Source organism: Chiloscyllium plagiosum, unplaced genomic scaffold (assembly GCF_037043375.1).
Source record: "Chiloscyllium plagiosum isolate Xiang-an unplaced genomic scaffold, Cpla_swu_hap1 HiC_scaffold_9, whole genome shotgun sequence".
Classification (NCBI taxonomy): Eukaryota; Metazoa; Chordata; class Chondrichthyes; order Orectolobiformes; family Hemiscylliidae; genus Chiloscyllium; species Chiloscyllium plagiosum.
Genome location: NW_028270147.1, coordinates 81,071,317 through 81,143,405, shown reverse-complemented (window position 1 = coordinate 81,143,405; position 72,089 = coordinate 81,071,317). Strand labels below are relative to the sequence as shown.

The following is a 72,089-nucleotide window of genomic DNA, read 5'->3' as shown; positions in this document are numbered from 1 at the left end:
GTGATTTCACTTTCAAAGAGCTATAAACCTGCACTCCAAGGTCTCTTTGTTCAGGAACACTCCCTAGGACCTTACCATTACATATGTAAGTCCTACTAAGATTTGCTTTCCCAAAATGCAGCACCTCGCATTTATCTGAATTAAACTCCATTTGCCACTTCTCAGCCCATTGGCCCATCTGGTCAAGATCCTGTTATAATCTGAGGCAACCCTCTTTGCTGTCTACTACACCTCCAATTTTGGTGTCATCTGCAAACTTACTAATTGTACTTCTTATGCTGGTATCCAAATCATTTATGTAAATGACAAAAAGTAGAGGACCCAGCACCGATCCTTGTGGCACTCCACTGGTCACAGGCCTCCAGTCTGAAAAACAACCCTCCACCACCACCCTCTGTCTTCTACCTTTGAGCCAGTTCTGTATCCAAATGCTAGTTTTCCCTGTATTCCATGAGATCTAACCTTGCTAATCAGTCTCCCATGAGGAACCTTGTCGAACATCTTACTGAAGTCCATATCGATCACATTTACCGTTCTGCCCTCATCAATCCTCTTTGTTACTTCTTCAAAAAACTCAATCAAGTTTGTGAAACATAGTTTCCCAAGCACAAAACCATGTTGACTATCCCTAATCAGTCCTTGCCTTTCCAAATACATGTACATCCTGTCCCTCAGGATTCCCTCCAACAACTTGGCCACCACTGATGTCAGGCTTACTGGTCTTGTCCTTACCACCCTTCTTAAACAGTGGCACTACGTTAGCCAATCTCCAGTCTTCCGGCATCTCACTTGTGACTATCGATAATACAAATATCTCAGCAAGAGGCCCAGCAATCACTTCTCTAGCTTCCCACAGAGTTCTTTGGTACACCTGATCAGGTCCTGGGGATTTATTCACCTTTTTACGTCTTAAGACATCCAGCATTTCCTCCTCTGTTTCTTAGAGCTAAGGGAATCAAAGGGCATGGGGAGAAAGTAGAAACAAAGTACTGAGTTGGATGATCAGCCATGATCATATTGAATGGCAGAGCAGGCCCAAAGGGGCTGAATGGCCTCCATCTGCTGCTATTTTCAATGTTTCTATACAACATCATTGAGGCAGGGTTCCATGACTGAGTGAAATCTGCAACTGCCTTCATCACTTGACATCACTTGACATTATTAATAACTGTAAATTCTATGCTTATCAATGACTAGGTAAAGCAAATACAAATGCTCAATAATTGTCTACCTTTTTCAAGATGTGAATGGATGGCCTTTCCTGCAACAGTTCCTGAAAGGTTGTCCATGCTGAAAACGCAGCACTGCTGATGAAGCACCAACTTTAGAGAAAACAAAAGGGACAATTCTTCAAATAATGAAACAGACATGCAGGAAGAGCAACCTGCATTACCTGAGAGGGCAAAGTTAGCGTATACACAGGAACACTAAGTTGCCAACTAGGTCACACATCATCTTGATTTGAAATAATATCACCATTCCTTCACTACTGATGTGTCAAAGTCCAGGATCTCCTTTCAGTACAGCATTCCGGGTGCGTTTAAGCCAAGTGGGTTTCAGCAGTTAGCGAAGCTTAAAATCACCTTCACAAAGGTGGTTATCGATGGGCAGCAACTGCTGCACTTGCCAGTGATACTGACATCTCAAGACTGAATCAAAAAAATAAAAACTCACCAGTGGCCTGAGTGTAATGGAATGTTACTTCCAGATCTAGTGCCTCTGCTCCTCGAGGGAAGACAGTTAGGTCTGAACCACAACATTGCAAGGGAAGAATTCAATGGGCTGGATTATACTAATTTTTTGTAGAGTGCGTTTTTTGTATGAGAATCCTGGTAAGCAGTCCACTCTGGTTCATATCAACTTTTCTCCCACTATTTTCTGCTCTTTATCTTTATTATTTCGGCAACTGGCCGGTTTGCCACCCATCGTGGAATTGCGTCGCAGGAAAAGCAGAACTGCTCACAGAGGCAACATTGGATGCCGCTGGTGCCAGGTTTAAGGCCTGGCTGCACATCACCGCAATCCAGGAGCTAGCCTTCCCATTCTGGCACTGACTGTTGTTACTGAGGACATGGCTCAGAAAGGGGAGCTGGGTCCCTGCTTTACCAACAGGGACCTGGAGGTGCTGGTGCACGGTGTGGTGGACAGGAGTGTGGTTCTTCTTCCAACTGACCAGCAAAAGAGGACACTCCATCCAATTTCAGCCAGCCTGCATTGAGGTAGCATCCTGGGAGATACACAGCACCCAGCAGTACTGCTGCTGAACTCTGCACAGCCAAGTGCCACAAATTTCTCTCTTTACCGGATACGCATAGGGCCGCATCCGCTGGAACTATACTCTGCCACTGCACATGCTTCTCAGCAAGGTTCTTGGACTACAACTCTCACTACTGCATGCAACATGTCCACTCAACGGCTCTCATCCTCTCAAACTAAACTTCCTCCCCAGCCACTGCACTTCCTACTCATTCACTCAGAGGACTTAGTTACATATCTAGCTCATGCATCACCGTGAACTGCACTCCCATTCACTGTAACCACATGTAGTCTCTTCCTTTCTCTCACTGCAAGCAAAATTGCACCCCCTTAAACCTGATCCCCTGGACTGATATTTCCATGGCTTCCTGGACTGATTGTACCTGACATGCAGGACAAACTGTGCCTAACCTTCTGGACTGGAATCAGACAAGACTGACTGTGGAGGCACCCCCCTGACTGACCATTGTAGCACTCGATCCCATGAGGGACTGGTTCCCTTTGACTTTCAGATGGGACTGTTTCATTGAAGCACATGCAGTGTGTTTGCCAGGTACAGTGCAAGCATATGCTGTGACATTGGCGTAATACCATGCTGTACAGTCTCATGTTCACCCCCTCGACTGTTCATTGTGCCAAATCACAACAAGTCACTGCCTCTTACTGTGTGGTAAAAAGCAAGCAAACCTCAAAGGCTGGCATCCTTCAAGTAAGCATTACATGACTGAGCGCCGAGAAAATTAACTAAGAACTGTAGATGCTTCCTGTATAAATACATGCGATGTCTGTGTGTGACCCTGCGTGCAAAAGACACTTGGCAGAAGCATGCAAATTCTGCATATCATGAACTTCAGCATGGTATGGTGTAGGAGTTGGCCTGAGAGCATTTCTAATTATTTGGTGAGGCTAGTGGTGTGCTGATGCCAGGTCAGTTCAGTACCAGGGCGCCAGGTTGGTAAGATGCCAGCTAAGGGATAGAGTGCTTCGAGCTGGTGGAGTGGGTTGGTGTTATGTCATGTCTGGCAAATGGGGTGGGTGCTGTTGGGTCCAGTGGCAAGGCTGGTGGTGAGTGGGGGGAGTCTGGTTGTGGGGATGGTGTATTCAGGTATAGTGATAGAGAATGGGGGACAGTTTGTCAGGAAGGGGCAGTGTCGTGTCAGGCAGCAGGGAGGCTGTTATTTTTGGAATTGTCACTTAGGGTGATCCCAGGCTAATGGGGCAGTGTGGATGGGTGGGTGGTAAATGCCACCTCTAATGGTGAGGGAGGGAGATGGTTGTCAGGATCAGGGAGGTAGGGAGGAGGCTTTGATGGGCAAGAGGGTTTGTTGAGGCTGATGAGGAAAGGGAGGGGTTACTGGATTTGGCAAGAAGTGGGGTGGAATTGAGGGCAGGGTGGGGAAGTGCTTTGGATCCAATGAGGATGAGGCATGTGGAATTGGGTCTGGTGGGGAGAGGGGGGAGACCAACCAGTGAGGGAAGGGGTGATTGTTATTTGTTGTTTGTGAGTGTAAAGGGCTGGAGGAGGTTTAGCTGGGGGTAGGAGCTAGGAATTGAGGATCAACTAAGTATTTGCCCTGGAGCTTGTCCAGATTTTTAAATGTCAAACTTTTGCTTAGAAGCTATTAGTTGAACTGTTGTGGTGTCATCTGAATGTTCTGCTTTTTTGAAGGGTTCTAAATGCAGGGGAATTTTCCATTGGAATCTTTAATTTCCCAGGCAATTCCCATGGAGTCCACTCATTTAGGACTTCACATGGTCCCATTGCACAACTCTAGTTTGTGCTGTTCCAGCTACTTAGTAAACTCTCCTAGAACTACTCAAGAATAGAGGACTGCCTACTTTGAGGAAACTGGTGTCACCCCATATCCTAAATGGAGAAATGTAGACATTCTATTCCCTTCTTGGTAACCAACACTGTTAAAAGTCAAAACTAATAGGGACTGATAGTTTAATTAGAGAAGAGCATTAAATCTTCATAGCTCTCACAGCAAGTCCCATTGGGATTGCAAATGTTGTGACACATAGCACAGTAAACACTGCCAAGAAATTACTACACTTAGAACAGGCAGAAGTATATCACATACTGTATATAAACTTTCCTTAGCACTCTCCTTACATTGAGTCTTTCTGCAATCAAGTGAATTGGACACCATTTCCATTTTTGTTTCGTTAACCAGAAGTTGATTCAAATCAATGGAAATTTAATCGAGCTGAATTTTACCAAAAATCATTTCGAGGTTAATTTTGGGGAGTTTCATAAAGGGTTTCTCTTCATTGGCTCTAGTGAGTTATCTCGTGCCATTTTACACTGTGCACCATTTTATGTAGGAAGTCACCTTTATTGTGCCACACTTGAGCACACCAGCAGTGGGAGTACCCAGCACTGCTGGGATCTGCTTAGGTTTCCATTGGTGGTGCCATATTTAGCTGTATTTCAGCTGTACATTATGTCAATCCCTGGAAACCAGGAACTGTCGTTCACAGTTGGAACATGAGAAAATTTGCCCTGGAGGTTGCTGACACAGGCAAGTTGGCATCCTGATTTCCTAATACCAGGAAGAGCGCCTCATCTTCTGCCTGGGAACCCTCCAACCACAAGGGATGAACTCAGATTTCTCCAGTTTCCTCATTTCCCCTCCCCCCACCTTGTCTCCGTCAAATCCCTCGAACTCAGCACCGCCTTCCTAACCTGCAATCTTCTTTCTGACCTCTGCGCCCCCACCCCACTTCGGCCTATCACCCTCACCTTGACCTCCCTCCACCTATCGCATTTCCAACGCCCCTCTCCCAAGACCCTCCTCCCTACCTTTTATCAGCCTGCTGGACACACTTTCCTCATTCCTGAAGAAGGGCTTATGCCCGAAACGTCGATTCTCCTATTCCTTGGATGCTGCCTGACTTGCTGTGCTTTTCCAGCAACACATTTTCAGCTCATCCTGATTTGCTGGCTTGGTGATTTTAGTGAAGGGGATGTAGACTGGCAGAGTAGACCATGGCACCAGACTCTGCCAGCCTATACCATGGTTGGCACATGGGCCAGTGTGGTGTCCATTGTCTAAAGGAACAAGCAGCAGTACAGGAAGAAGGTTGATGACCTTATGCATTCTTCCAGGCTAAGTGACACCTTCTTCCCTCTGCTATTTCACACTCACTCCATTTCTGCTACTGCACTCACCTGCCACCAAAGCTCACGGTCTACCCCCCCCCCCCCCCCCCCCCCCGGCTATTGTTTGCAAGATCTTCACTCAATTGTGGTGACCTCACTCCAGTTACCCAGTCCAGAGACAGGGTGGGGCCATTTGGCATCCAGCTGGAAAAGGGATTGCACACAAAACTCTATTAAGATTTAATATACCTTACTGGTAATAATAAACACTACTTTAAACAAAAAGTAGTATTGTTATTAATACATGAAATATTTATATTTTTCTTTTCGAAAAATCTGCTGATTATTCGTACTCAATCCTTAACCAGCCAAAAATCCTTAGGGATTGAGTCTAAATGCCAAATCACATTGAGAAACTCATTGTTTGTTTAGTAAATGCAGCACTAGCAAGGGAAGCGAAGCTATCCAGTGATAGTTTATGTAGACTTTACGAATAATGATATTCTTTCTACAGGCACAAGCTAGAAGGCAACACCTAAATTTGATTAATTGACTTTAAAATTGCAGAAACATACATGTGGGCGGCACGGTGGCACAGTGGTTAGCACTGCTGCCTCACAGCGCCAGAGACCCGGGTTCAATTCCCGACTCAGGCGACTGACTGTGTGGAGTTTGCACATTCTCCCCGTGTCTGTGTGGGTTTCCTCCGGGTGCTCTGGTTTCCTCCCACAGTCCAAAGATGTGCAGGTCAGGTGAATTGGCCATGCTAAATTGCCCGTAGTGTTAGGTAAAAAGGGGTACATGTAGGGGTATGGGTGGGTTGCGCTTCGGCGGGTCGGTGTGGACTTGTTGGGCTGAAGGGCCTGTTTCCACACTGTAAGTAATCTAATCTAATACATGAGCTGTCATAGGAATCCCAATTTCGTAATTCCCATCAAAATAAAATGCTTTTCATGGAGTTCGGCAGTAAAGAAGAAAACAAAAAAAAGCGACTTAATTATGGAATACTGTGTGTAATGCTGGTCTCCCTCCTATCGGAAGGATGTTGTGAAATTTGAAAGGGTTCAGGAAAGGTTTACCAGGGTGTTGCCAGGCTCAGAGGGTTTGATTTAGAGGGAGTGACTGAATAGGCTGGCGCTGTTTTCCCTGGAGTGTCAGAGGAAGCAGGGTGTCCTTATGGAGGTTAATAAATCATGAGGGACATGGATAAGGTAAATAGACAAGATCTTTATCCTGGGATAGGGGAGTCCAAAACTAGAGGGCACAAATTTTGGATGAGGGGGAAAGATTTAAAAGGGACCGAAGGGGTAACTCTTGCATGTAGAGGGTAGTGCATGTATGGAATGACCTGCCAGGGGAAGTGGTGGAGGCTGGTGCAATTGCAACATTTAAAAGGCATCTGGGTGGGGATATGAACAGGAAGGATTTTGAGGGATAGGGGCCAAGTGCAGGCAAATGGGACTAGATTAATTCAGGATATTGGTTGGCTTGGACGAGTTAGACCGAAGGGTCTGTTTCCATGCTGTACATCTCTATGACTCAATGACGGTAAGTATCTCTCAGGACAGTCCAGATGATCCCTCCACTCCCACCCTGCCTGCAAACCCAACCATGTGGGCGTTGAAGCTGAGGAGGGTGAAGCTGCACTGGGCAAGACACATTTAAAGTGCCTAGGCCCTCTAGCCACAATTGATCCCCAGGGCTGTCCACACAATATGCCAATGCAAACACGCTCGATTGTAGGGCAGGCTTGCTCCATCTCATCTGGGATTGTATCTAGATGCAGTAGGAGGGTGAGGAGGAAGCTTGCCCTCTGAGGACACACAGATGACAATGCATTGTAAAGACATTCTTACATTTGGACATACATCTTCACTTTTCAATATCAGTTTTGTGAGCAACATTCATTGTAGCTACAGTACAAGAATAAAAGGAAAGAGCACAATTATCATTAGTGCAACACAATGTTCTCATCCTGTCTAAGAGGTAGCTACTCTTTCCATACAATGCACATTTGGGATTGAAAGAGGGAGCATCGGATGCTTGTGAAGGCATCCACCAGTTTTTAACCATAACTTTCATTCATTACAGGAAAAGCATAAAACAATCAAACAATGAAATTGCACTTGCAGGTGGGATTGCATACCGTAATAATGGCCTCAGCAATATCAAAATGCTAACCTTACAAACACTTGAAGATGACTTCCTGTGATTCAGTTCCATTGAACGAGGCTCACGAAGAAGTTCTGCCTCTGTTGCCTTCGCCAGCTAATGCTGAAAAGACTGTTCCTTCTGAAGAAAGTCCTCATGTTCTTACTTGGCATGATGCTGCAGCTCTCAAAGATCCTCATTAACTATCACGTAGCCTCAGTGCATCGTCCAGTTGTCTGGAGTGGAGATTCCAAAGCTCATTCAATGTCTTCTCTCTAAACGATACTATAATGGATATGACCTGCATGGGAAAGTGATGTGGAGGAAACATCTTATAGCACTTATTGGCCTGAGTGGAAGAAGATGTTGTGTTGCAGATCCTCTGCGAACATGGCATCGTGATCTGACTGCCCCTCTAAATATAGTATAAGCTCCATTGTCCCTCCCTCATCTGCACAGCACTGCATGGAAGACAAATGACTGGAGCTCTTCTGCACCTTCGCTGCATCATGAAGACTTTAATAGCTGGAAATTCCACAATTAGAAGGCTGCTTCACAACTGATGTGGGTCCTAGCTACCAGCTCATGTGTTTCTCATCCAGTAATGTGGAGCGTACCCTGAAACGTTGGGGTGCTCACAAGGTGGAGTCTTGGAGGAGCAGGAGGTGATTTTCAGCTACCCTCCCTGACTCTTTTGGCAATTGTCACCACCTATATCTCTCCACCATATTAAAGGACAACAAACTACTTATAAAGGAGGCCAGGTTCGGTCCTGATGTGATGTAAATCCCTGCAAGTAGGACCATTGCCTCTCACTAGCAAGATTCTCATCCCACTGTTCAAACGCTGAGTGTAAAATCAGATGATGTTTTCTCGACTCCAAGAATCTAATTTCCCAAATCTTGCCATGTTTTCCCAAGGGATGCATCAATATCCGTGTTGTTCAGGGGCTGGGAGAATTCCAGACCTCATCTTCCACTTTCTCCTTTCTGTACTATAGCTATGTTATGTGAGTCCGTTGTGCAGTATTGTAGAGAAGTTATTACTTTGAACAGGTAAGCATTATCCTAAAGATAGCACAAAGAGGATTTTTGTATGGTCACATTAATCTAAATATCACCAATACTGCAAAACAACTTTCATTGACATAGCATTGTTAACATTGTAATTGTACTGAGGTGCTTCACCGGAGCATTGTAAATCAAAATTTGGTACCTAACAACAGGAGGAAATATTAAGACAAGTAGCCATATGTTTGGCCAAACAGGCAGTTTTAGGGAGAGTCTTATAGAAAGGAGAATCGACGTTTCGGGCATAAGCCCTTCGTCAGGAATGAGGAAGGTGTGCCAAGCAGGCTAAGATAAAAGGTAGGGAGGAGGGACTTGGTGGAGGGGAGTTGGGAATGCGATACGTGGAAGGAGGTTAAGGTGAGGGTGATAGGCCAGAGTGGGGGTGGGGGCGGAGAGGTCGGGAAGAAGATTGCAGGTCAAGAAGGCGGTGCCGAGTCAGAGGGTTGGGGCTGAGATAAGGTGGGGAGAGGGGAAATGAGGAAGCTGGAGAAATCTGCATCATCCCTTGAGGTTTGAGGGTTCCTGGGCGGAAGATGAGGCGCTCTTCCTCCAGGCATCATGTTTCCATGGTCTGGTGATGGAGGAGGCCAAGGAGCTGCATGCCCTTGGCAGAGTGGGAGGGGGAGTTAAAGTGTTCAGCCACAGGGTGGTTGGGTTGGTTGGTTGTGGGTGTCCCAGAGGTGTTCTCTGAAATATTCCGCAAGTAGGCGGCCTGTCTCCCCAATGTAGAGGAGCAACCCTATGCAGACACAGGGAAAATGTGCAAACACAACAAACACAATTATCCAAGGGTTGAATAGAACTCAAGTCCCTGGTGCTGTGAGACAGTAATGCTAATCACTGAGCCACCATGCCACCCTTGTGAGGTGATGTCAAAAGATTTATGGCAAAGAAGTTTCAGTGCTCAGGTCCAAGGTAGTTAAAGTCAATATTGCAGTGAGGAAAATCATATGTGGTACTATTAAACTCAAGATCCTTGCTACGGTTTTTGAGATTTTCCAAATGATCTTTCTTTGTCCTCCAACTGGTTTTACATTTTCCAAGTAGTATTGTTTATGATTAATCTAATGAGATGGGAAGGCATCAGAATAAACAGAATAAGACAATGCATTTGGTTCCATCAATGAACTGTTTTTAAAATAATAAGTCTCAATGGTGCTAGAATTTAATGCCTGCACTTTAGACAAGTTTGGTGGCAGGAAGGAATCAAGCTGGAGGGTGGTACGTGAGTACCTTACCACTTTCCAGCTTCTGCCAAAGTTCAGTCAGACCATTCCCATTCTTCCACTAACTGATGCCCTTAGGTAAGGAGCTAATGCTTGTTATATATTACAAAACCTCACCATTGTAAGCATGGGATATATTATGCCCGTGTCCAGCAGAAGTACCTGAAATTGGCATTAGTCTGAGTTCCTAATACCAAGGGAAGGATGTCCATACAAAGTCTTCGGCAGAAGGAAGGCTCGTTCTTGATGACAGTAATAACAATATTATGTACATCTTAATAGCTAGTGACATTTCATCTGAATTATGTGATTGTTTCTTATGAGACATCAGGCTGGACACATTACTGTTAATTGCATGGATTCAGCACATTAAGTAACCTGAACTGACTGCTAACAAACATTGGTTACCTGCTTGCAAAAATAGTCCTTTGTACCTTAAATAGCAGAGCTTACCTTATGATGCCAGCCAACCCCACTGGCACCATCTGCCCCATACAACAATGTTCACTTAAGGGCCTCACCCTAATGTTAATCCAGAAGTGGGCAGTCCTGTACCAGGCATGGGGCCTGTATAGAAAGCACTGGCAGTTTGCTTTTGGGCTTCTTGTGAGGGAGCTGGGTTCTTCAGTGTCAGGGACCCAAAGCCTGATTGAAGAATTGGAAAGGAGGCGATCTTACAGAGAGCCAACCTTGCTACCAACACCCTCATGCTCAGCTTCCATGACCCTTTCTTGGGGGCTTCTTTCTGCTATCACTCAGTTGTTGACGTCGGTTCCATCGCTGATTTTAGGCCTCATCCATATAATGCCAATAAACCTCTTTGACACTGATGAACATTGAGATCTGCAAGCTTCTGATTGGCCAGCAACTGTAAGTGGATGGGACTTCCACTTCCAGGGACCTTGATCGGGCATGACTTGATAGAGCATCCCTGAAAAAGAAGATACGTCTCTTAATAGCTCTTCATCAAGTGGCTGAGATCCTGGTTACTTCCACTGTATGGCTGTGGATGTCGCTTAATATGTAATCAGTATTACTTCCATTCTCTCAGCCTAGTAAGAACTATATTTATCGAGCATCATATAGACTGATGTAGATGCTTAAGTGAGGCAACTGTTGGTTGGAAGATAGGATGAAATTTACATTGTAGATCACTAATATGATCGTGTTGATGATGAACAGCCAACAGATTAACCACTTGCAAACCAAATATGCACAATATAGATTCATCATAGAAATCATAAGATCACAAGACCATGTGATACAGGAACAGAAGTAGACTATTAAGCCCATTGAGTCTGCTCCACCATTCAATGAGTTCATGGCTGATTTGACAATGCTAAAGGCTGCCTTTATGCCTTTACCCTACTAATTTTGAGTCCCTTATTAATAAAAAATATCTGTCTATCTCAACCTCGAAGATTCTCAATGTTCCAGTTTTGATAGCCCTGTGAAGTTAAGAATTTCACAGATTCACCACTCTATGAGCGAAAAAAAATCTTCCTAATCTCTGTTTTAAATTCCTTTCTCTGAGATTATGTCCTAGACTCTTCCATAAGTGGAAGCAATGTCTTTGCATTTGAGGCTGTCAATCCCCTGAAGAATTTTATATGTTTCAATAAAGATCATTCTCATTGTCCTAAACTCCAATGAGTACAAGCCCAATCTATTCAACCCTACCTCATTAAGATAATCCCTCCATACCCGAATCAACTTAATACACCTTGTCTGGACTGCCTCCAATGTCAATCTATCTTTCCTTACATTAGGGAAGTAAAACAGTACACTGTGTTTCAGCTGTGGTCTCTTCAGTGCTTTTATACCTTTCACAGGGTATCACTATTTTTATGCTCTTTTATATTTCCTTTTGAAATAAAAGCCAACGTTCCATTTGCCCTCTCTATTCTCTGATGGACTTGTGTGCTAGCCTTTTGTGACTTCTACAAAAGGACTCCTAAATCCCTCTATTCTGTAACAACTGATCAATTTCAAAAGACTTATCAGTCTTTAGCCCCAGCTGTTTACCTAGTAGTTTTTCTCTATTGGTTGTTATTATGCTTATTTTCTCCCCACCATTAGCCTCTTGATAATTGTGTACTTTTGTAATGCTATTAACGTCCTCTACCTTCAATGTTGGTGCAAAGTATTTGCTCAAGTCCCGTGCCATCTATTTGCTCTGATGTGGAGGTGCCAGTGTTGGACTGGGGTGGACAAAGTTAAAAATCACACAACACTAGGTTATAGTCCAACAGGTTTATTTGGAAGCAGTAGCTTGCAGAGCACTGCTCCTTCATCAGGTAGCTATGGAAGAGGATCATATGATACAGAATTTAGAGTAAAACATCACAGTGTTCTGCAACTGAAATGATATATTGAACAAACCTAGATTGCTGTTAAGTCTTTCATCTTTTAAATGGGTTGCAGATTTTGGTTCATTAATATGTAAATCTCAGAACTTCTTGTAAGTTACGTTCTCGAGATAACTTAATGTTTTATAAAAAAAGGTGACATCTCAGCACAGACAATGCATTAAAGGTGCGAGCTTAGAATCTGTCTGTATACCGATCTTGAGTCAGACCGGTTCTATTTCCAAAGTAATAGTTTATAAAATGTTATATGGATTGATTGCCTGCATTGACTACCTGCAGGTTGTGTGCATTTTGAGCAAAAATAGAATGTATCTGCAAATACAATTCTGCAAATGCAAATTCACCCCGTAGACGTGTGTGTGTGTGCACGCGCGCATGTAAGGGAGAGAGAGTGTGAGTATATGCATGTGAGTGTAGGTGCTCATGAGAGAGCGCGTGTTTGTGTGTGCTTGGTAGAGTGTGTGCATGAGTGTGATGGAATATAAGCCTGTAAGAGGGTGTGTGTGTTGGTGTGAGTGTAGGGGGTGTATGCATGTGTGCCTGAGAGAGAATCTGTGTATGGGAGAGCGTCTGCATGAGTGTGTGAGTATGTAAGTGTGTGTGCTTGTATGTGTGTGTGAGAGTGTATAGCATAGTGGGTCACCTGTAGTGTGACATGAACCCAAGGTCCCGGTTGAGGCCATCCCCATGAGAACCGAACTTGGCTATCAGCCTCTGCTCGACCACTCAATACCTGTTGCATATCCCAAAGTCCACCTTGGAGGATGGTCACCTGAAGGTCTAAGGCCGAATGTCTCTGACCACTGAAGTGTTCCCCAACTGGGAGAGAACACTCCTGGCTGACAATTGTTGCACAAAGGTGTCCAATCATCCGTTGTAGTGTCTGCTTGGTCCCGCCAATGTACCATGCCTCGGGCATTGTTGCCTGCAGCGTATGAGATAGACAATGTTTATGAGTCACATGAGTACCTGCCGTGTACATGGTGGGTGGTGTCCCCACCTGTAATGGTGGTATCCATGTCGCCACTCTGACATGTCTTGCAGTAGTTGATGTGACAGGATTGTACGGTGTTGTGGTTGTTGTCATCCTGAAGGCTGGACAATTTTCTGCAAACAATGGCCTGTTTAAGGCTTTGTAGTTGTTTAAAGGCAAGAAATGGAGGTGTAGGGAAGGTCTCGGCGAGATGCTCATCCTCATCGATAATGTGTTGCAGGCTGCGAAGAACACTGTGTAGTTTCTCTGCTCCTGAGAAGTATTGACAAAGAAGGGTACAATATGAGTTGCATCCCATGTCTGTCTCCTGAGGTGGTTATTACCATTTCTCGCTGTGGCATGTCGAAATTGGCGATCAATGAGTTGAGCATCGTACCCTGTCATTATGAAGGTGTCCTTCAACACCTTCAGGTGTCCGTCACGATTCTCCTCATCTGAACAGATCATGTGTATGCGTAGGGCTTCTCCACGGGGGATGGCTGTTTTAATACGTTAAGGGTGAAAGCTAGAGAAGTGAAGAAGTGCAACGTTATCCATGGGTTGGCGGTACAGTGAAGTACTGAGGTAACCGTCCTTGATGGACATGTTGTGTGCCCAAGAATGAGACAGATACTAAAGAGTCGCCCATGGTAAGTCTGATGGTTGGATGAAACTTGTTGATATCATTGTGCCATTGTTTCAGTGTCTCCTCACCATGGGTCCAGAGGAAGAAAATGTCATCCATATATCTGGTGTATAGTGCTGGTTGGAAGTCCTGTGCAGCAAAGAAGTCTTGTTCAAACTTGTGCATGAAACTGTTGGCATATTGGGGTGCAAGTCTGGTCCCCAAGGCTTTGCTTATCATTATTATTTCCCCAGTTTCCTTTTCTAAGGGACATATGCTCACTATTGCCCTTCTCTTCCTTTTTACATAGTTAAAGAAGCTCTTACTATCTATTTTTATGATAGTTGCTAGTTTGACCTGATAGGATGTTTTCTCCACCTTTGTTTTTTTTGGGCATACCAAAGCATCTTGCTGCCCATAACTGCTATCCATCTCCTGGGATTTTCTAAGGTATTTAAGAAATCACTCACATCTCAAAGCTCATTTCAATTATAATATGAATCACTGGGGCTTTATATCCAGATAGATATGCTGATTAGCTTTCCTTGAGACCTCAACTCTCTATCTTAGGTATACATAGGCAGTTTAAAGCACAACTATTTACAACCTAGCACTCTTAACATTTTTCTGGGACTTTCAAAACTCACCACATATCTACTATTAGCAACAGCCTACTGTCATTGTCTCCAAGTGTAAACAATTTCTTCCCAGTGAAATAATTTGAAACCCCTTTAATCTTTAACAACCAAACCTCCTGATCTTGCTGCTGTGCAGACTTCAGGACAGGTCAATTGATCCCAATCACTTTACCTTAAATTCAACACACAGTCTCAAAACATTATAATCTTGTAAATCTCATAACTGTAACAATATACCACACATCAATTTCCAATCAATCAGCTTTTCTGGATATGGTGTATTTACTTCTCTGTCATGTCCTTGTCTGCTTCTATTTAGTAAGTATCTAAGGACATTTCCTTTGATAGTGAGTTCCATAAATTAACAACTCTTTGAATTTTAAAAAATCGCTTTGTTTTCAAATGTTCACTTTAAAAACAGATGAGGATAATGGCTAGGGAATCAATATCAGAATGACCACTAGGCTGAGAAGGAGAATCATAGATCTGATCGAGGGAAATTGGTGGATAACAGCAAATATTTATAAGAGGAACCTAAGAGAAACACTCCTGTATCTCCCGGCTTACGTGCAGTGCTATAGAAACTACTTACATGCTGAAATAGGAACAGAAAATGGTAGATCTGTTGCACAACTCAGGCAGCATCTTTAGAGAGGACAACAGAATTAACCTTTCAAGTTTTCATCTTTCATCAGAATTTTGATTATTTTAAGCCAAGAATTAAAACTCTAATAACAAAGTTACTGTTAAAGAAATGTCTTTGTAGTAAATGTAGAATATACATTTCAAGAGTTACATATTCACCTTGGCGATGATACATATCTATTCTACATGCTTTGTCTAACAAAATCAACCACACCACGCAGTTAATATGGTGACTCATGAGAAACTACTTTAGCACTCATGAAGTTCGACCTCCCTGCATTTCCAATGAAAAATGAACAGCACAGTCTCCATCCAAAGAGATAAAACAAAATTAGGCTGTAGTCCGCATCTATATTAAATTGTAAGCTGTGCTCAGATGGTTAATTGATGCACTGTTACTTTAAAGAATGCACAGTCATCTTGGAAAGAACTTCTTGTTTCTAGGATTGTTTTCTACTTGGAAAAACAGGATGTTCTTGCAGGGCGTCACAGCATTTAAACTTTCGGAATCTCATCTCCAGTACAATTACATTTTTAATCCAGATGATAACTGTGGGGGGGGAGGGGTCCAGCAATTTCTATGGTAGACAGATGGACGCCCAAGTAGGAGGTCATGAGGTTCAAGACCAAGTCCCGCCTTACATTGTCTGCTCTTAATCACTTGGAGAAGCAAAGCTCTTTTCAACTTCTATCATGAACTTTCTTGTTACATAAGAGAGTTACAGAAAAGAATTGTTTCATCTCCAGCCTGAAGCTAATTGTGACTTTTTTACAGTCCTTCACATCTAGTCAAATCTGTTCTGCCAGCCAACCAACCCAAATGGGAATTGAATTCATGACATAACTTTATTTAAAGTATTCAAATATGACCACTCCACATAATTGCAATGATATCCTTGTGGAATTAAAATAAGACTCTTTAAATAATTATGCCCCAGTTTTAGCACACACAGTTTAAACAGAAACATTGGGCTGATGTTTCCCAGCTGCTAAATGGGAAAATATGGTGAAATCTCAAAAATGAGATTTCAACACTGAGCAAAAGGAAGTCAACTGTGTAAACAAGGTTTGAATTGCGAGACAAGGCACTTATTGACATACATTTATACCATTTTTTTCCTACTTCACTAATGTAGAGTTTCCTATTGTTCCACATAACACTGAGAAGTCCGATGTGGACAATTCTCTACATAAAACTCAGAGCATGTAGCTGGTGGTTCCAGGTTGGCAATGACCTGCTCACTGATGCTCAGTTTGGGTTCCACCAGGGCCACTCAGCTCCTGGCATCATCTCAACCTTGTTTTAAACATGGACAGAAGAGTCAATTCCAGAATTGAGGTGAGGTGTGAGTGACTGCCCTTGACATCAAGGCCGCATTTAACCAAATTTGGTAATAGGAGCCTGAGCAAAACCAGAGTTAACGGCCATCAGAGAAAAACACTCTCCTCTGATTGGAGTGGCATTTAGCACAAAGGGAGGATGGGTAGGGATCAATAATCTCAGCCTGAGGATATATTTGCAGGAGTCCCTCGGGCGAATGTCCTCAGACCAGTCATTTTCAGCTGTTTCATCAATGACCTCCCATCGATCATAAGGTCAGAAGTGGGGGTGTTCACCGATAAGTGCAAAACGTTCAGCACCATTCATTATCCCTCAGATACTGAAGCAGTCCACGTTCAAATACAGCAAGACCTGGACAATATCCAGATTTATGCTAACACATGGTAAGTAACATTCAAATCATACAAATGCCAGGCAATGACCATCTCATCAAAAGATAATCTAAGAATTGCCCCTTGACCATTCAATGGCACCACCATCACTGAATTCTTCACAAGTGGTTATCATCGACAAGAATCTGAATTAGACTAGCCATATAAATATTGTGACCACAAGAGTAGATCAAAGGCTAGGAATCCTGGCATATCTGACTCACCTCCTGACTCCCCAAAGCCTGTCCATCATCTACAAATCAGGAATATGATGGAATACTCCTCACTTGCTTAATGAGTGCATCTCCAACAACATCCAAAACATCATTCAGAACAAAACTGTCCACTTTATTGGTGCCGCATCTACAATCACTAATTTCCCTCTGCACTAATACTCAGTAGTAGCTGTGTACTATCTACAAAACATGCTGCAGACATTCACCAAGGCTCCTTTGACAGCAACTTGCAAACCTCTGATCACTTCAGTCTACAATGAGGTGGGCAGCAGACACATGGGAACACCACAATTTCCAATTTCTCCAAATGACTCACCATCCTGACTTTAAAAATATCACCATATCACCATCATTGTCGCTGGGTCAAAATCCTGGATCTTCCTTCTCAATGGCATTGTAGGCCAGGACTGCAGAACTGGACTATAGCAGTTCCAGAAATCAACTCATTTCCACCATCTCAAGGGCAATAAATGTTGGCCCAGCTGGAAAAGATGTTGTTCCTCCAGCTTATGTTGAGTTTTATTGGAACACTGTAGCAAGTATGAGAGCAAGATGGTTTGTTGAACTGGCAAGCAACTGAGATGATGGGGTCATTCCTACAGACAGAATGGAGGCTTTCCACAAAGTAGTCTCCCAGTCTGTGCTTGTCCTTCCTTATGTAAAGGAGAACAAATTGTGAGCAGGGGACAATGCAGTAAACTATATTGAAAGAAGTGCAAGTGAAATGCTGCTTCATCTGGTAAGTGTATTTGGGACCTTGAGAATTGTGGAGATGAACAGGCAAGTGTTACACCTTGTGCGATTGAATGGGAATGTACCATGGGAAGAGAGGAAGTGTTAGAAGTGGTGGAGGAGTGGACCGGTACCACAGAGGGAATGGTCCCAGTAGAACGTTGACAAGGGAAGATGTGTTTAGTGTTGGCATCCTGCAGGAGGTATTAGAAATGGCAAAGGATGCTCCTTCAAATGTAGATACTGTTAGAGAGGAAAATTAGGACAAAAGCAAAGCCCATTGCTATTCTGGGAAGGAGGGGAAGGAGTGAAGAGTAAAATGTAGTGCTGATAAAGGGACATACTGTTGTAGTCTGGTGTGGCAATCTCTATCTTGTAGAATCTGAGCTCCAACTCTCAGTCTTCCTCCATCTCCTGGAGTTAAGGAACAGAGTGGCGTGGAAACCAAAAACAATGACTTCAGTCTTCCCAATATTTAGGTGGAGGAAATCTCAACTCATGTGAAACTTGATTCTACATTTCTCCTATTTTTAATGAATTACCTTTTGGTCCAATTAAGTGGGAGAAGGCCAAGTTGGAGCACATCTGTTCAGAAATTTAAAAGGTGAAACACTGTTACAAAAACACATTTAGTAAAAAGGAATAACAGCAAATTTTACAACATTGTTCAGCATACATTCCAAAACATTGTTCAGCATACATTCCAAAACATTTTCCACTGGAAAATAAAGTTTTGAAATGAAGTTTGTAAAGTAACCATTTTACACTCTAGTGTACATCTCTGCAATATTCAAATACATCTCTGCAGCACAGAGATGAGAATCTCAGTATCATGAGCCCCAACTCTACCCTGTCAAAATCTATAATGAAAGGAACTACAAACATTCCAGCATCCATTCTACTCAACCACTGTAAAAACTGGGGGAAAAACTCTTTTTTTTGTTGTTTTTGCTGTACTCTGCTAAGCAGCAGATGTTACTGATAACTGTTCTGATGAAGGGCTGCACTTACAAAATTAGGTTCTCCCTTCTGTGCTGAATGCTGAACAACTTACTTCTGGCCCACAGCTAGCTAACAATGTGCTCTGAGGATATTGTTGTCTGGGAAAATTCACAAATAATTTTCAAGTTACAACTTCCTTTGCCATCAACGCATTTTGTCTACCACATACAAGTTGTCTGGTTTCAGCATGCCTTCTTTGTCTTTGGAAATTCTTTCAGCAGTTTGCTTTCATTAGCATGGAAAAACTCATTGTTTAGTGCTTTTTTAAATTCAAAGTATGCAGATCATTAAGTACAGTAGATTTATGCTGAAGATCTGTTTAGACAAAGCAAAATGAACATGTTACAAGAATTAAGTCAGCTTAAGACTTCACTCTATGAAATGTTACAGACATCTGCGAATAGTTTTTCTACAGGGAAGATATGTTTTTTTTTATGGAGCACTGATTGACCTTTCTATGCACACTGCTGGAGGCTGTAGTCTGCAGATCCCTCCTTAGAGTGAGGCACTCATGCGATCCCTGGACTATAATCACTTTTGAAAGATTTAATTGGCTGACCAGCCAGCGTCACTCAAGGGAGGAAAGTCTGTATATAATCTACATGGCACAGCAGCAAGCAGCAGAAGAAGCTCAAGTTCAGAGCAATTTTATCTTGCTGAGAGACACCAAAGCAAAGGAGCTGCCAAAATGTGCAAAGGATTGGCTGCATTACCAGCAACATGCCTCGAAAGGTGAGCAAATTAACTACAACACTGGCTTAAGTTATTGACCAAGAATTTAATTTATTTATATCCATGTTCTAGTACTTCATTTTTGAATTGTTGTGAATGGTATGCTTTAATTTTTCATAAATTAGCTAGAATCTGGGACTTATACAAAACAATATCCAGAACTTAACTCTTTTTGTAAGTTTATCATTATTGTATTTAAATATCTGTAACTATGGCAAGTCATATATTGCATCAAATGGCTTGTTGTCTTTCAGATTTTAGCACTTTTATTGCCTTGCATTTTAAATACAACAGTCTCAGACTTAGACAACAATTTATTATTGTGTGTAAAATCAAGCAATTTGTTGCATTGGGTCTGATTGCTTATCTGAAGCCCAGTACAAAGTAAGTTGATCCACTGGGGAAAAGCATGCATTAAATTTAGGTGATGGGGAGTAAAGATCAACAAATTGGATCCAGCCAAGTAAAGTGTATAATTAATCATCACTTACAAAATGCAACTCACACCTGTGATTAGTATAATTCTGTTTCTTTTGTCAAAACTGTTATGGAACATATCTTGAAATTAGGTATATGTACATCTTAACAGAGGCACAAGGATCCATTGATGACCAGTAAATATTAATTGAGCAGAACTTGTTCTGAAAAGGAGTTATGTGCTTTTCAATCTAAGATCAAATCTGATGAATGAGAATCTGTAGCTTGTGCTTTCTACATTTTCTGTGCAATTGCCTGTTTGATCCATCTTCTATGGAAAAAATATATCTTCAGCTACTTCATAAAATGTTTATTTGATTACAGTCCAATGTTTTTTTCTCCCTACTTCACTTCAACTTCTAATATAATTACATTTACACCACTGTAATAGTCTATGCCACCACATTTGGAAGAAATAGTATCTGAGTCATAGTCAGCCAGCATGGAAACAGACCCTTGAACCAACTAGTCCACTCTGACCATGTTCCTAAACTAAACTAGTCCCACCTGCCTGCATTTGGCCCATTTCCCTCCAAACCTTTCTGATTCATGTACTTATCCAAATGTCTTTTAAATTTGTATTTGTAGATTCATCCACTACTACTTCTGGTAGTTCATTCCACTCACTTTGTGTGAAGTGATTACTCCTCATGTCCTTTTTAAAAACACTCTCCTCTCACCTTAAAAATATGCCCCCTACATTTGAACTCCCCCACCATAGAGAAAAAATCTTTTACTATTCACTTTTTTTTATACTTCTCATGATTTTAGAAATCTCTAAGGTCATCCCTCCTCCTACCCTCCAGTGAAAGAAAGTCTCAGTCTATCCAGCTTATTTTTTTTATATAACTCAAACCCCCACTCCCAGCAACATCCTGGAAAACCTTTTCTGAACCCTCTCCATTTTAGTAATATCCTTCTTATACCTCATATCATCATCACCTATCAGGTGGGATTGTAATTCAGGACAAAAGGTCAATCAATTAGACAAATATGTTCAGAAAACTAGGGGAAAAGTTAATGTAAATGATATGATATCAGATTATCACTCGCATGAAAATTCAGGAGCAATGTATTATTGGGAACTGAACTGATATTTCAGCCAATCTCACCAAGTTTTAATTAACCCTCTCAGCTATCTGTTAATTCAATTAAGTGTCGATGGTACTCAGGTGACAGGTACTAAATATAACACAAGTTCTAATTCAGATGTGTGTGATGTGCTGTGCTGTTTAAACATCCAAGGATTTTTGGGCTCTTGTGGTGTAGTGGTAGTGTCCCTACCTCTGACCCAGGAGACCACAGTTTAAGCTCTACTGACTTCAGTGGTATATAATAACATCCTGGATAGGTGGTTTTTAAAAAAAACTGAGTTGGGCTCTTCACTTCATTGACTTAAACACTGCTGATTTTGAGGGAGATTTTAAAATAAAACAGCAGTCATGTTGCACTGCTCCTGGTGCTGATTAGGTGAACATTTAACTTGTAACACTGATTTGGTGGTTAAGGAAAAAAAAAATCCAGACTTGTGTCAGAGCATCTCTAAAAAGAATACCAAAGTTTAATGTACCTATTTCTGAACCAGGATGTCTGGGCTCCAGTCCCAACTGATCACTAAGCAGCCTGAAAGAGGATTTTTAATACACAGCATGTGTCGCAGAAAATAAAAGCTTTGACTTTAAACAAAGTCAAAATGCTAGGGTAGAGAGCTTTCGAACCTGAGAGCAATCAATAAATTAGTGAAAAACTGAATTAAGTCAAACTACTTAATGTGGATAAGTCACCCAGTCTGATTGAGATGCAGAGCAGGAAAATCAACTTTTTGGGCAAAAGCCCTACTTCCTGATCAAAGATTTTTGCCTGAAATGTCGAGTGTCCTGCTTCCCGAAGCTGCCTGACCTGCTGTGCCTTTCCAACACCACACTTATGACTCTAATCTCTAGCATCTGCAGTACTCACTTTCGCCTGATTGAGATGCACTCTAATCTGCTGAGGGATATGAGCAGAAATTGCAGATGTGCTAACTATAATCTTCCAATCCAGTCATTTTAATGTAGATAATAGGAAAGCTTTTAAAAAAAACATGATCTGGAACAAAATGAACACGTATTGTCCATCAGGGATTTGTTAAGGGCAAATAATATTTGACACATTTAGAACACACCTCAGGCCACCCCAGCTGCTGCACTATCCTAATAATTTTTGTCAATCGCTCATAAGAACTGCTCATCACTACTTCCTGCAGTATTGCATCATAATGTACAGTTTGTTTGAATTGTGCAAGATGTTTGTCTTTCAGATTCCACTGTTCTGCTGGGTTGATGACTTCTAGAGTATGGTGCTCATGTTAATTTGGAAAGTTTCACAATTTATATTTGAATCCTCAACTCTTTTCATAACGATATGCTGCTCTGGATAGCATGTTACCAATGAACATCTATTTCCTTTACTTAGTCTGATCTTGAGATGATATCTCTGCAAAGTAACATTCTTTGCAGATGCTTTAAACCAAATAAAAGTAAGTTGAGGAAGATACATTGAAGTAGCTTATGGTAGGACACTACTGTAACTTTCTCTCCCAAAAAGGTATTGATGAAAATGCTCACAATAAGAGGCAATACCAGGCACACTTTTATGTAGCCTTGTTCAGTTTGTACTAAATATCCTGGATACAAATGTAACTGCTCGATCCTTGCTGCAAAGTACTTTCTCAGTGACATTCCCATGCAAGGTGATTTTCACCCTAATATCTCAGTACCTCTGCATTGTTATTGTTGCTAACTGTTTGATTCTGGGGAAAAGCTGCTTCTTAGTCATGTCCCGATAACACACTACATCATTTGCAAGAGCTTGCTTGGAGGCTCACATTCCAATGATAAATCAACCAAGAACTTTGCGAAATATTTCACACATTGTGAAATATTGTGACACAATTTGTTATATCCATTGATCAATGCACCTCTGCTACAGCTCTCTCCTTGTCAGGATCTGGGTAGAGTCTCTTGTCAGTATACAGCCTGTGATAGCTTGGTTCTCGTTTGATCTAGCGTTGTAAGAAAATTGTGTAATAGCCGTGCCATTTAAAATAATGGGACCAGAATCCCATTATAGCCAATACAGGTAAGGAAAGTTCAGTCTACAAATAGTGTAAATCCTTCAATCATGTTAAAGTCAATTTGTGTTGAAGAAAGACATGATATAACAGAACTGACTGTATTTGACTTCAGAATTCTTCAATTGTATTTTTTTTTATTCAGTTTCATCTGGTGAGCTCTCTCCAGCAGTCAAACAAAATTCTGATTGTAATCTGCAATGGTTTCTTTCATTTTGTCTCCAAGACCATAGACTAGCAGATCATCTACAGTAGCTTCCAATCAGGGAAGGTAAATAACGATCTCTGTAGTGGTGGTAATGAATCAGCCAGGTGGTTGTCGTAGAGTATGAATTCCCTGATTTTGGAGCTGTTAATCTGGTCCAGTCAGGACGTCCTGGCTCGCAGATACAAATAGAAGTGTTGCTGTCTTGTCATATGTGAAACTGGGATTTGAGGTTTGTCCTCGTCTCTCTGTAAACTGGTTGAATGGTAGGGTTTGGGGCCTGGCTTTGCTGCTCCTCTCTCTTGTAAAATTGATTGTATACAACTGTAAATGTTAACTGTTTTCCTTTTTTTTGTAAACTTTTGTAATTTTTTAAATAAAATTAAAAAAAAACAAGCAGTGTTGGAGGATTTTTAACTAGGTTAAGATGAGTGGCAGTGGTATGCAACTTTTGTTTAACATTTAATGAGATGCTGAGTGACTGTTTTGTATATGAGATTAATGATGTAACCATGCAAAAGTGCCTCATGCTGAAGCCCAACTGGACTTCAAATAGGCACTATAAATGACTTTATTAGAAAATGCAGCAATAGAGCATATGTGTTGCAGGGTATGCTGATGGAAGTGGACACCCCCGCCAGTCTGACCGAGCTTGGGGAACATCACTTGATTGAAGGCAATTGCACTGCCTCACTCCAGGACATATCCTGAATAGAGGGACTCTAGGTCAGTCCATAATAAAATCTCAAAACCAAAGCAAGGTTCAACCAAACGGTTAAAATTTCATCAGGATCTGGGCCAGCAAGCCACTGTAGTTACTGCCAGCATGTGGACCCAAGACAGCAAAAGAATCCCACTAGACCGAGACTAAGAGCACTCATAGTCCAGTAGCTGGGAGAGTGCACACCCTGGAAAGTCCACAACTTCAAATTCAGAACAATTAAATTTCTTAGCAAGGTCCAAGTCAGAACCAGACAAAATAAGTGTCTGGTTAAATGGTCACCTGGTTCTAATGGAGGTCGATAGCAGCAAGGCCATTTTAGTGATCGCAGAACCAGTCTTTAACAAAATCTGCTCTAGACCACCAACCCTTACACTCTAGTGAGACCTCAGCTAGACTAGGAACATATACCGAGGAATTGTTACAGACTAAGGGTACAACTCCAGTTCAGGTCTTTATGAGAAGCAACAGTTTGTTATCACTGATATTCGTAAAAGGCTTGGGGCCCAAGCCAGAGGGGGTGAAATTGGTTGAAAAAGATTCACTTTGATTGGCTCGTCATTTTTCAATTCAAAAATGGCTGGCTGAGTGAAGTCCTAATTAAAGATCTGGAAGTACTTCAGAAAGCTCTAGGGACAATCAAAGGATCCAAGGCCAACTTGCATACTGACCAGGAAGGAATTCCATAAAGAAGGCCTGCCGTGTGCCATTTGCCTTACAGGCAAAGATCAGAAGGCTGGAAAGAGGAGTCATCAAACCATTTTGTGGAATGGCAGCACCAGTTGTACTGGTTGTAAAGCCCGATGGGTCGACTAATTTTTCCTAGGGATTTTAAACAAATGGTGAATGGCTTTTCGCAGCTGGATAAGTACTCAGTGCAATGGATAGAGGATTTATACGGAGAGCTGGCAGAGGGACTGTCATCACAAATCCAGACATGAGCCATGCATATTTCCAATTGCAGTTAGATGCAGATTCAGAATGCTATAATTAATAACCATAAGGTTTTGTACCAATATACAAGACAGCCATTTGGGGTATCATCAGCTTGTGCAATTTTTCAGCAGATGATGATGAAGAACATTTTACAAGGTCTACCCTGGTTTACCATGTATCTCGATGTTGTATTAACAGGGAAGACCAATAAGGAGCACTTGGAGAACTCGGACATGGTCTTTAGATGTCCCTCCCTGGTGGGTATACACCTTTAGAAGAAAGAACCTGTGTATTCCAGGCACCCAAAGTAACCTACCAGGACTACACAGTCAACAAGACTAAGTTGATCACCCTCACTTTATCTTCCAATGGGTGTAAAAGTGCCCCAGCTCCCATGTCCGTACCAGAGCTTAGGTCTTTCCTTGGGCTGATGCTCTATTATGGAAAGTTCACATATAATCTGGTCTCCACTCTGGCACCTCTGCATCAACTCCTTTTTTTTTAAAGAAAAAGTCAGCCTTTGAAATAGTTGTGTAGCCAAGCGTAAATGTGCGCAGATAGAGAAGGAAGGTTTGGCAGTTATATTTGGAGTTGGTGTATTCCACCAATACCTCTTAGTCATAAATTTGTAATAACAATGGGCCACAAACCCCTGCTAGGTCTACTTAAAGAAGACAAAGCAGCACCATCCATAACTTCAGGCTGAATTCAGCGGTGAGCTCTAATAATAACTGTGTATAATTTCAAGTTGGAACACCAGCCGGAAGGCCAAGTAGTAAAAGCGGATGCAATTTTCTGGACACCCTTCCAGTCACTGCTGACAATATGAGACTTTGGATGCGGAAAGATCCAATCCTGGCAAAACTGAAACAGCTGGTAGTGATGGGGCAAACCAAAAAGCTATTTCAACCAGAATTGAAACCTTTTTGGACTCTGAGAGACCAGATCATTGTAGAGAATGGCATATTATCATGGGGAACAAGAGTGATTGTCCTGAACAAAGTTCACTCCAGAGTCATCCAGGGGTTTCCAAAATGAAAATGTAGGAGTGAGGTTATGTCTGATGGCCAGAATTGGTTGCAGACATAGTTACATTTATGGGAATGTGGTTTCAGTTACATGTTGACTGTGCAGATCCTTTCATGGATTTAATGTTCTTAGTGATTGTGGATGCCCACTCAAAATGGCTGGACATGCTTCCAGTTAGTTCGTCAAACATGAGAACAACAAAAGAAATACTGTGCACATCTTTTGCAATACACGGACTCCCGGAAGTGTTAGCCATAGATAACGGGCCATTGTTTGCCAGCAAGAAATTTTGAGTATTTCCAAAAGTTGAATGGCAGTCATCATTTTAAGGACCGTTCCAGACCACCATCCATCATCCAATGGTTTGGCAGAAAGAGCAGTCCAAACTTTGAAGGCAGGCTTAAAGCAACAGCCTACAGCTTCACTAGATACCAACTGTCCCAGTTCCTATTTGATTACATGACCCCCCCCTCATGCAACTACAGGAATAACTCCAGCAGAGATACTAATGGGGAGAAGACCCCACAGCTGGTTAAATCTGATCTTGCCGGACCTTTCACCCTCCCTTCTACAGGTATCAAGATTGCCAATGCCAGATAGAAGACTCTGCTAAGCGAGAGAAGCCACTTGCTTCAGGAAACAATGTTTTTTGTGTAGGAACCACAGGAATGGCCCTGCCATGGATAAGAGGCAAGATCGATTTATGAGGTATAAATTCTTTGAAGAGGTAGCAAGTAAGTTAGAGCAGGGAAACCCAGTGGATGTTATCTACCTAGACTTCCAAAATGGCTTTGATAAGGTGCCTCCTGGGAGGCTGCTGAATAAGGTGAGGGCCCATTATGTTTGAGGTGAGCTACTGGCAGGGATTGAGGATTGGCTGTCTGACAGAATGCAGAGAGTTGGGATAAAAAGTTCTTTTTTGGAATGGCAGCTAGTGATAAGTGGTGTCCCACAGAGTTCAGTGTTGGGGCTGCAGCTGTTCACTTTATATATTAATGATCTGGATGAAGGGACTTGGGGGCATTCTGGCGAAGTTCACCGATGATAAAATGTTAGGCGGACAGGCAGGTCGTTCTGAGGTGGTGGGGAGGCTGCAGAAAGACTTAGACAGTTTAGGAGAGTGGTCCAAGAAATGGCTGATGAATTTCAACATGAACAAATGTGAGGCCTTGCACTTAGGAAAAAAGAATACAGGGATGGACTATTTTATAAACAGTGAGAAAATTCCTAAAGCCAAAGTACAAAGGGATCTGAAAGTGCTAGTCCAGAATTCTCTAAAGGTTAACTTTTGCAGGTTGAGTCTGTGGTTAAGAAAGCAAATGTAATGTTGTCATTTGTCTCAGAGTGTTGGAATGTACAAGCAACAATATGCTACTGAGACTTTATAAAGCTCTGGTTAGGCCCCACTGTGTCCAGTTTTGGGCCCCACACTTCAGGAAGGACATACTGGCACTGGAGCGTGTCCAGCGGAGATTCACACGGATGATCCCTGGAATGGTAGGCTTAACATACGATGAACAGCTCAAGATCCTGGGATTGTATTCATTAGAGTTTAGAAGGTTGAGGGGAGATCTAATAGAAAATTACAAGATAATGCATGGCTTAGAAGGAGTGGATGCTGAGAGTTTGTTTCTGTCAGGCGGAGATACTAGGGCCCATAGGCACAGCCTTAGAATTAGACGGAGTCAATTTAAAATGGAGATGAGGAGACATTTCTTTAGCCAGAGAATGGTGGGCCTGTAGAATTCATTGCCACGGAGTGCAATGGAGGTTGGAACGTTAAATGTCTTCAAGGCAGAGATAGATAATTCCTTGCGAGATCAAGAATTTAAGAAATACAGGGAGAGTGTGGGTAAGTGGCATTATTGAATGGCGGAGTGGACTTGATGGGCCAAATGGCCTTACTTCCACTTCTATGTCTTATGGTCTTATGTCTTAAGTCAGGTCAGGTGATGTATGAAGTTTTTTTGGTTGGTTCGATGGTTCTGAACAAGCATACAGACCATATGAAAGCTGCAAACTCACAAACAGGTGCGGGAATAAAATGTGCCTGGCTCCTTAACAGCCTTTCTGACTGTGTTCTGGAGACCATGGATTTTCCCTTTCTGTCAAACGTTGAAGATAGCTCAATCTGAGATGGACACAATGGATGTTGCCACCTCAACACCTTTGCTGCCTGAAGAAGAGAAACTCCTGGCACAAGAGGCGAGCTACTGTGCATTTCACTTGGCCTGTATCAGAGGCAGAGTTGGAAGAACCTGACGCAGTGCTAAGATGCCGCAGGTGGAGCTTAATTTTTAAAAAAATTAGTCTGTCCTCAGACTCAGGGCCTAGGATGTACTGTTGTAATAGGGCCAGCCAGGTGCACCTCATAGAACATGAGTTCCCTGGTTTGGACCAGATTAACAGCCCCAGTTAGGGAGCTCTGGCTGACAGATATACATAGGAGTGTCAGAGTTTCTGTTCACCCCTGAGAGCTGGTTCTGAGGGAGTAGGATCAGTGTGAAGGACCCTCCACATGTAAATAAAGGATAACTTGGTGATGGGTTACTGGCCTCTGGAGTTATGTCAAACTCATGCTGTCTACATGAATACTCATACCAATCACATGCCAAACAGATATGTGCAACCATCTGTTTCTCACAGATGGCATCCAGAATGGATTAGAAAGCTGTTACTTTCATCCAGCTTCAACTGCCAGTAAGTGTCAGGTTTAGTAGAGATCTTTGCCTGCCTTGGGAAATTGTGGCAAAATGTCTTCAAATGATTGAAGAAATCTCACTATCCCATGTCAAAGATTTCTTGATATTCGTCAACCTCTTTAACTTTTCAGTAAACAAAAAAAAACTGGAAATTAAAAGCAAAAACAGAAATTGCTGGAAAATTCAGCAGGTCTGGCAGCATCTGTGATGAACATAAGAGCATAATATAAGAACTCTGAGCAGGCCATCTGGCCCTTCGAGCCTGCACCACCATTCAATAAGATCATGGCTCTTCTATTCATGGTCTCAGCTCCACTTACTCACACTCTCATAGTAACTCTTAATTCTTTGTTCAAAATATTATCTATCTTAGCTTTAAAAATGTTTACTGAAGTAGCGTCAATTACTTCCCTGGGCAAGGAATTCCATTGATTTAACAATGCTCTGGGTGAAGAAGTTCCTTCTCAATTCAGCCCTAACTCTGCTCCCTCTAACCTTGAGGCTATACCCTCTTGTCTAGTTCCACCTGCCAGTGGAAACCTCCTCTCTACTTCTATCGTATCTATTCCCTTCATAATTTTATATGTTTCTATAAAATCCCCCCCTCATTCCTCTAAATTCCAATGAATATAATCCATATCTACTCAGCCTCTCCTCATAAGCCAACCCCCTCAACTCTAGAATCAAAGTAGTGAACCAGTACATCCTTAAGTAAGGAGATCAAAACCTCATGCAGTACTCCAGATGTGGCCTCACCAGCACCCTGTACATCTGCAACATTAACTCCCTGCTTTTAAACTCAATCCCTTTAGCAATGAAGGACAAAATTCCATTTGCCTTCCTAATTACTTGTTGTATCTGCAGACCAACCCTCTGTGATACATGCACAAGGGCACCCAGGTTCCTCTGCATAACAGCATTCAGAAAATTTTACCATTCAAGTAATAATCCTTTTTATTGTTACTTCTACCAAAATGGATGACTTCACTTATTAACATTTGTATTCCATCTAGGCGAAAGTGAGTACTGCAGATGCTGGAGATCAGAATCAAAATTAAAGTGGTTTTGGAAAAGCATAGCAGGTCAGGCAGCATCCGAGGTGCAGGAAAATCAACATTTCGGGCGAAAGCCCTTTATCGGGAATTCCATCTGCCAGACCTTTGCCCACTCACTTAAAGCATCTATGTTCTTCTGAAAGTTTCCCAGTTCTCTGCACATTTTGCTCTGCTACTCATCTTAGTGTCATCTGCAAACTGCCAATTCACATGTGGTGCCCAACTCCAAATCATCTATAGAAATTATAAATAATTGCGGTCCCAACATGGACCCCTGAGGCACACCACTAATTATTGATTGCCAGCTGAATAGCACATATTTATCCCCACTCTTTGCTTTCTGTTAGTCAACCAATCCTCTATCTATGCTAATACGTTACCTGTAACACCATGCATTTTATCTTGTGCAGCATCCTCTTGTGTGGCACCTTGTGAAAAGCCTTTTGGAAATCCAGGTACACCACATCCACTGGGTCCCTGTTGTCCACCTTGCTTGTAATGCCTTAATAGAATTCCAAAAGATTTATTAAGCATGACCTGCCCTTCATGAGCCCATCCTATCTAGGAGAGAAAGCAAAGTTAATGTTTTTGGTCCAGTGACTCTTCCTCAGAATTCTGAAGATGGGTCATTGGACCTGAAACGTTAACTCCCATTTGTTCATTGCTATCATTTGGCTAATCCAAACTTTGGGAGCTGTCACTTTATTGCATATTCCCTTATTTAAGGCTGGATTAGAACGTAAACTGGAGGAGTTGGATTTTTTCTCCTTTTATAGTAGAGAAAGTTTAAGAGGGGATTTGATCAAAATTAAGAAATAATAACATAATGCTAATAATTCAAAACTACTTCCAATGATTGAGGGGTTGATAAAGTGAGGCAGAAAAATAGAGACCAATGACCGGAGACTTGCTGAGGCAAAGAGTTAGGTTTAACGTTAAGATTTGGGATGTTCTGTCTGTAAGGTCAATACAGACTCAATGGCAATAATGTATTTTGAATCCTTGAAAAAGAAGTGTAGTGATATGGAGAATGTCCAGAGACAGGGCCAGACTTGATTGACCGACTGGGAGAGAAAATGATATAGTGGTGGTGTCTTTAAGCCAGTAACGCAGAACCCACACCAATGTTCTGGGGACATGTATTGGAATTCCATGGTGAAATTTCAATTCAATAAAAGTCTGGAATGAAAAGCTATCCAAATGGAGTCCATGTAACTGTTGTCAATTGTCATAAAAAGCCATTTGGTTCACAGATGACCTTTTAGGGAAAGAAATTTTCCATCTTTATCTGGTATGCTCCACATGTAACCCAAGACCCACAGCAATCTGTTTGACTTTAACTGCCCTTCGGGGCCTGATCCTAAAATACTGATATTTCCCACAATTTTTGATTGCTACAATCTGCATACTGCCTTCTCTAGTTAATTATAGCACAGACTGAACTGGCTTTTGTTTATACCATTGGCAGGCTTTGACAAATACATAATTGACTCTGTCATTACAATATCTATATAGAAACAAGTCAAACTACAGCTAACATGCTGTCCAGTTTGGAGAATTTAATTTATAGCAGTTATTATATTTCCTAAGTATCACTGAGACCTTTTCTCTTTCTGCCCACCTTGATAGTACATTGATTTACATTAATTGTTCTAGTGAAATTCAGCATAAAATAAATAAGGGGTGGCATAGTGGTTAGTACTGCTGCCTCACAGTGCCAGGGACCTGGGTTTGATTCCAGCCCCAGATGATTATCTGTGTGAAGTTTGCACATTTTCCCCATGCTTGAGTGGGTTTCTGCTGGGTGCTCAGGTTCCCTCCCACAGATGTGCAGGTTTAGTGGATTGGCCATGCTAAACTGCCCATAGAGTCCAGGGATGTGTAACCTTGGTGGATTTGCCATGATAAATGTGGGTTTTGGGGATAGAGTGAGGCAAAGGGTCTGAGTCGATACACTTTGGAGGGTTAGTGCAGACTTGATGAGCTGAATAACCTCTTCCCACACTATAGGGATTCTACGATTCTGAATGATCAGTACAATCACATTTCTCCAAATGCCCAAAGGGACGAAAGACTTAAATATAACTGAGTTAAGAAGTCTGTTAGTTGAAACATCTTTTTTGACTTTAATATTAAATATTTTTTTTACAAGACTGCAACTTTGTTACTTTTTGAAGACATTTTGTAACTAAAAGGACAACAGAAAATACCAGCAATCAAATTCATTTCTGTTAATGTTGTTGGAAACCAAAGAACCCCTGTCTTTTTTTTTAAAAGTGACTAAGATAAGGAAAGATTGTTCTGAAATCCCCTGGCACTCTTGATAGCAGATCAAAAACCTGCCCTAGAAAATTGAGCACGTAATGGGAAATAATAACTTAAACAAAACTATCAAATAAACAGTGATTTTATCATCTCACAAATGGTTCCAGCATTTAAATGTCAAGGAGGGACATCTCTCATTGTATTAGACAACAGTTTATTTTCCAGTTAAGTAATTTGTACATTGACATTCCAGGCTAAGATGATCGATTTACTATGACAGGTTTATCTTTAATAATGCTGATATTTTGTGGACCGAGGAAAGGACAAAAGTTAAAACTTTCTACAAGTTACTAATATATTTCCACTTATTGTCCACAACGTGACATTGCCAAGGTTACAATTCTTTTTTAAAAAGTCACTTATTAAGGAAAATACACTTTTCTGTAGTTAGAATATACACAATCATGGTATATTTTTCTGCAAAATAAAGCTACTGATAGAAGTCCCTTATAAAGTGCTATAAACTTCGATCACTTTTGTCAAGTGAATTTTCAGAAATGTAGCAGTCTAAATGCATTAATTATAAAAATATAATCTGTCAACATGCAATTCTTCAGAAACCAATGGTTCTGATAGTCCCTAAACAAATTCCAGTTCCTGATTTGCTAAGTGATGGCATGAGATCATTTTGTTTATGTTGACATTTGTCCTATAGGTGTGTGAATACTTGAAATTGCAAGTGGTGCAACTTGGCATTACAATTGCCCCAAAGGATTGTAGCAAAAGTATTTGCTTTCCTAATTGCTTGTCATTCCTGCTTGTTAACCTTTTGTGATTTGTGGACCAAGACCATCAGATTCCTTTGAATCCTAAAATTCCTAGTTCCTTTGTTTTAATGTGTATCATGCTTTTCTATTTTCCCTACAAAAACATGGATAGTTTCAAACTTTTCCACATTATGCTATCACGGACAATATATGTATTTCATTGTTGTCCATAAGCAGTTTACTTATGTGTGAGATCTGTGGAATTTCTGATTCTTGGAGTGATATTTCCTACATTTAAAAAAATTTCAGCAACAGAATTGGCAAAGTTTTTTAAAAAATTATCTATTATCACATACATGTCCCAGAGATTATTTAACCTGACTCTCCATGTACCGGGTCATGTATACTCAGGAAATACTGAAGAAACATTGCAAGTTATAAATACTTCAGTCTCTTCCACAGCGAACCCTGTAATTTCTTAGCTAAATTGATGTTTTAACTGAAATGAAGGAGTGATAGAAGTAAATGTTTTTCTATAACTGAGGTTTCTTGTAGTTATGTTGCCATGATTGAAGAATCAGCAGATGAACTTGCAGTTAGAATAGATTTGAGGGATATTCCTTCTCCCTGTTTCAAAGTATAACTATTTTACCTCAGCTTCATTGTTCGTAGAATCCATACAGTGTGGAAGCAAGCCATTCAGCCCATCAAGTCCACAACGACCCTCCGAAGAGCATCCTACCCCCACTTACCCCATCCCTGTAACCTTTCATTTCCCATTCAGCTAACCTGCACACCTTGGACACAATGGGCAGTTTCGCATTCCCAATCCACCTCACCTGCACATTTTTGGACTGCGGAAGGAAACACATACAGACACAGGTGGAGTGTGCAAACTCCACACAGTCTCCTGAGGTTGGAATTGAGCCCTGGTCCCTGACACTGAGCCACCATGCCGGCCACAGTCTTTGGACTGGTTCTCAGGTGATCATCAGATTGTATCACTTGTGGTATCACTGTCTGTGATTGAACAGCATCTTCTGCTACTTTTTTAAAAGCAGGCAAAACTGTGGCTGTTTTTTACCATGTAACGTAACATATTATAAGCCCAAAGACTTCCTGTCAAAATAGTACTGGGTTGGCCTATGCGTCCTTTAGTCAACTATCCATACTATTTTTGAGATGGTTGCAGTTTTCTGAATTGAATTCCTAATCAATTCAAATGACCATTGAATGCCTTTCTTGAAAAGACATTGAGTTTCAATGGGTCTGGAGAATGGGCTTATATGTGATACCCTTGTTTCATTTAAGTTCACCCATTACAGAGGGTAGTAGTTGATGGCAAAGGTTCATCTTGGAGTGCCGTCACTAGCGGTGTTCCGCAGGGATCTGTTTTGGGACCATTGCTGTTTGTCATTTTTATCAATGACCTGGAGGAGGGGTTAGAAGGTTGGGTGAGCAAGTATGCAGATGATACGAAAGTCGGAGGAGTTGTAGACAGTGAGGAAGGACGTGGCAGGTTACAGCGGGATATAGATAAGCTGCAGAACTGGGCAGAAAGGTGGCAAATGGAGTTCAATGTAGCTAAGTGTGAGGTGATTCACTTTGGTAAGAGTAACAAAAAGATGGGGTACTGAGCTAATGGTCGGATACTTGGTAGTGTGGATGAGCAGAGGGATCTTGGTGTCCATGTACACAGATCTTTGAAAGTTGCCACCCAGGTAAATAGTGCGGTGAAGAAGGCATATGGCGTACTAGCTTTTATTGGTAGAGGAATTGAGTTCCGGAGTACTGAGGTCATGTTGCAGTTGTATAAGACTCTGGTGCGGCCACATCTGGAGTATTGTGTGCAGTTTTGGTCGCCATACTATAGGAAGGATGTGGAGGCACTGGAACGGGTGCAGAGGAGGTTTACCAGGATGTTGCCTGGTATGGTAGAAAGATCGTATGAGGAAAGGCTGAGGCACTTGGGGTTGTTTTCATTGGAGAAAAGAAGGTTTAGGGGTGACTTGATAGAGGTATACAAGATGATTAGGGGTTTAGATAGGGTCGACAGTGAGAATCTTTTGCCACGTATGGAGCCAGCTATTACAAGGGGGCATAGCTTTAAATTAAGGGGGGGTAGGTATAGGACAGATGTTAGGGGTAGGTTCTTTACTCAGCGAGTCGTGAGTTCGTGGAATGCCCTGCCAGTAGCAGTGGTGGACTCTCCCTCATTATGGGCCTTTAAGCGGGCATTGGATAGGCATATGGAGGATAGTGGGCTAGTGTAGGTTAGGTGGGCTTGGATCGGCGCAACATCGAGGGCCGAAGGGCCTGTACTGCGCTATATTCTTCTATGTTCTATAACAGAAGGACTTGTGAACATCCCAAAAATAGATTTTATTCATAACAATTGTTAAAAATTGGGAGATTTCAGAAAGTCTGATTGCATCAGTGCACAGCTTGGAGGTTTGCTGTGGGAAGATTTTTTTTTTTCTCTAGTTTTTAAAATGATCTTGTCTTCAATTGCCCAGTGCTAGATTGTGCTCACTATTTCAGCTTGACCACTTTGTCCATTCCATGCCTTTTAATGCTGCTAGTTCTCCAAGGATCTGTCTGGCTACCTCAGCAAAGTTGTGCCAGGTCCTGCCATGCCTGCACTTCACTTCTTTCACTGGCATCGGGAAGGTGGGCTTCTCCCACCCACTGGATACACTTAGTGCCACTGAGTGGGCAGAGGGATTGGCTCCTACCCAATTAGGGCATTGGTATTTTAAAAGCGGTTTTGTGTGAGCAATGCAGTTGAGGCAGGGGTCCAATATCCTGAATTCATCTGAGTATTGGGAAGACATTGAAAATCCAGCCCCATGGCAACATTTAAAAGTATAGCAGGTCGAAGGAAGCAGCAGGGAAGGCACATGGGGATTGATTTGACATGACCTGGAACGATGTGTATTCCGTGGATGGTGGCAGGTCACAAAACAGGTCTGGTGGTTGGCCCAACCTCTCCACAACCATCCATGGTCTGCTCCCCATTATACACTGGATGGGAAGTAAAGGAGTGTGTGCCAAAATCAGCAATAAATAAATTTGTTTGCAAGCCTATTGACTACACTAATCCATTTGGCAGCAACTCCCAAAAGTAGGACCTCCTCCTAATGAGGGAGAGACATTTCACACTCTCTCAATTTCATTAGCCCACTCACAATATGCCATAACTGGGGGTGGGGAGAGGATGCGGATGTAACAGTTTGTAGGGTGTATCAACTTTGCACTCACCCCATAAAATACAGCCTGTGAGGACTACGAAAGTGAGCAAGATAAAGACTGCTATTAAGAGAATCTCTTGAGGGCAGGATGGCTCCAGCACAAGCAAGTTGGGCCAAGCAGCAAGCTTCCAGTTGTAATTTTCATGCCATTAACTTCATGGAGGAATATTTGCAGACAACATTTTTCACAACCAGTTGACAAAATATCGTGAGGTGAGCATAAAGCGTCCTGTCAAGCTTGTCATGCATTTGTCAGGATCCAGCTGTGCATACATATTGCTGCTACATTTTGCATGCCTTTATTTTCCATGCTCTGGAGAATCACTCACACGGTCAATATTTCAAACTTGTATATTATACAGGATGCTCAGACAGTGTGCTTTCTCAGTTCTGCATTCGTCTGTAGGAAATAGGCAAATGCCCCTCAGGACACACATCTTTTCCAGCATAGTGGAAACTTTGCCAAAACCAACAAATAGCAGGCATCAAGAATATTACTGACTTTGGGAAACTGTATCATATTTTACTCCAATTCCCATGACAATCAAGAGGTAATTTTGCTTATTCAGCCTGTCAAACAGGGCCCCATGCACAGTTGTATCTTTCTGTTAAGCATTTGGGGAGGTTGCACAGCCATAGATATAGAGGCTGACAGCACAGACACTTAAAGTAGCCTAAAGTTTCCCTGTAACATACACTGTTTAATGGTTACACGTAAATAAAAATGAGCGGCAATTTAAAATCCGTTTGGAATGCAGGTAAATCACAAGTGCCAACACGAAGTCTATTTTGCTGGTGTGGCCTGTCGGCAGAATATTACAAACATATGCTTTAGGAGCAGAAATGGGCCATTTGGCCCTTCAAGTCTGCTCCACCATTCAATAAGGTCATGGTTTATCTGTTTGTGTTGCAAATTCCATGTTCAAATCCACCTTTGATTCCCTTTCCGAACATGAATCTATCTAACTCTGCTTTAAAAATATTCAATGACCTTGCATCTATTGCCCTTTCAGGCAGACAATGTGATGTATTCCTGTCTGAAATATGTATTAGATTCTCCAAGTTTTTCTTGTACCCAACCCCATGTGTTGACAAGAGGTATATAGAGGCATATATGAGAGCAGTACCATTGTTGTTTGCACCAAGAACAATATGGACATTTTTATCACGACCAAAAGCAGTTCAAGGTGATAAATCATGCTTTTGTACTTTTTTTCTTTCTATTCTAGAGATTAATCGTAAAATGCTCATTATTTTTCCGAATGCATTACAAAGAAGCTAATCCTTTAACTCTGGTAGTAAAGACCACATTACATTGTATACAATAATCTAGCACGGGCTTAAAATGCCTCCGTACTTGGATGATGTATGCTCAGTTAATGTTAAAATCCTTCCTGAATTAACATCAAGACCTTGACTTGAGACTCAGGAGCAGAGGGTACCATTATTTAATGGCCCAATTCAATTGGCTAACAATAAGTGTTTGCACTTCAGCAGTTCCGAGCTGGTTGTAGAAAGCTGAAATTCAAAAAAACAAGAGCATGCTGAAAATCATGCAATGGATCAGGCAACATCTGAGGAACAAGGAATAGGGATGTAATACAAGATCATTGACTTGAAACATTAACTCTGTTTCCTTTTCTATAGCTGCTGCCTGACCTGCTCAGTTTTTCCAGTGTTTTTGATTTTATTGCAGATTTCCAGCAACTTCTGTCAACTGCTTTTGTTCAGAACCTGTTTAACAGTGGCTGATAAACAGCAAAGATCTGAATAGGTTGTTCACCACAGGCTGTTAAAAAGCTGTGGTGCAGGATAATACAGTATAACTGGAGCATTCATCATTTGCTGATCACCAAGCTGTTACAGAGGTTGTTACTCCTTCAAGTCTTGATAACATTCATTTTATTTGTTTGTCCTTTCCTGGAAGCCATCATCTTTGCTTCAATAGCATCTCACATATAGCACAGACTCAAGAAATTTAGCCCGACAACTTCATTGCAATTTTCATGCTCCTTTATGAACCTCATCCCACTCTTCATCTGAACCAACCAACATACCCTTGTATTTGTTTATCTTGCCCATATTTATCTAGTTTCCTCTTAAAAGGTTTGGATCATATATGTTACATCTGGAGTTTAAGGGAAATTTCCCATCAGTTCCATTGTAGTTTATTTGCCTACAGCAGTCATCAGTAACAATGACATTGAATGAATTCCAGAACCATTGCATGAAATGATCCTCACGTGTATGTATCACGAATCTGTCTGCCAAGGAAAATATTATCCTCAGTCAGAAAGATATGACTCCAAGTAGATAAAACATGCTCTCAGTATTATTGCCACTCTTCAGTACAATACCATCAATAGTTTGGTATTGTTTTCCTTCTGGCTTGTAAAAAGAACATACATATGTATATTTAATATCTGGTTTCAACGAACTGCGTCATCTCGGGTATATGATAAAAATCTCCTTTCTTGTGAACTTGGCCACTGTCCCCTTCTCCATAAAGATTTTCACTAGATTTCAGTCCAATTGACGACTTACAACCTAAATACAAGGAGGTGAGGGAGGCAATTTTGTTACATAGCTGAAGTTTCATTCTCATTTTCTATTTGAGTTTCTTATCTTAATTGGTAGAAAGCCATGTTTGTCAATGTTATCTATATTGATTTCAAGGCAATGATGTAACTCAATAGTCAAAGAGCTGACATACATCTTTTGACATATTATGACCACCAGACTCATTTTAAAAAGAGCATATGGAGAAACAAGCCATTTGACCCAAACGGTCTCTGTCAGTAAAGCTGTTAGAACATAGAACATAAAGTACAGCTCAGAACAGGCCCTTAGGCCCACGATGTTGTGCCGAGACTTAATCCTAATGTAAAATATAATGACTTAACCTACACACCCCTCAACTCGCTGCTATCCATGTGCATGTCCATGCATTCACAACTCTCTGCATAAAGAACCTACCTCTGATGTCTCTTCTATACCTTTCTCCTAATATTTTAAAACTATGACCCTCGTACCAGTCAATCCTGCCCTGGGGAAGAGTCTCTGGCTATTGACTCAATCCATTCCTCTCATTATCTTGTACACCTCAACCAGGTATCCTCTCTTCCTCCTTCTCTCCAAAGAGAAAAGTCTGAGCTTATTCAACCTTTCTTCATAAGGCAAGCCCTCCAGTCCAGGCAGCATCCTAATAAACCTTCTTTGCACCCTCTCCAAAGCCTCTATCTTTCCTATAGTAGGGCGACCAGAACTGGACACAATATTCCAAGTGTGGTCTTACCAGGGACTTGTAGAGCTGCAACAAAACCTCACAGCTCTTAAACTCCATCCCCCTGTTGATGATAGCCAAAACACCAAATGCTTTCTTAACAACCCTATCCACTTTGATGGCAACTTTGAGGGATCTATGTACTTGCACACCCAGATCCCTCTATTCCTCGACACTGCCAAGAATCCTGTCTTTAATCCTATATTCAACATTTGAGTTCGACCTTCCAAAATGCATCACTTCATATTTATCCAGGTTGAACTCCATCTGCCATTTCTCAGCCCAGCTCTGAATCCTGTCAATGTCACACTGCAGCCTGCAATAGCCCTTGATACTATCAAAGTACCTCCAACCTTTGTGTCATCTGCAAATTTACTAACCCACCCCTCAACCTCCTCATCCAAGTCTTTTTATAAAAATTAAAAAGAGCAAAGGCCCAAGAACACACTCATCACTGACCTCCAAGCAGAATACTTTCCATCTACAACCACTCTCTGCCTTCTGTCAGCTAGCTAATTCTGAATCCAGGTAGCCAAATCTCCCTGTATCCCATTCTTCCTGACTTTATGAATGAGCCTACCATGGGGAACTTTCTCAAATGCCTTGCTGAAGTCCATATACACCACATCCACTGCTCGACCTTCGTCGACCTGTCTTGTCACCTCCTCAAAGAACTCAATAAGGTTTGTGAGGCATGACCTGCCCCTCATAAAGCCATGCTGACTACCTTTAATCACACTTTGCTTTTCCAAATAGTCATAAATCCTATCCCTCAGAATTCTTTCCAAAACCTTGCTGACCACAGACGTAAGACTGACTGGTCTGTAATTGCCAGAGATTCCCCTATTGCCCTTTTTGAAAAGAGGAACAACATTGTCTCCTTCCAATCCTCTGGTATGACTCCTGTAGCGAGTGAGGAGGCAAAGATCCTTGCCAGCGGCTTAGCAACCTCCTTTCTCGCTTCCAGGAGCAGCCTAGGATAAATCTGGTCTGGCCCTAGGGACTTATCAATCTTACTGTTTTCCAAAATTTCCAGCACATCAACTTCATCAATCTTGATCTGGTCAAGACTGTATCCCAGTTCCTCAAGATTTCATTCACAACAAGGTTCCTTTCCTTAGTGAAAACCAAAGCAAAAAACTCATTTAGGGCTTCCCCTATCTGCTCAGACTCCACGCACAAGTTCCCTCTGCTATCCCTGATCGGCCCTACCTTCTCCCTGATCATTCTCTTATTCCTCACCTGTGAGTAAAATGCCTTTGGGTTCTCCATAATCCTTCTTGACAAGCCATTTTCATGCCTCCTCCTGGCTCTCCTCAGTCCATTTCTGAGCTCCTTTCGAGCAAGCCTGTAATATTCTTAAGCTGTGCTAGATCCTAGCTTCCTCCACCTTACGTAAGCTGCCTGCTTCCTTTTGATGAGAAGCTCCTCTGTTCTTGTCATCCAAGGTTCCTTAATCTTACCCCTTCTTACTTGTCTCAGAGGAACAAATTCATGCATCACTTGCAACAACTGCTCCTTAAATAGCCGCCACATGTCTGCTGTGCCCTTTCCGTGGAACAATTGCTCCCAATCTGTACTTCCCAATTTCTGGTGATAGCGTCATAGTTTCCTTTTCCCCAGTTTAAATATCTTCCCTCAGTAACAGCTGCTTTCCCTCTCCAAGGCTATGGTAAATGTGAGGCTGTTGTGATCACTGTCACCAAAGTGTTCTCCCACCGCAAGATCTGACACCTGTCTGGCTCATTGCCAAGCACCAAATCCAAAATGGCCTCTCCTCTCGTCGGCCTGTTGATATACTGAGTAAGGAAATCCTCCTGAACACCTGAAAAAAACGGCTCCATCCAGTCCATCTGCACTTGGGAGGTTCCAGTCGATATTGGGAAAGTTGAAATCACCCGTAACAACAACCCTGTTTACATCTGCACTTTTTTCCAGAATCTGCCCGCCTAGGAGTTCTTCAATCTCTCTACTGCTATTAAGTGGTCTATAGAAAACCCCCCAATGTAGTGGCTGTTCCCTTCTGTTCCTAACTTCCACCCATACTGACTCAGTAGACAAACCTTCCTCAACAACCTTCGTTTCTGTAGCTGTGATGCACTCTCTGATTAGCAATGCTACACCCCCTCCTTTTTTTCCACCCTCGCTATTCTTTTTAAATGTTCTAAACCCTGGAACATCAATCAACCATTCCTGCCCTTGTGAAACTCGCGTCTCCGTTATGGCCACAACACCATAGCCCCAAGTACTGATCCATGCTCTAAGTTCATCACTCTTGTTTCTGAGCAGCAGCTTTCTCCAGTCCTACTTCCCTTACCATTATAGATTCTTCTTATTCAAAGGAGTATGTGGACATTGTGGCTCCTTACCAACATGCATTGCATCACCATTCTCTATATTCAAATACATTTCCATTCTACAAGTTTACTTTTCTTCTTGTACTTCTTCCTCAGTGTCAACTACATCCACCTACCTTAGTGTCCTCCACAAATATAAACATTGTACTTTTGATTGCTTATGTTCAAAACAATATAAATTACAAAGAACAGTAGCCCAACAATGTTCCTTGTGGAACTCCCACGTTCCATCTTTTGTAGTGAGTAAGTGACTTTTAACTCTTTCAATGCTTTTTGTTTTTGTTTTATAGCCAGATTTTAAGCTTGAGATTATAAATAAGGCTTTGTAGTAAACAAAAGTAGACATCTAAATTGATTTGAGATTATTCAATTTGTCGAAAGAATGATTTTTACATGGGAGTTGAAGAGCCAGATAAACATCAACATCGTCTCAGTTTAGACATGACAGTAAACAGCTGTCCAAATTTCAATCCGCCAACTGTTTGATTATAATATTTGGAAATCTAATCTTTCATGAAGTAAACAACCAACAACATTAATTTTTGTGCTTTATCTTACAGGGCCAAAGAAATAAAATCAAAGTTAGGCATATTGCTGCAGAAGCCGGAGATGATCTCTGAGTACATCATCCCGTACTCAGATAAAGCTGAGAAATCAGCCAAGCCCCACAGGTAATAGATGATAATCAAGCTCATTTATTATAATCAGCAAGTAGACACTCTTCTATCCATTAAATATGGGTGTATAATTGTTATTGTTTGATAAATCCACATTTTTCATCTTGTATTAAATCTCTTCAAACGTTGTTGAAACAATTGCTCATTGTATTCATTTTTTGCCAAAACAAAACCATTTGCTAAAAAGTGAATTTGATAACTTTTCCACAGGAAACTGAAAGGCTTGAGCCTCTTGTTGATTTTAGACTATTCTGTTCTGAACAGGTCTAATAAGCAGTTGACTTATTACACTTATTATTGTGAGCAAACAATGTCAAAATTTCAAAGCCTAATTATTCTGAGACTGCTATCAACAAGTTTCATGGTTAGAAGAGATTTGACTATTTCCTTAACACCACTGATAATGTTAACACTGTGTTGATGATAATGCAGTGTACTGGTTGAAAAGTTTAAGTACATAGAAAAATTATTGCTATTACAAAATGCAGAAGGGTTAGTCTTGAACTGATGATTATGCAAAATAGTATAAAACTCAGTTGAAACATTTTCTAGAAGTTACACTTAAACGCTAGTGATCTACCAAACTATTGGTATTTGGAGAGAGCTAAACTCTGTGTCGAAGTCATGAACAATTTTATTAACTGTCACAGGGTGTGTACAAATATCAATGTTTAAGCATCAAACTTAGACTTATCCGATTCCACCATGACAAACTGAAGCAATCAATGAGTTCCCTCTCACACTACTGTGAAACTACGGCTGGTAGGTGGCATTAAGGTAACAGGAGCAATGAAAAAACAGACAGACAGGGTAACTTGTTTTAAAAAGCTCATAGTGTTATTGTTCCTACTCAGGCCATTTAAGGATTTAAACAAGATGTTTAATTATTTCCAAAAAACTACCAAGGTATTTGAATGCAATTTTAACAAATTAGCTATTGTGGTGGACAGCATGCATAAAGTTCAGGAGTACCTCTCCCTGTCTATTTTGCAAAATATTGTTTCTGATTTTGGGTCCATTCAGGCCCTGACTCTTGCACCATTGGAAACTTTGGGGCATCTTTCATCTTTAAGGTACATTTTGAGTCAGTGAGACGATGAGTTGTCAACCTATTTGATGGTGAAAGGAGACACAAACCATTTTATTGCTTGGCTTTCACTTGTTCGGACTAGGCAAACTGTCAGCATTAAACATACTGCTAATAGGCAGCCGACCACTTGGGGTTGGATTGAAATCCAACAATCGTCACATACCAGCAGTGCAAAGGGAATGACACAACAGCTCTCGGTAGCAAAGTTATAAAGTAACAGAAGGCATCGGGGTTCATATTGCCTGATTCTCCAAAACAAGGAAAACATAATTGCAAGATCTGCTTCCAGATCACCATTTCAACCCTGCTAAAAATGCCCATCTCACCATCATCCATGAGCAGGATGAGGAATATGATAGGTTCAAACAAAAAATAGTGCTGGGGTTCTGATGTTACTTAACCATTACTTGGAAGCATTTTAAGACCCTGTTTATTTTTGAGATTAGCTATGTAAACTGAAGGTCAACTGAAAACCAGAATTATGGACCTCCAACAGCAAGGCCTTTATTCTAACTCCAATTTTGTTCCCAGGTTTCACACAAAGACAGGATTATTGAGATACATACATGCACTTAAGAGTTATTTGCATGGAAACAGACCCTTCGGCCCAACACGTCTGCGCTAACCAGGTTTACTAAACAGAACTAGTCCCATTTGCCTGCATTTGGCCCCCATATCCCTCTAAACCTTTCCTATCCATGTACCTGTCCAAATGTCTTTTAAATGTTGTGATTGAATCCACCTTTCTCAATTCCTCGGGCAGCTCATTCTATATACATCCCACCTGGCTGAAAAAATTGCTGATCAGGCGCCTTTTAAATTTTAAATAAAAACTGAAAGAACCATGGATGCTGGAAATCAGAAACAAAAACAGAAATTGCTGGAAAAGCTCAGCAGGTCTTGCAGCGCCTGTGGAGAGAAATCAAAGTTAATGTTTTAGGTCCAGTGACCCTTCCTCAGAATTGTCTACAAATGTGGTACAGAGCAAGCCCCTAATGGTTCGGAGGAAGGGTCACTGGACCTAAAACATTGACTTTTGATTTTTCTTCACAGATGCTGTTAGACCTACTGAGCTTTTCCATAATTTCTGTTTTTGCCTTTTAAATCTTTCCCCTCTCACCTTTAAATCTATGCCGTCTAGGTTTGGACTTCCTAACCCAGCCAAAAAGGCTGTTCAGCTTTTCTATGCCTCTCATGATTTTATAAATCTCAATGAAGTCATCCCTCAATGTCCTATGCTTCAGGGAAAAGATATTCCAACCTTGCCAGCCTCTCCTAATAGAAGATCCCTCCAAGTGCATGAAATTCCACCACGCAGCTCACTCATAAATTTTTTTATATAAGTGGATGAAGATCAGAGTGCAAGGAATACACCATTATTTACAAAAAGAATGTTGAATTTGAGATTTGGGACATTGGCTGCTTTGAACTGGATTATATCTGATTTTGCTAATAGACACAGTCTTGAAGTCAACAATCATTTCTTTAGCATTCCATCTTAGACTGTCGCCAGAAACTAATTATGGTTAAAAAAATGCTGAAAATTGGAAGTGTAACTGCAGGCCTATCTAGATACATTCCAGGAAATGTTATCCTATAAATATTTCAGTTGCTTTGTACATCTATTTAGAATTTAGGTGGATTTAACCCCCAAGTAGTCTGTTTAATTTGCCCATTCTTGACTGAATTTTATTAACCATGCCAATTTGGATCATTCAGAATGACAGTAAATAATAAGAACATAAGTACATAAGGAATAAGAGCAGGAGTTGGCCATTTGGCCCAGCAAGCCTGCTGCACCATTCAATAAGGTCATGGCTGATCTTCTCGTGGACTCAGCTCCACTTACCAATCTGCACGCCATAACCCTTAATTCCATTACTGTTCAAAAATCTATCCATCTTTGTCTTAATGTTACTGTTTAGAACAGTTTTTTTGGTTTCCAAGAACTTTAATTTCCTCCTGAATAACATCCAGAATGGAGCATGTTTTCCGGATGATTAGGTTATCAGAAATCTGAAATGAGATGTTTTGGACTTTGCCAAGAATCATGCAAATTCAACTTCAAGCTTCATCTTAATATCGGAACATAATCTGTCCTTGCCATGTGTGATTTCTTCATTGGCCAAACAAAAACTAATGCTGGCATGGCAATAATTAGCTACTTTAATGTTAAGGAACTCTGGAACATTCCATTAAAGAATAACAGAAACCGTTCAAAGCAGTGTTGTTGCATATGACATGTTAAATCCATTAGCGGTCATCTAGTGTTTAGTGAATAATCTGCCAGGAGTATGCAATCCAGAAACTGCAGGTCTTCTGGAATGTTCCTACAGACTAGAGTCTTAAGAAAGCAGCTTTTGTCAGTCAATCCAAAGCGAGCCACAGGGAAGTTCTCCAGCTTTCTTCTATTCCACTAGGAAAACTCTCTCAACACCTGGCCACACCATTGTAGCCGTAACAAAATCAGGAAGTCAACTTTTGATGAAATATTTATTGAGCATGTTATGTGATCTCTCTTTTAAACAATCATGTGGAAATTCATGCCCAATAACACAACATTGAGACAAGCTGATTAGCTTCACCACTGTAACATTTCACAATCACAGCCAATAGGTTACTTGTGAAGAAAACTTGCCAGCAAACATGGCACAGAGCCATGGCACAATGGCAATAAAATAGACAGCTGTATAATCTATAAACAGAAAATGCTGGAAATGCTCAGGTATCATTGATGGAGCAAGAAAAAATTGAACAGGCAGAACTTAATTCACCCCAAAAGGCAGGTTCGAAGGTAGTGGTCCATTTGATCTAAGTAGGGAGGTGTGGTGGAGATGTCACAGCCATCCAGCTTCACTGCAATTAATTCTGGGCAGAAAAACTTTTGGGCACTTTCCTGCCTGGAGGCCCATTGCTGGCCTCATCTTGCTGGGCTAGGAGAAGGTCACATTCTCCATGGAGGCCACCTGGTGGTGGTGGTGGTAGCCCTGGTTGAAATGCGTTCTGTGCCCAATTAAGAAACCACACCCCTAGAAGAGGGGGAAGGAGTGTAGTGCAGAGAGGTTTATGAAGGAAGTCAGTTGTCTGCTTTGTTTTAGATCTTCCTCCCCAACTCAGTCAGCATGTCGATCCCTGGAAACTCCATCCCATTCCACCTAGCTCTCTCCAGAGGGATCCAAGACTAATTCTCTGTCCAGATCCCAGTAGAGTGTTGGCAGTGGCCACTTCTTTCAGTGGCGATACTGACACTGCAGTAATGCTGGCAGCTCTCCGAAGCCTTATATCTGGATATTCAGAGGTCAGGTCAGTGTAGGCAGCACAAGATTTTATTGTGGATTATGAGCCCCTTGCTGACCACGTTTAATTCCACCCACGTTTCCGGTCGATGACCATCCATCAGAACTCAGGAAAGTTGGAGACTTGAACAAGTGCAATGATAGGGAAAGATGGGAGAGGAGGGAAGAGATATTTGGTTCCTTGGTTTTAGTTGAGGATTTCGTGGTAAAGGCTCTTGCCCTTCCTCAAATATAACTTGCACCTGTGATTGGTGATCCCCTGTTGCATCTATACTTCCTCTGTACAACATAAGTGTCACTCAAGTCTGAGAATGGGGTTTGAACCCAGGAATTTCTGGCTTAGAAGAGAGAGTGTAATCCAGTGAGCAAACCTGACACATATAAATAAAACGATTGCGATGCAGCGAAACAGATTCTAATGTCTTCAGTTGCTTGGCACAAACACTATTGCCTGAAGGGAACACTTTGTGTTTTAACAGATTACAGCAAATAAAACCACATTGCTTTCACAACAATCCCCTGAAGCAACTTGCATAAGTGAATTACTGCTGAGCTGCATCTCCTGTTTTTTTCTAAATGGTTAGGCATTGCTGTGATGGATTATTCCATATACAAAATAATGGAAAAACAAATGACAATGATTTAACATGATCTGTTAATGTTAGATGGAGGTCACATTGAGATAAAGCTGCAAATTACAGAGAATACCACAGATCTATCTCCTAGATCATTACAAAGAGCTTACATATATATAACTAGAAGGCACAAGCAAGCATCATGGTTGTTAGAATGCTACAAGTACAATCAACAAGAAGAGTAATAGTGAATTTGAGTAAGAACCCAACAATTGTTTTTTCTATCTGCTCCTTTGCATGGAATGAAATTTGTCTTGCCTTCAAACGAATAAGTTCATTTCTTTTATTCCACTAATAAAACACAAATAAGTTATTGATTCTGAAGGAGTTAATGTTCATGTTACATTGAGCTTCAGCCAAACTGTTGGCATCACACAGTCTTTGGTGAGGACAGTTGAGTTCTGTACAAATACCTGAAGAAAGCAGATATATTCTGTGGGTTTCTGAAAGTCTTTAGTATTTATACCTCACTTGAAAAGCAAACTGTGCCTATTGCTGTGCTGTTGTATAAGGCAAGTAACTCTTCTTTTAGGATTGTTCATTCAACATGGTTCAATCGAAAATCTTTTACTGCCTCACAAAATGTGGTTTAAACTATATTGGGATGGTCGTGTCAACAGCATCAGCCCCAGTTTGTGAAATGGATTTACCCTGATTAGGAACTACTTTCTAACTCCTCAGACACAAAGCTGCAGTTTTCCATACTCATAGAATCAACAGAAAGGTAGAAACAATGAAATTGGCATTAATTTAAATAATCCTTGTTAAAGTTATAAAAAGTGATTACAATCTTTTAGCATTTATGAATATCTAATGACATGTAGTAAAATAGTTAAGGATCTTTCCAAAGAACCACAGTTCTGTATCTGCACCTTTTTTAATGAACCTGTTTCTCTGTTGCTTGAACATGGAAGCAGGCTGCATTGTTGCTGTATACAGCATTTTGCATGATGTACCTTTTATTAGCAAGAACAATCCATGCCATTACAGTAATCAGCAATTATCATGGAACAAACAAGCTGGAATACCTAAAAGTAAGAAACGGGAATCAAGCAGCAAATTGGAGTTAGTTAAAGCAAAGAAAAAGATCATTTTATTTTTAAGAAAAAAGGGTGAGCGAGAGACCTTATCAATGGAAGATGCAAGTATTTGGGCCAATTGGACTTAGAACATAATTTCTTGTAAAACCCTTCTAAAATGCAATTATGTCACTTGTGCTTTGGCTGTCTGTGTTTTTTTTTTGAAGATTTGTTGCATACCTAGGTTTTTTGAGTTATGTGGTGCAACTGATTCAAGTCCATTAGAGGTGTTCTGTTTTTAATATCTGTTTTCTTCCTTCCCACTGGTAATCTCCATCTCTCCCCATTAATTGGTTGTAAAGACTTTCAGACAGATAAAGCCAGCTTGGAGGAGCCAGCAACAAGTATAATTAATTAATACCAACTTACATGTAGTGGAAAACATATTATGACAATATTACAAATACATTGCAATTCTGAGCAAAATTGCAGTGTTGGTTGCTGGTAACAGCTGTTTGCATTTTAGAAAGCCACAGAAGACAAAGTTGATTTCTTTCAGTTAACAAGTACTTCATAACTGTAGTTTGCTTTTCTCATTTCCAGATTTTGTACAATCCTTAACCAGATTGTTCTAATTACTAAATATTTGTTGAACGGAAAGACCAATGAACGTGAACCTTTGCCCAATTTATTTCCAAAATGACAACTGCAAATTTGCTACAATGTAAATAAACATACTTCTGCTTATTCCCATCTAAGGGAACAACTTACCCATGTCCAGAGGTATACCAATGTTCTAAGGTAACCCTGAACTGAATGCATTTTTTTTTGGCAATCCATTTCTGAAAGCATCTTTCGCTTCCAGACTGCCAAAGGAATGTCACAGATTTCAGAGGGAAATACGCAATTACATTTTTGGTATTATGAAGAACTCCCATTCCTAATTCTGTTGGTGCTTTGGTTGATTTAATGTTGTTGCATATACTGAGTAACAGTGGAAAGTGATATTTTGCGTACTATACAGGTAGATTATTCCATTAAAAAGTTATCTAGTAGCAGAACATTGTACAGAATACAACTGCAGAGAAGGTACACACGAGAGAGAGAGAGCGAACGATTAGAATTAACATTTGAGGTCCTTTCAAAAGTCTGATAATAGTGGAGAAGAAGCTGTTCTTGAAACTGTGTAAAGGTATGTTCAAACTTTTATATCTTCTCCCTGATGGAAGAGGGTGAAAGAGAGTAAAACCACATTGGGAGGGGTCTTTGATTATATTTGCTGCTTTCCTAAGGCAACAAGAATTGTAGATGGAGTCAGTGGATGGAAGGTTGGTTTGTGTGCTGGACTGGGTTGTATTCACAACTCTCTGTAGTTTCTTATGGTCTTGGGAAGGGTAGTTGCCATACCACACTGATAGAATGCTTTCTGTGGTACAACTATAAAAATTGGTAGGAGTCCTTGTGGACATGTCAAATTTCCTTAGCCTCCTGATGAAGTAGAGGCATTGTTGTGCTTTCTTGACCATCACATCGATGTGGGTGGATCAGGACAGATTTTTGATGAACATCACTCCCAGGAACTTGACACTCTCGACCATCACCATCTCAGTTACCATTGATGCATCAGATGAGCATCTATTTCAGGGTAGCATGGAGTCTATTAGCTCAGAGATCATTGAATCTGGGCAAATGAGAAAGATAAGAAAAACAAAGCTGGAGAATGAAGGGCAAAAACAGATAGTTAAGTGGGATATAGAAAAGAATGCAACACAAAAAAACACTGTAGTAATGATGCCAGGGAGAGACAAAATAGCATATTAAACAAAAGGTACATGAAGAAATAGAAAATAAAATAGAATAATGAGAAAGAAGTTCAAAAAATAGAATGAGAACTTGGGTTTTTTTTGTCTTTTCTTAGTGTGGTTATCTGGTGTCATAATAAATGTGTTCTTATAAGCTGTTCTTTCAGTTGTTCTTATATTCAAGTTTCTGATCACACAAGTACAACTTTAGAGTTAGCTACAGAATAAAATAAAATAAAATTTGGATAGCTTTGGAGCCAAAGCAAGTTAAGCACTTTATGCTTTTGTGGTCAAAGTTAAGGAGAAAGCAGGGTGTATTTTCGTTGCCTTATCACATTCAGGGTCGGTAACAACTGAAATTTTATGGAGGAATTTCTCCTCATCCATCGACAGTTACATTTGGAACCAGATTCCAGGGAAAGAAACACATTCCTCAAACTCATTTTGATACTCACTCTCCCATTATGAAATATATGCTTCTTTTTCAAAGAAATTTCACATGTAAAGGATCAGCCACTTTTTTTATGAGGAATTCTAAACTTTCATCTACATCTAGTAACATATTGACCCTGAATTTTTCCAGTTTTTAAAATACTAATTTCTGGTTTATTTTTCATATGGGATAAATGATAATTATAGAGGCTTCAGCCCAAACAAATGAGACAAAACATTTCAAGTAAATATTTAAATCTCCGTCATGGTTATAGTTTGTATCATCAGCAAGCATTTTGTTGATCACATCTGCACACATGACACATCACTGAATCTGACATCAGCAGAGTTTTTTTCTGGAATTAAACACTCACATTATCTTCATGTGATTGAGCCTTCTCATAACAGGTCAAAATAAGTTCACTAAATGGATTTTGTTGATCACTGGGTAGATAACGGGCCAGAAATTGCTGCCAAAATAATGGTGAGGTTAATAGTGCTTCACAGCAAGTTCTGAAGAGGGGCTGATGTGTAATTAACATTATGAAAGTAACATTGTGCAGTCTGATGCGGCATCAAAATATAATGAAATGTATGGGAGATACAAACTAAACTTACCACATGGCTTGTTCATTTTCAGTTAAGTACTGTTTTAATCTTGTGACGTATTAATAACCATGAGAAAGTGAGGACTGCAGATGTTGGGGATCAGAGCTTAATGTGTTGCTTTTCTGTTAAATAAGTAAAATAAAACTAAGGTAAGTGTAGAATCATGTTCTTTTAGATTTTAATAATTGAAAATGTTTTAAAAAAAACATTTTTATACTGTCTTTTTCCTTGCTTGTCTTAATCTAATCTGTTTTTCCTCTCTTTATTCCATTTTCTGTACTTGGATTCGATATTGAATTCAACACTCTGATTTACGTTTCCTCCTTTGTCCTTGTGCTGATTACTTCGCAGTCCTACAATCTCATTATTTAAAGAGCTCCACAGTGGGTTGTCTGGATCACTCAAGTTCCAGATTTCCTGTAAAGGGAGTGCACTATTTCCCTGTCCCACTTCCAATAACTTGTGGCACCGAATATTGTCAAGATTAGAGACAAGGGCAAGCCTACGTGTGCGCTGTTCATTGGTCTGGAACAGTAAATTTTGGACTGTTGAGAATTGCTTGTCTAATGGATAGTCCTGATTAATGATCCAAAAATCAATGTTGCGTGAGACTGATTCTTTGAGGGGAAAAAATATGAATTGTGCACTGTGGGCCTTTGGAAATCACTCTGTGGGTGATCATGAAGTGAGTGTTTCTCTCCGCAATAACTAGGCAGCAACTTCCTGCTAAATTAACCTGAATGCCACTTAATCTGATACTAAGGTGAGACAGTATTTCATGTAAAATTGATTCTGGATAAAACACAGTTTCAATCAAAACACAACAGCAGTTGAGAGGAAAAGATTATCTCAAGCCTCCTTGTATTTGGAATACTGACCTGCCCTTAATAATGAATAATTCAATCCTGCTCGACACATAAAAAGGCACTTTGTAATCCTGATTTAGTATTGACTGCTATCTGCTGACAGATTTCATGTAAATAAAGATAATTCATTTCTGACTGTTTGCATTTCTTCTGTGTTAAATGTGTGCAAAACGCCAAATACAACATGTCATCTTTGAAAGTAATTTCCATAAGAATGAAAAATTGGAAGTTACATTGCATTATGTCTACAAAATCCTACAGATCTCCAATAAGTGACCTTCTAGTCTCTTTTTGATGAAGCTACGGGAGGCACATTAGCCAGTAATTCCTCTTCAAATCATACATTAGACCTTTTTAGATTCATTTGACTAATGCTCCAGTTTCATGTCTGATCTAAACCACTGTTTCAACAATGTAGCTAGAGATTTTACATTCAAGTTCTGGCACTGGATTTAAACCCACAACTTTCTCAGCGAAAGGCAAAAAGTGGGTTAAATTAATCACTAGGATGTGAAGACTATTCCTTTAATCTCAGTGGCAGTAATATCGATGACATGATAAGATGCAGGAAATAGAAAATCTTGGGAACAAACTATAAAAATTGTGAATGCATTCCCAGTGGGTCCCAGATCATTACTGAGAGAAAGCTGTTTGCTTTCTGGTTTACATACGGTTGGAGCAAGTGAAATAGGATCCCTACAGTGTGGAAACGCCTTTCGGCCCAACAAGTCCACACCAACCCTCCGAAGAGTAACCCACCCAGACCCATTCCCTTACCCTATTACTCTACCTTTACCTCTAACTAATGTACCTAACCTACACATCCCTGAACACTATGGGCAATTTAGCATGGCCAATCCACCTATCCTGTAGATCTTTAGATTGTTGGTGGAAACCAGAGCACCCGGAGGAAACCCATGCAGACACAGGAAGAATGTGCAAACTCCACACAGACAGTTACCCGAGCCTGGAGTCGAACCTGGGTCCCTGTGCTGTGAGGCAGTAGTGCTAACCACTATACCGCCCATTTTGTATGTTTTGTAACTGGTAGTATTCCTGTTTGCCTAAGTGTGGAAAGATTCAGAGCATATGAATAAAATAAATAACAACAATGCAGAGAAAAACGCTGGTGATTTCATTGGCAGTCCTTGTATTAAGGATATTCCCATTTATCTGCTGGAGCAAGCCATGTGTTAATAATCACCACAACTTTTACAGGTGTGTGGCACAATATCTAGATGGGGGAAAGGACTATCTTGAACAAATAAATTCATCTACCTGACAAAATGTACTGTAGAGGTCAAATTCTTGTAAGCAAGAAATGGCTGTCTTTTCAGTTCCACCTAAATTATGAATTTAATAATTAAGCAAACTGCCCTGCAAGAATTTAACAATAGCTTACTTTTACCTCCTGGCGGAAGAATTTCAAGTCCATAAACGTTGGCTATGAATTTCACAATTAGAAAGCTGGAACTTTTGGTAAGATTAAACAGTATGATCAGAATCTGATAGGAAAGAGCATTATACAGAATAACCTTGCTTATCCAAACATCAATTATCTGAATTTCGGATTATCCGAACATGATCTCATAAATGCTTTCTTTGTTTACAATCAGATCAGTTATCCAAATGATCAGTTATCTAAACAAAATAGTCCTTGCCCGTCTCATTTGGAGAAATGAGGTTGTTATGTAATGTCACAAAATATTTGCCTTGTTCAATACTGCTGTGTGGAACACTCGCAAACCCAATATTTTTGATGGTTATGGTTTATGGTTTGACGATCTCTATCTCAGGCTTGCTGCAGTGCTCCAGCAAAGTGAAACTCCACCTGGACAAATAGCACATCATTTTCCTCTTGGAGACCCTGCAGCCTTCTGGACTCAATATCAAGTCCAATAACTTTAGTGCTTAAACCCTCCCATGTCCTTCTCCCCCCCCAATCCCCACACACCAGGCCTTGTTATCACATAGTTTGCTATTACACACAATACACCGTTGACACTAATAATTCACCCTCTTGTGCCAGATTGTTATCTACTCCAACTCTTCTCTCTCTTTTGGGCTTTATTCTCACCTATTGTTTCCTCTTTACCCGTTTGCCCCTATCTTCTGTACATAAAATGACATTTTCCTGGCTACCATCAGCTCTAAGGGAGGGCTACTTGATCCAAAATATTACATCTGCTTTCTCTCTACAGATGCTACCAGACTTGCTAGAGCTTTTCCAGCAATTTCTGCTTTTGTTTCTGATTTACAGCATTCCCAGTTCTTTCAGTTATTTTTGATGGTAAAACTGATGCTAAAGATGTTGTAATGAAGGCAGTGAAACTAATTTTGAAGCTTGCTGCGTATGAAATTCCTGGTGGGTAGGACTGCTCAATTAAACTAAACCAAGACATACCAAGTATATTTTAACTGCACAGAGAAGCCAAAAAAAAACTTCATTAATATCTGTGGCAATGCACAAAACCCAAATAAGGTGAGCCAAAATGCCTCTTTAGTATTTAGCTTAGCAACCATTTTGATGTATGCCTCTGTGAATCACTCCAGGAGAATGTTGCTAGAGCTGTATAGATACAAGCTGCTGTTTTGAGGGAGACACTCTCCATTGTTCTGGGAAGTATAATATCAAGATATGAAAATAAAATTCATCACCTGCTGGTATTCATAATATCCAATAAACCACAACAGCTATTTCGCAAATTTATCTCTACACTTATTTAGTCATACTGTTTATCTAATGACTGCCATTTGAAAGTGGGTTGAACATGTGAGTCTTTACTTTCTTAAAATAATACATTGTTTTGTTTTGTAGGCCTTCCCCACTAGAGGCACTGAAGTGGCGTGAATCTCTGGAGAAGCTTCTGATGAACAACTGTAAGAAATCCTTATTGATAATCCGTTTTAAAAATCTCAAAAAATGTGGTCACTTTATGTTTCTTTCAGAACATAGATGTTTTGGTGTAGCATAATAACAACATCTTGTCTTCATTTAGCACTTTTATGATAGCGAAATGACCCAGTAGCAGAATTACATTCCACCACAATCTGTAATTTCGTGGTCTGGTTATATATCTTTCACCCCACCATGACCCTCAAGCCAAGCAGCAACCCTGGTTCAATGAGGGTGGCAGCAGACTATGTCAGACGTAACATCAGGCATATCTAAATATAAGGCGCTAATCTGGTGAAGCTACAGCTCTGGGTTGCGTGTACGTTCAAAGGGAAGCCTCACTCTGTAGACAGTGATAAATGATCTGATAACAAACAGATCAGATCAAAGCTTTGCACTGTCACATCCAGTTGTGAAAGACGACAGACGATTGTACAACCCACAGGAGGAGGGGGATGGATTTGGATATGTTCATCTTCAATGATTGCAGAACTCAGCCTATCAGTGAAAAAGACAAGGTTATCACATTCAGCCTGAAGTGCCCATTGGATGAGCTGGCTTGACTCACTACTAAAGGTTCCACCAGAGCTGAATCCACTCTTCAGCTGATTTAATTCACTCTACATGGTATCAAGAAGTGGCTGTAGACACTATGAGCCTGCTAATAACCGGATTGCAGTGCCGATGGCCTAGGCTCCTGAACTGGGCAATCCCCTAATCAAGCTGTTCCAGTATAGCTACAACAATGACATCAACCCAGAGTGGAAAATTGCCCAGCTGAATCCTGTCTGCAAACAGTAGGATAAATTCAATTTGACCAATTACTGTACCACCGATCTGTTCTCAATCATCAGCAGATTCATGGTGCAATAATTGGACAGTTGAATAGGAATACTTACTTAGGGACGGCACGCTAGCTCAGTGGTTAGCACTGCTGCCTCACAGCCCCAGAGATCCAGGTTCAATTCCAGCCTCGGGCGACTGTCTGTGTGGAGTTTACACATTCCCCTCGTGTCTGCGTGGGTTTCCACCGGGTGCTCCGGTTTCCTCCCACAGTCCAAAGATATGCAGGTCAGGTGAATTGGCCACGCTAAATTGCCCATAGTGTCAGGGGTGAATATAGGGTAGGGGAATGGGTCTGGGTGGGTTACTCCTCGGCGGGTCAGTGTGGACCAAAGAGGCCTGTTTCCATACTGCAGGTAATCTAATCTGAACCACTCATGAATGCTCAGATTTGAGTACTCCACAAGAACCATTCAGTTCTACATGTTATTATAGCCTTAGTCCAAATATAGGCATGAGAGCTGAAATCCCAAGGTGAGATGAGAGTAACTAACATCAAGGCAACATTTGACTAAGTGTGACGTCAAGGTGCACCCACACCTCCATCCAAGGCCCCAAAGGATCTTTTCACATCTGGCAGAGATTTTCTTGCACCTCCAAATGCCTCATCTACTGTGTCCATTGCTCTCGATGTGATCTCCTCTACATTGGGGAGACAGGACACCAACTTGTGAAATGTTTCAAAGAACATCTTTAGGGTACTAAACAACCCCACACCCTGTGGCTGATCACTTCAACTCCCCCTCCCACTCTGCCAAGGACAGGCAAGTCACGGGCCTCCTCCACTGCCAAATCCTAGCCAAATGGCAACTGGAGAAAGAACACCTCATCCTCCATCTTGAGACCCTCCAACCACACCGAATCAATGTTGATTTCACCAGTTTCCTCATCTCCCTTCCCCCACCTTATCCCAGATCCAACCTGCCAATTCAACACCACCTGTCCTACCTGTGCATCTTCCTTCCCACGTATCCACTCCACCTTCCACTCCAACCTATCACCACCACACCTCCCCCCCACCTTCATCCATTCCTAGCTATCATATTCCTAGGTACCTTCCCCCCAGCCCCAGCTCCTCCCATTTATCATTTATCTCTCAGCCCCCTTAGGACCCCCCACATTCCTGTTGAAGAGCTTATACTCAAAATGTTGACTCTCCTTCTCCTTGGATGCTGCCTGACCCACTGTGCTTTTCTAGCGCCACAGTTTTTGATTCTGATCTCAGCATCTGCAGCCCTCACTTTATCCTAAGTGATGTCAAGGAGCCCTAGTCAAATTAAAGTTAATGGGGACTGTGTGGAGAAACCCTCCACTGGCTGGAGTAATAACTTACACAAAGTTCACTGCTGGAGGTTTCAACCCCAGGCCACAGTGATATGAGTCCATAAAGCTAGTGTCCTGTGCCAAACTATTTTTGGCTGCTTCACCAATGACCTACCTTCCACCTTAAATTCAGAAGTGGGATTGCCTGTTGATAATTGCACTTTGGAAAAAAGAATGCAAGCATGGACTACTTTCTAAACGGTGAGAAAATTCGTAAAGCCAAAGTACAGAGGGATCTGAGAGTGCTAGTTGATGATTCTCTAAAGGTAAACATGCAGGTTGAGTCCGTGATTAAGAAAGCAAATGCAATGTTGTCACTGCTGTGGTTCTGTTCGCCGAGCTGGAAGTTTTTGTTGCAAACGTTTTGTCCCCTGGCTAGGCGACATCATCAGTGCTTGGGAGCCTGCTGCAAAGCGCTTCTTTGATGTTTCCTCCGGTGTTTATAGTGGTCTGTCCCTGCCGCTTCTGGTTGTCAGTTTCAGCTGTCCGGTGTAGTGGTTGGTATATTGGGTCCAGGTCGATGTGTTTGTTGATGGAGTTTGTGGATGAATGCCATGCTTCGAGGAATTCCCTGGCTGTTCTCTGTCTGGCTTGCCCTATGATAGTAGTGTTGTCCCAGTCGAATTCATGTTGCTTGTTGTCTGCGTGTGTGGCTACTAAGGATAGCTGGTCGTGTCGTTTCGTGGCTAGTTGATGTTCATGTATGCGGATTGTTAGCTGTCTTCCTGTTTGTCCTGTATAGTGTTTTGTGCAGTCCTTGCATGGCATTTTGTGCACTAAATGTATGGTATGTTGTCAATTATCTCAAGAGGGTTGGAATATAAAAGCACCGTTGTGCTACTGAGACTTTATAAAGCTCTGGTTAGGCCCCATTTGGAGTACTGTGTCCAGTTTTGGTCCCCACATCTCAGGAAGGACATACTGGCACTGGAGCGTGTCCAGCGGAGATTCACACAGATGATCCCTGGAATGGTAGGTCTAACATATGAGGAACGGCTGAGGATCCTGGGATTGTATTCATTGGAGTTTAGAAGATTAAGGGGAGACCTAATAGAAACTTACAAGATAATACATGGCTTGGGGAGGGTGGACGCTAGGAAATTATTTCCGTTAGGCGAGGAGACTAGGACCCGTGGACACAGCCTTAGAATTAGAGGGGGTAAATTCAGAACAGAAATGCAGAGATATTTCTTCAGCCAGAGAGTGGTGGGCCTGTGGAATTCATTGCCGCAGAGTGCAGTGGAGGCCGGGACGCTAAATGTCTTCAAGGCAGAAGATTGATAAATTCTTGATGTCACAAGGAATTAAGGGCTACGGGGAGAATGCGGGTAAGTGGAGTTGAAATGCCCATCAGCCATGATTGAATGGCGGAGTGGACTCGATGGACCGAATGGCCTTACTTCCACTCCTATGCCTTATGGTCTTATGGTCTTATTGTTCAATATCACTGGCAACTCCTCAGATAATGAAGCAGTTCAAGACCCAGAGTTGAGTTTGAGGAGCTAATTGGCACATAATATTCATGCCAGGCAAGCATCTGCCAGGCAAGCATATGTCTAACTTCCTTCCCATGACATTCGACAACTACCATCAAATGCCCCATTAAAAACATTTTAGCCATTGACCAGAAAATTAAGCAGACCAGCTGTACAGTTACTATGGCTACGAGAGCAAATCAGAAGCTGGAAATTCTGCTGAACCTAACTATGTGCCTGACTCCCCAAATTCATTCTACCATTTAAAAGGAACATGTAAATCTTCTGTATTTGGTAGTACAATTTTAATATGTGGATGATAATAAATTGGGGAGGCATAATTCATGTTTTGGAAACCATTTTCATAAATTAAGGTACTAATAATCTTTGTGGGATGAGAATGTAAATAATAAAGGCGTTTTATTATAAACAAGTGTCGTGGTGCATTTTGATAGGAAGATTAAGGAGCTCACATATCCCTTGTAAAATAAGTTTCCAAATGGGACAAAGGAGCAAATGGAATTTGAGGGTATGTATTTACAATTCACAAAAATTATTAGCTCCCCAAAATGCAAAGGACTCAGGTTCACGCTTATAGGGATAAAGTTTAAATGTTATGGGAAATACATAAAGAACCTTAGTTAGATCACATGGCATACTGTACACAGTGTTTCTCTTCTTGTTACAAAATATAGCGACATTGCAGAAGAAGTAAAAATAATTTACATAAATTGTACCACAACTGAGGATTTATAATTAGCAGGAAAGATGAGCAGGATAATTTCTCTAGAAAATGGAAGACTGGGGGAATGACCTGATGGAGCTCCATATAATTATATGGAGGGTTGATGGATGTTGCAAAGATGTTTCCACTTGTGAATTGTTTAAAACCAGCGGCTACAAATATAAAATAGCCACTAATAAGTTGGTACGGAAGAAAGGGGAAAGTGCATTTGCTCAGTTAGAATGTGGAACGTCCTACCACTGTTGACATGCATAGTATAAATATATTTGGGAAGATAGGCAAATACAGATCAGAAAAAGGAATAGAATGGTATACTGAGAGGGGTTCATAAATAAGGTACTCCAAGGCTCGTGTAGGTTGTTGAAATAAAACCATTGAGCCAGATCGTCTATTTCTGTGCTGTAAATTCTATGTAAATGTACATAATTTTTAGAAAAGCTTAACAAAGTAATATTCAGTATTTCTAGCAATGAAAAACAAATCACACTACTGTTGTTTTAAGTAGTGGTTTGAGTGCACCGGGTGATGACAATCTGAAGTGAGCAATTAGGTCAGAAAGGGTAAGTTTTGGGAAGAGCACGCAGATCTTCCTTGAGACAAGCTCACCCTGGCCAATTGCAAGCCCCTTCTGAAATACCCTCCTCTTGGAAACAGACAGATGGAGATCATTCCTGAGGTTCTCTTCAACAGCATCCTGTCACTGACATTTTACTCCTATCTGCCAAGCAGTAGCTCCTTCCCATTGCCTTCAGTGAGGCGCAGTGGCAGGCACATTGCAGTGCCGAGAGGGTTATGCTATTTCTTCAGCTACGGCACCCAGACCATTAAACCTCATAAAAAATTGCCTGCTATCCAGGTTTATGGAATTTCTCCTCCTAATTTTACATTGATAACATTCTGGCGCTCAAAAGATCACTGAAACCAGACATGTCAAAACATTGGCATTTGTTGAAATGACATTTTATGATGTGTCTTATAAAAACTTTTGAACTCAAACAACAGATTTTAATCTGTGGTTATCTGAACTGCAGAGTTGAACACAAATGTTGCTCACATCAGGGGATGCTGGTTGGTCATCTCTTGTGTTGTTTGCCCTTTGCTGACATCTGGACAACGTTTTTCACCGCAATGGTCCATATCAAAACAGTTACCAAACTTTCTCATATATGGTATCAACCACATATGGCCAAGAATGTCAAACACCGTAGCCAGATTTAATCGACAGTAGAATGAAAGTGTTTGTGATTAAATCATGAAATTTTCTCATTTAATCTATTCCAGCTGATGGCTGTGGTGAACATGATAAACTTAGAAAGATATTTTCCACTGATTTGTTTCCAGATGGGCAGGCTGCCTTCAAATCTTTCCTCCAGTCAGAACATAGCGAGGAGAACATTGAGTTCTGGATGGCCTGTGAGGACTACAAAGCAACCAAATCACCCATTAAGCTGGCTTCCAAGGCAAAGAAGATCTATGAGGATTTCATTGAAAAAGAGGCTCCAAAAGAGGTTGGTCAATCCACAGAGGAGAAGGTGCAAATGTGCCTTTGTTTGACATGGAAATATAGCAGTCGAGAGTGTCGTGCTGGAAAAGCCCAGCAGGTCAGGCAGCATCTGAGGAGCATGAAAATCGACGTTTCAGACAAAAGCCCTTCATCAGGAATGAGGCTGGGAGCCTCGGGGGTGGAGAGATAAATGGGAGGGGGTTAGGGCTGGGGGAAAGATAGCTGTGAGTGCAATAGGTGGATGGAGGTAGGGGGAAGGTAACCGGTCAGAGGGGACGGTGGAGCAGAAGGTGGGAAGGAAGGTGTGGACAGATGGGATGGGCCGGATCATGAGGACGTTACTGAGCTGGATGGTTGGAACTACTCTCTTTCTAACTGAACATGGGGAATCTATTATTATTTCCCTTCACATAGTTATTGCTGGCTTTCACTTCATCAAGGAAGTCATTTTAGTGAAGAATACAATTTAATCAGCATTTAATAGCTTTGTGCTTCAGATTTGAAATCAGAACGCTCATGTCATTTTTCTATGCATTGCAGTGATTGATCTGGTTCATTATAAAACTATCAAAAAACAAATCAGTTGGTTCTAACATGAAAAGCAGTAACAGAGACTAGATATTATTAAAGCATTATTTCCATCCGTAGTGTTCCAAGACCAGAAAGTTTTATTTGCCTTGGGAAACAATAAGGCCTTTCTGCAAGAGGTAATGTTAAAATTATATCATAACCCCAGAGAAGATTAGTCAATGGTGATCAGACACCATGCACATCATAACACCTGGAATGTATTGGGACTCCACATTGATAGAGTTATGAAACATAGTGGCAGTGTAAGGGACAGTTGCTGACATATTGTAAGTTTGAGGTCAGTTATTATGAAGATCTCCATTGTAAACTCTGCTCACAAAATAATTCTCTACTTACAAATAAGAATGCAGGACATGCTTTCATAACATGATTAATTCATACTTTATAGGAAAACTAGACAAAATATAATCCTTATTCCACTTGAGAAAGCCTTTATAAACATCCATAAACGTTCTTATCATGAAATAAATAATCCTCATGATAATGTTGATAGTGTGCATGAAGTGCATTTCTAGGTTTGCTTATAGTGCTATGTCTTCAGAAATACTCTGAATGCAAAGATCACATGAAACGTTCAATTTTTAACCATGCTGAATTTCCAAATGTACTTGATTTTAAAGCAAGTGTTCCATAGAGTAATGGTCCTGAATGTTAAAGTTGCACTGCCCAAGTAAAATTTAGGAGCAGGAGTAGTCTTTCAACTCTTTTAGCCTGCTCCATCAGTCTCTAAAGTCATGGCTGATCAGTAACTCTGACCAATCTAATTATGTTGCATGCAGTCTTTGGATGAAGACAGGAATTCTATGCTCGCCTTTGCAGGAAGCAGATGTATTCTGTACCATTCCCAAAAGTCCTTCGTAATTCTGTACCATTCCCGAAAGTGCCTGACTAGTAATGTAAACTGTACTGATTGATATCATTTAGCAATCCATCTTGTTAATTAGCCATGTACCTTTTCTATTTAGACTCACTCACTAGTGGTCTGACTTGACCACTGATTTTTAGATAGCAGCTTGACACAATATAGACAAAGGAGGAATCGTGGGAGTAAACTTTCACAAATAATTTTTTATAGTCTGTGCCACATACTAGCAGAGGTGGCAGATATCATCAGGTGGTCGGGCAGCATCCGAGGAGCAGGAGAATTGATGTTTCAGGCAAAAGCACTGCATCAAACAAAATAATACCACAACAAAAAAATCTGACTTTAACCCAAAGATTCTTAATGAACATTCCTGTTCCAAAAATGATGCTTCACATCTAACAAGTACACATCTTGAGTTTTCACCTCCTGTTCTGCAGATCAATGTTGATCACTACACCAAGGAGATGACCGTGAAGAGCCTTGTTGATCCTTCACCTTCAACCTTTGAACTGGCTCAGAAGAGAGTGCTGAATTTGATGGAGAAGGATTCATTCAGCAGGTTTCTGAAATCTGAACTGTATCTGGAGCTGATAAAGTAACAATGTAGCTGGGCTGTGCAAAGGGAGGGTGGAATAAAATCATTGATATCTCTACATAGTCGCTAACCGAATATTCTCTCACTGCTGTTAGCTAAAACAAAATATTCCAAGTGTTATTTCTTTAAAGCTTTGGGCACCATGCTGACATCAATTAAATCTAACACTTGTCTTTGCATAGCCCTGAAATAAACAGGTACCATCTATGGGAAAGTGTACCTTTTAATGTTGTGCTTGTCTTTCATGTGTGCTTTTTTTTTCTTTATTTTTCCAAAGATTATATCCAATGATAAATGACCATGTGGCTTCAAATAAATTTTTGGGCAATTCAAATCATTCCTTTAGTATTGCTGTCACCATCAGGACAAGAATTGGGAAAAAAAACACCTGTAGATAAAAGACAGAAAGTAAAGAGATCCTAGACCTTCCTCTAAGCAAGCACCTTTCATCATTCCTATATTGAGAAAACAGAATCTCTGTAACAGTTTAGAGAACAAATGTTAAGGAAGGTTTTTAATTGGGGTTATCAAAGTTTGTATACTTACTATTGAAGCCCACTACGAATATATCACACTTCACTAAGGGTACGCTTTTAATCTACAGTAAATATTTTGAGAGTTTACTTTAACCTACAGAAGCATGCCAATGGGCAGAGTATGCAATGCATAAATCAGCAGATGCAGCCCATACATTTTCATAGCTTTACGTAGATACGGGTCTTTATAAACCATTCATTCAGGCAGTTTATGTTGCTCATACAGATCATCAACTTTATTGTGGTGAGGTGTGGTTATTCCAACTAAATTGTAGACTGCACTGTACACTCGGATGAAGACTGGCACAAGTTCATACCATCATTCATCTAATCGCACTAAAGCATTTAGGTATAAAAAACAAATCTCCCTTTTTCACCTGAAAAGTAACTTCCAAGGACTAGCACATTGTTCAGTGAGAGTGTGCAAATTAATTCCTCAATAATTAATGATATTTCAGTGGCAACACAGCATTGTATCACAAATATTTCACTGACAGAAGCAGGCTGAGCATAGGCACTTTACTGTAGTGGATTTTTAACCATATCATGTCAGGTAGATTTAGTTCAAACATACGTGAAAGCAAGGAAGATGAACCTTGAGACACATTTTGGACAATATGTCTAAATGATAACTATTATAATCAGTTAACTCAACATAAATACAAGGCCTTTTTAACACTTTACACTCAAATTAAGTAACTTAGTAAACCAGAAAGTGCCTGAATTCATGATTTTTCCACTGCTGTAAAAGATCCAAACAGTTCATGCTGAGATATATCCAATTATAATCTTGACTAACAAATCCAGGTTAGACATAATGCAATAGATCCACACGGTTTTGTGCCAAAGTTTCCAAATATCATTTAAAGTTATACAAGAGTGTTGTTTTTGTCATTTACTGGTGTCAGCAGACAATAAACATGAAACAGGATAGCCTCAACATCATCTCAGAGACTTGTGACACTTATTCTTCTCTTTTCTACCTGGAAATATTGGTATTTCTCCATCAGATGATGGGCATCTGCTAGCGATGCCAAGATTAAACCAACTCTGTCACAGAATGGCTGGAATGTGTTGGATGACTTGAAGGAAAACAAAAGAGGATGGAGGTGAAACAGCCATAGAGAGTAGCACTTACCAACTTGATACGTATTGTATTTTGCTGGAATAAGTGAAGCGTTTTAAGAAAGGAAATGTCTGAAGGAAGTCAAACAATCTGATAGAAATGCTGCTTAGCCCACATAGCAGCACTTATCAAGAACTGTCTGATTGAACGATTTCAATTTGTGCATCAATCATTTGTCTAAGTCGATTGAACTTAAGAGGGACTGTACTGTCATGATAAGGAGTATTATGCTTAGATGAGCTTCAATATAGAACTATGAATTTCTTAACAATGACTTAAATTTCCTTTGTTGCAAGTTAATATAGGCTTATACACTGTACTAATGAGGTTCTATACTGTCCTCGTGTAATCCTGATAATAAAAACATATGATATAGTGTCACAGAAAAGATAAACCATAAACACATACTTAAAACATAAACGAAATACTAGAAAAATTGTTTGCTCAAACAATTGAAATGGAATGATTTGTCTGAATTGTCTACCTTGCCCATCTCATAAACTATGTCTCTAATATTAGTCAAAACATTTAAAGTAAATGCTTAAGAATTGTTCCTGTACTGCCAATTGTATAACCAGTGCATGCACATTATTAAATATATTCCATGTAATGCATGAGTGTTAATAGTCTTAGTTGAGCGTGCATAGTCTTATCTTGAAAGACAATTTCATACCAAGAGTCTCAGTAAATGCTTCATGACTTCTATTGTTATCATAAGAAATCAGTGAGAAGCCTAGGTGAGGGCTAAAGCCCACAGTGCAGGACACTACCAAGGTTAAACAGAGAGGATCCAATGGAGAAACAGTGACTAAGTAATGCCAAGTTAAAGGTTTGCCATTAATACAAAATACTGTCATTCCTGCCTGAGGAAAACAATTCCATTTCTGATTAAACTGTATTAATAACTCCCTTTCTTGGTCAAAAGATCGTGCCAAGCTCTATCTAATGCAACTGTAAGACAGCTTTATTCCCTCCATTTGTCTTGCCATGGCGAAATAAGAATAAGTTGACTCAATATGGATGCCACCTTGTCACAAATAACTTTAACTGATAATTATACAGATGGATTATTTAGCTTGACACTTAAAGGTGAGGATCCATTTGTTCTGGGCTGGATCAGTAAAACCAGAAAGTTATGCCTTTCAAAATTAGTGCATTCACTTTTAACGTTTTAACTAACAGAATTTTTTTCTGAAGGCAAAATCATAAAATAATCATATTTGGAGGTTGTAGTACCAAATGGAAAAAGTCAAGTTGTTACCAAAGTGCTATTTCAATTCAACACCTAAATGAAGCAGATACTGAAATTCAAAGTGTTGTTCATTATTGAAAGTGAACATTTTCATTATTATTCTGCTTTGTGCATAACAAATATTCTTTCCAATGGTTTGAACTCTTCATGATCTGACAGCTGCTATCGATGATATAATGCCATGACTGGCTTGCTCAAGGGGAAGAGGTTGGAGCTTGTCCAAATGTGATTAAGACCAAACTGATACTATCATTGCCGCTTTTCCTCCTTATAATGCTTTTCTTCCCTAAAAATGGAGGAATCGTTGATCTGAGTAACCAACTGAACAAAAATAGCATCAACATCTTCATTTATAGAGAGCCAAAATTTTATTCATAACATGATGAGAAATGCAGCCCTCTACTGCATACATGTTACTCAGGGCATTATATCATCTTAGCAATGATTTTAAATGGTGATTTTAAACCCAGCAACTGCAATAATGCAAACAATGCTTTATTTCAATCTTAATCCAACTCAGAAGCAAGCATTTAACCATTAACTATCAAAACCATCGTGTTGATTTTATAAAGTGTGCCATTGGGAGTGAAACATCTGAAGTAATATGGGTGTTGCGTTTTTTCCCTCTTTTGTTATCAGAACATTAATGTACTGGTAAAGCTAAAAAAAAATGACTGCAGTGGCCTTTTCGTGCATACTGTCTTATCCTGGAAGAGTTAGGAACCGAATGAAGTAAACATGTATCACTCTATCAAAGTTCGCCTATTTCTTTTCTGCATAACTTGATGGATGTTCTCATAAACAGCTCCAGATGGGTTCAGTCACTAAATGAGTCCATATTCTTGTGTGGTTTTCTCATGCTTACAATATTTACAACAGAAGCTCATGGAGAGGCAATATTTTGATTGGATAGGTGGACATTGGTGGGTTGTAAAGGGAGGGAACTCAGCCATGATTCCGACCGCTGATCACAATCCACTGTCCTATGCTGGAAGGTTTATGAGTGGATGGGCACCAGGATGTTGTGATGGTAACACTGCTTGGAGAGTTAAAACAAGAAGCAAGATTTCTTGAGTAAGACAGTGGACAGCTGTCAGTACCCCAACAAAACAGTGGTGCATTTTAAAATTCAGGAGGGAGGAAAAATGAAGAGTGAGTTTCTTGAGGGAACTAAAAATCATGGAGCCCAGTTTTGCCTCAGTGGCCAATGGTTGCCAGGTGAGTTTGAAATTATGCCGCATAATCCAGCAATGAAATCTGTCTGTTGTAACCCCTTCACTTAAGTCTTCCCAACTGTTCAGGTGACAAGCAGCTGAATACTTGATGGGGGCCACACAGCATCCGTCAATTGCTGCAGATTCGAGCGTGTCAGCCTGAACACAGTCCACAAGTGAGGAATATATCCAAGAGGACACCTTGGACAGGGTTCACAAAGGAGAGAAACAACATAGCCTTGTAAACTCCTTGAATCTCTCTTTGAGGCCAATAATGCAACCACCTTTACCTGTTAGGAAAGGCTGAGGGGTTTCCTGGGAAGACCTTTGAGTCAAAATTGCATTTAGCTCCAAATGATGTCACCAGAAATCCAGCATCCTTGTGGAAAAGTAGGCCACTGACTAGTCAGGTTTCAATCTTTGCTATCTGCTCCGTAGTTGTGATCAAAATTGGCAACTGTTCACCCTGGCAATCTCCTGAGCAAGTTAATTAAACCTGAGCAATTCTAGTTGCCGCCCTATCTGTTTTATACAGAGGGTAGGGTGTAACGTTAGCTTTCCCCACTCCCTACATTACATAAATATCACTTTGTATTATTTTCTACACACTTCAAATAATTTGGTGGGTTAATAAACAACACACTGATGACACATTGAGAAGTAACAGATATTCGGGCTTTATATGATGTTGTCGGTTCTGTCAATATTTTCAACACACAAATCATCAATTGCACTCATTCACTGAGGAGCCATATCTGAAAGGTTGACAAATCGACCCCACTGCCTCTATCAAGTCTGGCATACCCAAAAGTTAAACAAGTTTACAAACAACCATTATTTTTAGAAATAAAGCTTAAGTTATGATGTAATCTCAAAGGACAAGATTGGCTTTCTTTGTATTTGAAAGGAAAATAAAGAAATGAAGTCACACAGCAGGAAATATATTTCTTCCAATGTCAAGTGTAACGTATAAAGCTTTCTTCTAGATTTATTCTGACCCACAATCTTCTATTTCCAGGCACTTCACCTCTTGGGACAAAGAACAAAGACAGAAATTGAATCCATTATGAATCAGTGGTATTCAGTAAAGAATTAAAGGAACATTGTAAAATCAAAAGCATTTATGTAACCCTTTGAAACCTTGCTTTTTGTTTGGAAGCCATTGCATAGAAATCTACCTCAAGTGGTCTAAAACTGGGCAACACTTGGAGACTGAAGGACAAGAACAAGGGGTAAAGCAGCCAATGATTTTGTGTTTAAGAACCTGATCACTCAAACATGCCTTAAAACCTTTACAGAACAATTGCAAGTAATTCATTGAATCAGCGTTTACTTTCTATAGGGGCAATTTAGCAGGCAAGTCCTATTCCCTGCCCTTTCCCAGTAGGCCTGTAACTTTTCTCTGCTTCTGAAAATGAACAAGTGTTGCTTTGGAAGCAAGGTTTGAAACTGTCTCTATTATACACCAGAGTGGTGCATTGCAAATCCCAACCACTTAACGGTATAAAAAGTTGTCTTCTGCCTGTTTCTTTTCAAAGTCTCTCACTATTGTCCCCACAATTTTCCAAGTTTAGTGTTGCCTGCAAGTTTTGAAACTGTGCCCTTTATGTCCAGTTCGAGGTCAATAAAACAAATCCAGAAAAACAATGGCCTGAACACCAATCCTTGGAAAATACAATTACTCAGTTTCCTCCAGTTCAAAAAACATGTCTTTCATTCCTGCCATTCAGTCAACGCTATTTCAATGTTGCACTGATCCTTTTATTCCATGAGCTTTAGCTTTGCTGACACACTGATTATGTGACGTTTTGTTAACTGCCTTTTGAAATTCCATGGACACTGCATCATAAGACCATAAGGCATTGGAGCGGAAGTAAGGCCATTCGGCCCATCAAGTCCACTCCGCCATTCAATCATGGCTGATGGGCATTTCAACTCCACTTTCCCGCATTCTCCTCGTAGCCCTTAATTCCTTGTGACATCAAGAATTTATCAATTTCTGCCTTGAAGACATTTAACGTCCCAGCCTCCACTGCACTCTGTGGCAATGAATTCCACAGGCCCACCACTCTCTGGCTGAAGAAATGTCTCCGCATTTCTGTTCTGAATTTACCTCCTCTAATTCTAAGGCTGTGTCCATGGGTCCTAGTGTCCTCGCCTAACGGAAACAATTTCCTAGCGTCCACCCTCTCCAAGCCATGTATTATCTTGTAAGTTTCTATTAGATCTCCCCTTAATCTTCTAAACTCCAATTAATACAATCCCAGGATCCTCAGCCGTTCCTCATATGTTAGACCTACCATTCCAGGGATCATCCGTGTGAATCTCCGCTGGACACGCTCCAGTGCCAGTATGTCCTTCCTGAGGTGTGGGGACCAAAACTGGACACAGTACTCCAAATGGGGCCTAACCAGAGCTTTATAAAGTCTCAGTAGCACAACAATGCTTTTATATTCCAACCCTCTTGAGATAAATAACAACATTGCATTCGCTTTCTTAATCACAGACTCAACCTGCATGTTTACCTTTAGAGAATCCTCAAGTAACACTCCCAGATCCCTTTGTACTTTGGCTTTACGAATTTTCTCACCACATGATCCTCATCAACCTTCCCTGTTACCTCATCAAAAAACTCAAATCCTTAGTGTATTGTTGGCAAACACATCTCCACCTAGAGAAAGAAAAGAAAAAATCAAGACAGCCATCACTGGAGGGTTCTGTGCACTCCTGGCAACCAGTCAAGTATGGACTAGGTACCCAGCAACAACCCAGGGCTATGTTTGGCTCGTAGTTTGTAGATGACGCCAAAATTGGAAGTGTAGTGGACAGCGAAATAGGATACCTCAGATAGGCCGATGGGCTGAGGAGAGGCAGATGGAGTTTAATTTAGACAGGTGCGAGGTGCTACATTTTGGTGAGGCAAATTTGAGCAGGACTCACCCATTTAATGGTAAGGTCCTGGAGTAGTGTTGCTGACAAAAAGAAACCTGGAGGTCCAGGTTCATAGTTCCCTGAAAGTGGAGTCGCAGGTAGATAGGATAGAGAAGAAAGTATTTAGTATGCTTGCTTTTATTGGTCAGTGCATTATTGGAGGTAATATTGGAGCTGTACAGGATATTGGTTCAGCCACTTTTGGAATACTGCTTGCAAATATAGTCTCCCTGCGAAAGGAAGGATGTTGTGAAGGGTTCAGAAATGATTTACAAGGAAGTTGCTAGGGTTGGAGGGTTTAAGCAATAAGGAGAGGCTGAATAGGCTAGGGCTGTTTTCCCTGGAGAGTTGGCAGCTGCAGGATGATCTTATAGAGGTTTACAAAATCAGGAGGGGTATGGATAGGGTAGATAGACAAGATCTTTTCCCAGGGAAGGGGAATCCAAATTTAGAGAGCATAGGTTTAGGGTGAGGGGAAAAGATTTAGATTAGATTACTTACAGTGTGGAAACAGGCCCTTCGGCCCAACAGGTCTACACCGACCCTCTGACGAGTAACCCACCCAGACCCATTTACCCCTTCACCTAACACTATGGGCAATTTAGCATGGCCAATTCACCTAACCTGCACATTTTTGGACTGTGGGAGGAAACTGGAGCACCCAGAGGAAACCCGCACAGACACGAGGAGAATGTGCAAACTCCACACAGACAGTTGCCTGAGGCAGAAATTGAACCCGGGTCTCTGGTGCTGTGAGGCAGCAGTGCTAACCACTGTGCCACCGTGCCACCCATAAAAGAACCTAAGGGGTAACTCTTGTATGCAGAGGGTGGTGTGAGTATGGAATGTGCAGCCAGAGGAAGTGGTAGAGGCTGGTACAATTACAGCATTTAAAAGGCATCTGGATGGGTATATGGACAGGAAATGTTTAGAGAGGTAATTTCTACTGGTGGAAATCATGGCTTCATTAATGACCTCCCCTCCGTCAGATGGTCTAAAGTGGGGATGCTTACCAAAGAATGTACAGTGTTCAGTACCACTCACGACTGCATAGATATTGAAGACATCTCCGCCCACGCACAGATCAACCAAGCAAATAGCCTGACATAGTCATGTGCACAGGGAGAAAGTGAGGATTGCAGGTGCTGAAGATCAGAGTTGAGAGTGTGGTGCTGAAAAGCACAGCAGGTCAGGCAGCATCCGAGGAACAGGAGAATCAACATCAGGAATTCCTGATGAAGGGCTTATGCCCAAAACATCAATTTTCCTGCTCCGCGGATGCTGCCTGACCTGCTGTGCTTTTCCAGCACCACACGTTTGACCATAGTTGAAGGGAGTTTCTCAAAATGCAAAAAAGTGTCCAGTGATGTTCCACAGGGATCAGTGCTGGGGCCACTGTTGTTTGTGATATACATAAATGATCTGGAAGAGGACGCTGTTGGTATTATCAGCAAGTTTGCAGATGACACAAATATTGGTGGAGTAGCAGAAAGCATAGGGGACTGTCAAAGAATACAGGAGGATATAGATTGACTGGAGAGTTGGGCAGAGAAGTGGCAAATGGAGTTCAATCCAGGCAAATGTGAGGTGCTGCATTTTGGGAAGTCTAATTCTAGAGCGAATTATACAGTAAACAGAAGATCCTTGGGAAAAGTTGATGAGCAGAGAGATCTGGGAGTTCAGGTCCAGTGTACTATGAAGGTTGCCGCACAGGTGGATAGAGTGGTCAAGAAGGCATATGGTATGCTTGTCTTCATCGGACGGGGTATTAAGTATAAGAGCTGGCAGGTCATGATAAAATTGTACAAGACATTGGTTCGGTCGCATTTCGAATACTGTGTACAGTTCTAGTCGCCACATTACCAAAAGGATGTGGATGCTTTAGAAAGGGTGCAGAGAAGGTTTACAAGGATGTTGTCTGGTATGGAAGGTGCTAGCTACGAAGAGAGGCCGTGTGGGTTAGGATTGTTTTCATTAGAAAAAAGGAGATTGAGGGGGAACCTGATTGAGTTCTACAAAACCATGACGAGTATAGACAGGGTAGATAGAGGTGAAGGATTCAATAACGAGAGGTCATGCTTTCAGGGTGAGAGGTGAAAAGTTTAAGGGGAATATATGCGGCAAGTACTTTAA

General features: G+C 40.9%; 1 protein-coding gene across 1 annotated transcript; it reads left to right on the top strand.

Annotated features, from left to right (window-relative positions):
- The first annotated feature begins 19,318 nt into the window (after window positions 1–19,318).
- Window positions 19,319–65,169, top strand: LOC122554580 (regulator of G protein signaling 5-like). The gene is made up of 5 exons (XM_043699841.2): window positions 19,319–19,474; window positions 42,195–42,305; window positions 54,879–54,940; window positions 60,684–60,850; window positions 62,740–65,169. Exons 1-5 carry the CDS (start codon window positions 19,431–19,433, stop codon window positions 62,899–62,901), a joined length of 546 nt encoding a protein of 181 aa, XP_043555776.1. The 5' UTR covers window positions 19,319–19,430; the 3' UTR covers window positions 62,902–65,169.
- Window positions 65,170–72,089: the final 6,920 nt, after the last annotated feature.

Bases quoted from the DNA above. Each gene is read 5' to 3' on its own strand.
- LOC122554580 (XM_043699841.2), top strand. From the start codon at position 19,431: ATGTGCAAAGGATTGGCTGCATTACCAGCAACATGCCTCGAAAG. The intron at 42,306-54,878 runs GTAATAGATGAT...TTTGTTTTGTAG, and splicing joins AAATCAGCCAAGCCCCACAG to GCCTTCCCCACTAGAGGCAC. The intron at 60,851-62,739 runs GTTGGTCAATCC...CCTGTTCTGCAG, and splicing joins AAAAAGAGGCTCCAAAAGAG to ATCAATGTTGATCACTACAC.